The sequence below is a fragment of the Salvelinus namaycush genome, chromosome 35, assembly GCF_016432855.1.
Source record: "Salvelinus namaycush isolate Seneca chromosome 35, SaNama_1.0, whole genome shotgun sequence".
In the NCBI taxonomy this organism is placed as follows: Eukaryota; Metazoa; Chordata; class Actinopteri; order Salmoniformes; family Salmonidae; genus Salvelinus; species Salvelinus namaycush.
In genome coordinates this window covers 6,034,315-6,098,722 of record NC_052341.1, presented here as the reverse complement: position 1 = coordinate 6,098,722, position 64,408 = coordinate 6,034,315, and the positions used below count along the sequence as shown (strand labels likewise).

Sequence of the window (64,408 nt, the reverse complement as noted above, 5' to 3'; positions counted from 1 at the left end):
TAAAAACATATAAAACGAATTTAGATTAGAACTCTACAGCCTACAGATTTAACATACCTATAAAAACGTTATATAATGTCTCTCTCCAGATGTTCTTTGATCAGAGGGTCTACACACAGCTTGGTCGCTGGTGGTTATCCCAACAACTTCGCCTCACCTCGGCCTGGCTCGTCTCAGCCTAATGACTCTGGTCGCCTGAGGTCACTGATTGTAGGTCACTTCCGTGTAGAGAAAGTGCCTGATGCACTGTGATTGGGAAGACTAAGATATGCAAAGAACGTTGCGTAATCCCCTCTGTTAAAGTTAACAGGTTGTATAGTCTACGTAACCAACTTCACGTTGAACCCACCAACATTAAGACATTCAAACAACTCTTAGAAATCTCGATATAAATTCTTGAAAGTTCGTGAGGCCTGGTTCAACTCTATATGCTATTTAGCAGGCGCTTTTGACCAAAGAAATGCACAGTCACGCGTGCATATATTCATGTATAGGTGGCCCACGGAGATCGAACCCACTATCCTGGCGTTGAAAGCGTCATGCTCTACAAACGGAGCTAAAGGGAACCATAGAAAAACAAAGGTAATGTGGAGACAAACATCGACAGGACATGTACGACAAAGTATTTAGCTGCTAGGGCAATGGAAAGCAACGAGCCAGTTGCTGTTCATCGATTATGAGTCAGCTTTATCAACTGTTCATAGATATGTGGTCCAGGATCAGACACGCGCCCCAGGGTCCTATAAGACCTGTCCATCTATTCCAAATATGCACCTCTAACAGCGGGGAGCCAACCCCTGCCTCCTTTCAGCCTCTCCAAACATCTCTACCGCTATATATCAATATCTTCATATCGCACTGGGATCTTCGCTTGATCCATCACTTTACCAGGATAAGAAATGAGTCTTTGATGTGTCCCGCCATGGCTGTAGCGGTTCTATGGCAACCGACCAAAATCCCTCTTCAGGTTACGGTATTTTACTGCATGTCTATGGCAGATATACTGTAGACGTCATTTGGCGTCTTTTGATGTGCGTTTTAAGATGTCGAAGACATATTGTGTGAAGTGTTTGGGATTGAGAGGTATACACAGCATGTGATTTTCATAAAGGTTCGATTTTCCCCCCATTAGTTGTTATTAAAATGTTATATAGAACACAAAGGGATTTATAACAAGTATTTAGTGCCCCACTCCCTGAACAATATGGAGACGGATAGCCTATGGTGAATGCAATTAGTTAAAAAAAAACATTGTTCTGATACTCAAATAGATGGGATAAAGCCACAGTCTGTAAGATTTCCAGAAATTACAACTAAATTAAATATAATACAAAGAGTACTTTACATTAAATAAGTAGCCTACAGCAAAACATTAAGGACCAATAAGGCCCGCTATAGGCCTAGCCTACTTCATTGTTTATTTTCTTGTCATATGAGACTTGAATAACATTATAGAAACAAGTTGTTGCCTATGTGAAAATATATTTGAACTACATCAAACAATTGGAGTTCAATTGTGATAGCACATTATCAAAATTGAAGAACATTAAAGTTGTGTTTGTAGGATAGAAAAATCGTAGAAGATTTTTGTGCTAAAACAAATCGATCTGCGCTGGGTGTGCTAGTGAACTCGCTACCTTCAGACAGACGTGCATTTCTGGACTTTATCGTGTTTCTCATCACTGCACGGAAAATTTGCCAAGTGTTAAATTCGTTTCGACTTAGAAAATAACGTAGGTCAAACAACATTATTCCTCTGCTTTTAACACTTGTCGAATGTTTTCTCATGTCACCTTTTTTCCTACTAACTTAAACTATTTATGCCAGTGGCATAAGCCATCAAAGTGTGTGTAGCCTATCGTTGACTTTGAGTAATTACTTTCGGAAGGTTTTGACAAAATAATGACTAAATGTCAAATATTATGACTTTAGGAAAACTATAACTTTTCGACTCCATTCATCAAAAAATAAACAAAAGTAAGCCCTGGTCTTGTATCCAAGGTAAAAAAATCTATACAAACTGTAAACAACACCACCATAGTCCTATACCCTAATAATAACATACTAATAATTATGACAATAATAACAACAACAACAACAGCTCTAATAGCCCAATAATATTATATTATAAACGAAAAATATTAATTGACATGGGGGAAAAGTGCAACAGACAGTAGAACAACGAACACATCCCTACATGTAAAAGTAATTTCGTCTGTGAAGCAATTATAGCCTCTATGAAAAGGTATATTGTTGAAATGTATGTAGCTTTAAGAATTGAACAGAATTTAAGATATCAATAAGACCTATACATTTTTTGTGGTTATATGGCTCATTATTTCTTTCAAATTATTCATATCTGACTTCGATTATGATTCCAAATGAAAATATATTTTGGCAAATAAAAGTGATTTTGGAGCATGGTAGCAGAGAGGGAGCGGGGGCTAGGGAGTGAGGATAGGCTTTTTACGGACACACCACAAGCAGGATTTTAGACAAACTGTCTCAAACAGGTGAGGAAAGGGTCACGGCTTATAAGGCACGGTTGTCGCTCGCTCTTACGAATATTGACGAAGTGTGAGGACCTGAAGAGGGGAAGCGTGCTTTTGTGTGAAATCTGTTGGTTTAGGAGGAGAATAGCAGAGGCAGAGAGGTTGGCCTACCAGGACACAACGTTTTGGAACAAGGAATATTATTATACTATTATTCGGCTTTAAAATGCAACTATGCTTTTATTACTGTACTAATTAAATCACTTTAATGTCTATAACCTATAATGTGAAATTAAATGACATTACTCACATCAAGAGGCTAAATGAACAACTTTACTTCAGAGCCCCTTTAGGGGAATTTGATTCCAGAGCTGGTGGGGAGTCTACACTGCCATCTCGTGGAATACTCTATAATACTTTCTAGAAAAATCGACTGACCCAATGTGATAATGATGATGATAATGATGTTTAGGATGATAATTATTCTGCTAATTATGATGAGGATGATTGTGATGGTAATGATTCTGATGATGAGGAGGATGCTGATTGTGAAAAAAAATAGCCTTATAGAGAAACAGTGTTACAAAACGAACAAACGCACACGTACACACTAGCCTGGCTGACGCACGACCCACGTGACTACACAGCGTGCTGTGCCTCAGTCCGGTGTTATCGAGACTACACATACAGCGGTGGGAAAAGTACTCAATTGTCATACTTTAGTAAAAAGTAAACATACCTTAATAGAAAATTACTCAAGTAAAAGTAAAAGTCACCCAGTAAAATAATAATTGAGTTAAAGTCTAAAAGTATCTGGTTTTAAATATACTTCAGTAGAGTGGTGGAAAAAGTACTCAATTGTAATACTTGAGAAAAAGTAAAAAGCACAAGTAAATGCTATACATCAAATTCCTTATATTAAGCAAACTAGACAGCACCATTTACAGACAGGCAGGGTCGTACTCCAACACTCATACATCATTTACTAACACAGTATTCGTGTTAAGTGAGTCTGCCAGAACAGAGGCAGTAGGGATGACAAACATTATATTGATAGGTGCGTGAATTTGACCATGTTGTTGTCCTACCTGAGCATTCGAAATGTAACAGTACTTTTGGGTTTCAGAGGAAATGATTGGGAGTAAAAAGTACATCTATTTTTTTAGGAATGTAGTGGAGTAAAAGTAAAAGTAGTCAAACATATCAACAGTAAAGTCAAGTAGACTCCCCCCAAAAACGACACACACACACACAGTAGAGTAGACTATTTGGTGTGTTTCTATGATTGTGGTCTCTGCACGGAGCGACAGACAGTCACCCTGGGAAGTAGCTCTGATGATAGGGCATTTCCTGTCTTCTATTTTTAGATTGTAATGGCACGCAAAATGACATTACGTCATTGTACTGCATGGGATTTTGTAAGGCCCACACATGCCCGATCTCTCTCTCTCTCTCTCTCTCTCTCTCTCTCTCTCTCTCTCGCTCTCTCTCTCTCTCTCTCTCTCTCTCTCTCTCTCTCTCTCTCTCTCTCTCTCTCGGCCAACCCTCTCTTCTCTCTTTCCCCTCGGTGTGTGGCTGTCCAGCTGTTATGCTGATTCAAGCAGAGCCAGCGTAAAAACCGTGACCACGTGACCCAACCTCTGCCAATGTCCCTCTGTAGTTTATTCAGCATGATGGCTGCTGATGCTGCGGTAGCTTCCTCCTCACCTCATCCCTGCCGCCTGCTGTCGTTTCACCTCTTCACCCTTCTCATCCTCCTCTTCTTTCTCCCAGCCCAGGCGAAGGGATTGCTTGGCGTCCGCCCAGAGGACACTAAAGCCGGGGAGCTGTCAGTGCAGGACGGGCTGCTCCAGGCGACCGAGGGTACGCGCTTCATGCTGCGGGTTTACTACGCAGCATCCTCGGTTACACAGAGAGCCAACAACCACTCTGGGAGTGGAAGACCAGAAGCTGCCGCACCATGGATCGCCTTCATAGAAGAACCAGGTGGAGAGCGAAAGCGAGGAGAGGGGGAGACACTGGTCAGTTTATTGAGTGTATTGACCATTTACCATTAAAGCTATATATTAAATAGGTTTTATGAAATAACCTAAATATCGTGATAAAATATCAATTTGAATTTAGGTCCCTCCCAAACGGAACCCGTGCGTGGACGAGCACGCTCGGAGTTCTGACATCGAGCTCCTGGGTTCCTTCAGGTCTGCGTCCAGCCACAGCTCTGTTCTGGGTCCGTTTATTTAGTCTATAGTTACATGTTTTTATCGTTGTTCAATCTCAGATTACATTTAAAATAATAATCTTACATGTTATTGTGCGTTTTTCTTTTGTCTGATGATGACCTTTTTGGAATTTGATTCTGATTCTATAGTGGAGCTGCTCGCCAAAGACCTGCGCAAAGATGAGCGGATCAAATACTACTCCATGTGCGCGTTTGACGGGGTGAAGTGGGAGCATTTCAGCACCAGAGACTTCTGGCTAGCGGTGGTGGAGCGACCCCCGCATGCGGATGTGTGGCTCCAGTTGGGGGTGTCGGTGATTCTATTGGGACTCTCTGCGCTTTGCAGCGGGCTGAACATCAGTATGCTCGCCATGGATCCCGTCGAACTCCGCGTTCTACAAAACAGCGGCACCGCGAAGGAACAAAAATACGCACACAAGATCGAATCCGTGCGTAAACATGGCAACTACATCCTATGTACTGTGGTGCTGGGAAACGTGCTGACCAACACCTGTTTCGTGGTGTGGATGTGCCAGATTATAGGGATGACTCCCACCTCCCTTGCTACTTGCACTTTCGGTATATTCTTCATAGGAGAGATCCTGCCTCACTCTGTGGCGTCCAGACACAGCCTCGCCATCGCCTCCAAAACCATCTGGGCCACCCGGCTTCTAATGCTGGTATCCTTCCCCATCTCTTACCCCATCTCCAAGCTCCTAGATATCATGCTTCACCAGGAGATCAGTAACTTCTACACCAGAGAGAAACTGGTGGCCATGCTACGTGTCACAGACCCCTACCACGACCTGGTCAAAGAGGAACTCAACATCATCCAGGGCGCTCTGGAGTTACGCACCAAGACCGTAGAAGAAGTTCACACCCCTCTGGCGGACTGTTACATGCTCTCCTCGGATGCTGTTCTAGACTTCTGTACTATGTCTGACGTCATGCAGAGTGGGTTCACCCGGATCCCAGTCTATGAGAACGACAGGTCCAACATTGTTGATATCCTCTTCGTCAAAGACCTGGCGTTCGTGGACCCGGATGACTGCACCCCGCTGAAGACCATCACCCAGTTCTACAAACACCCCATGCACTGTGTGTTCAGAGACACCAAACTGGATGTGATGCTGGAGGAGTTCAAGAGAGGTAATAGGACGGGCCATCTGGCATTTCAGACCGGTTTAGGGGCGGACAGGCCATCTGGCATTTCAGACCGGGCTAGGGGCGGACGGGCCATCTGGCATTTCAGACCGGGTTAGGGGCGGACAGGCCATCTGGCATTTCAGACCGGGCTAGGGGCTGACGGGCCATCTGGCATTTCAGATCGAGTTAGTGGCGGACGGGCCATCTGGCATTTCAGACCGGGTAAGGGGCGGACGGGCCATCTGGCACTTCAGACCGGGTTAGGGGAGGACAGGCCATCTGGCATTTCAGACCGGGTTAGGGGCGGACGGGCCATCTGCCATTTCAGACCGGGCTAGGGGCGGACGGGCCATCTGGCATTTCAGACCGGGCTAGGGGCGGACGGGCCATCTGGCATTTCAGACCGGGCTAGGGGCGGACAGGCCATCTGGCATTTCAGACCGGGCTAGGGGCAGAGTGGCCATCTGGCATTTCAGACCGAGTTAGGGGCGGACGGGCCATCTGGCATTTCAGACCGGGCTAGGGGCGGACGGGCCATCTGACATTTCAGACCGGGCTAGGAGCGGACGGGCCATCTGACATTTCAGACCGGGCTAGGGGCGGACTGGCCATCTGGCATTTCAGGCTGGTCCATTTTTGGGCCAGTGGGCCTGTCGAAATGGGGTTTTTTTTGTGCAAAATTATCATTATCTGGATAATAATGGGGGTAAAAAAAAAAATGGGCCGGTGTGGGGGCCTCAAGGAAAACATTTTCTCCAAGGCAGATTTCTGGTCCCAGCCCGCCCCTGGGCTAGGTAGATCCCTCTCACACCCGAGCTCAGTATACACTGTTGTAGAGAGAAAAAATGATATGCAAAATCAGGTAGCATATATAGAGTTAAATCTGTAGGAAATGCACCACCATTTTGTACGAAAACAGGTGGAGGTGCATTCTCCAGAGTCATACATGTTACCAATCAGAGCACACAGACTAATGAGCTCACAGTTTATAAATCACAGGATTACTGCCATTCAGTCACCTCCACGCTGTAACACATGGTCTATGAGAAAAAACGATGATATTGTTCAGCAGGTGCTGGCTGGTTTGACAGAAGTGGTCTATAGCTAAGTGTAGTGTTCAAGTTAGCCTATACCCATTCCATTACACCACTTCCCTCTTCCTGAAAAGCAGAGAATCCAGGGTGTATATAAATCCAGTTATGCTCTGGACAGTCGGTCATATAAGATGACCCAGGCTCAGCAGGTCCAAGTGGAGGTGAGTGGTACAGTATAACAGGCTCAGCAGGTCCAAGTGGAGGTGAGTGGTACAGTATAACAGGCTCAGCAGGTCCAAGTGGAGGTGAGTGGTACAGTATAACAGGCTCAGCAGGTCCAAGTGGAGGTGAGTGGTACAGTATAACAGGCTCAGCAGGTCCAAGTGGAGGTGAGTGGTACAGTATAACAGGCTCAGCAGGTCCAAGTGGAGGTGAGTGGTACAGTATAACAGGCTCAGCAGGTCCAAGTGGAGGTGAGTGGTACAGTATAACAGGCTCAGCAGGTCCAAGTGGAGGTGAGTGGTACAGTATAACAGGCTCAGCAGGTCCAAGTGGAGGTGAGTGGTACAGTATAGGCTGCTGTATGTCACAGAACGTTTTTATCCATATCCATAATCCATTAAACAACTTCCTTGAAGCTATAAAAAATGATAATAATATAGGTAGAGTGCATGTTGTTTTACAGGGTCAGCCATAGAAGAACGTCGCCCCTGGAGCAAATTAGGGTTAAGTGCCTTGCTGAAGGGCATATTGACAGATTTTCACCTTGTCGGCTCGGGGATTCAAACCAGCGACCTTTCAGTTACTTGCCCTAATGCTCTAACTGCTAGGCTACCAGAAGAGACGTGACAAAGTGACTGTAAACGGTCCTTAGTGTCTCCATCCATGTAAGAATGTTGAAAGAAGCTGGAGGCTGGAATAATCTCTTCCAATTACCATGACAACCAGAGTATGAATCATTGTGTTCAGCCGTCAGCCAGGGGAATGTGCAGGTGTGTGTGTGTGTGTGTGTGTGTGTGTGTGTGTGTGTGTGTGTGTGTGTGTGTGTGTGTGTGTGTGTGTGTGTGTGTGTGTGTGTGTGTGTGTGTGTGTGTGTGTGTGTGTGTGTGTGTGTGTGAAGGGTGTGTGTTTATACTCAGTACATTCTTAGCAACTATATAAAAGTAATGTAGATTGTTGAGTGGGTGAAATGAACAGGAATGGTTTCTCTCCTGTGTGTTGCATGGTAAACATAAGTAGATGTCATGTGCTCTGACAGTTAGCAGGAATCACACTGGAGGCTATGGGACGGAGACAGCAGTGTCCACTAGGAAGAGAGCTTATTTAAAAGGACTAGGGCTTCATTCATATGCTATTCAGATTGACACGGTTGGCTTGTCCGTGAGGGCTCAGAGATGGTCATCTGAACGGTTTAATTATGGAAATGAGTTGGATAAGAGGGCCTCATTCAATCAACATTATTTTTGTGGACTCAAAGTAACATTCACCTTTTCAATTAAATGTATGTTTATCACATTCATCATCATCTGGTTGTCTGGGGCGACGGCAGTAGAAGTGGGACTTCCAGAGCTGCCTGTCCTCCATTGCAGATGCAGTCTACTCTTCCTCCAGTCCGGTGTCACATTTAAGCTGGTCCACACACATGATTACTGGGTTGCCCCTCCTGCTGGTACCATGCTGTGGTTGCCAGAGGATCAGTTCCCTGGCAGAGATGTTCTATTGTCTGTAAGAGCGTCTGAGGAGAGCAGGGATGCTGGCCCATGTTGACTCCAATGCTTCACAAAGTTGTGTCAAGTTGGCTGGATGTCCTTTGGGTGGTAGACCATTCTTGGTGCACACAGGAAACTGTTGAGTGTGAAAAACCCAGCACTGTTGCAGTTCTTTACTCAAACCGATGCGCCTGGCACCTACTACCATTCCCCGTTTCTTGTCTTGCCCATTCACCCTCTGAATGGCATACTGTACTTACACAATCCATGTCTCAATTGTCTCAAGGCTTAAAAATCCTTCTTTAACCTGTCTCCTCCCCTTCATCTACACTGATTGAAGTGGATTTAACAAGTGACATCAATAAGGGATCATAGCTTTCACCTGGATTCACCTGGTCAGTCTATGTCATGGAAAGAGCATTTGTTCCACATTTTTTTGTACACTCATTATATATTGCGTTCGAGTTTCAGTTTATTTGTATTTTTACAGGGACAGTGCACATTAATCAACGTTTTAGTAAAAGTGCCGGTTTTAGCCATATAGCTCATTTTCAACCACAGCCCCTGGGCAGGTTATTAAACACAATTCCAATTCCAATGCAGACAGACAATGAGCAGTGTGCACATGCAGAGCAACATTTGACAACCAACACGTTGCACGCTCTCCTCCTCTCCCCCTCTCCCCTTCTCCCCTTCTCCCCCTCTCCTCCTCTCCCCCTCTCCCCTTCTCCTCCTCTCCCCCTCTCCCCCTCTCCCCTTCTCCCCCTCTCCTCCTCTCTCCCTCTCCCCTTCTCCCCCTCTCCCCCTCTCCTCTTCTCCCCCTCTCCTCCTCTCCCCCTCTCCCCCTCTCCCCCTCTCCTCCTCTCCCCTTCTCCCCCTCTTCTCCCCCTCTCCCCCTCTCCCCTTCTCCCCCTCTCCCCCCTGTGATGGAGGCTGATTCAGGAAGGCAAGGGGGTTAGGAGGGAGGTGGGAGGTGAGGAGTCTTACATGAAATGTCACATGTCAGAACCTCAGCAGGTAGCCTAGCTGTTAAGCGTTTGGCCAGTAACCGAAAGGCTGCTGGTTTGAATCCCCAAGCCGACTAGGTGAAAAATCTTTTGATGTGCCCTTGAGCAAGGCACCTAAACCTAATTTCTCCTGGAAGTCACTCTGGATAAGAGCATCTGCTAAATGACTAAAATGAAACTGTAAAAATGATTACATTTTTCACAAGCCATGGAAAGCAACCACAGTGTCTCCGATGTTGTTGTAGCAGTGTAATTTATAAATTGTTATCTAAAATGCTGGCAAAGTCACTGCCTTTCATAGTGGACAGTTCTTTAAAAAATCAGACAGACAGACAGACAGACAGACAGACAGACAGACAGACAGACAGACAGACAGACAGACAGACAGACAGACAGACAGACAGACAGACAGACAGACAGACAGACAGAGCAACACGTAGCAGACAGACAAACAGACAGACAGAGAAACATAGGACAAGCAACACGTAGCAGACAGACAAACAGACAGACAGAGCAACATAGGACAAGCAACACGTAGCAGACAGACGAACAGACAGACAGAGCAACATAGGACAAGCAACACGTAGCAGACAGACAGACAGACAGACAGAGCAACATAGGACAAGCAACACGTAGCAGACAGACAAACAGACAGACAGAGCAACATAGGACAAGCAACACGTAGCAGACAGACAAACAGACAGACAGAGCAACATAGGACAAGCAACACGTAGCAGACAGACAAACAGACAGACAGACAGAGCAACATAGGACAAGCAACACGTAGCAGACAGACAAACAGACAGCACAAAAAGCACAAAAAGCAACAAAACAAAATCCATAAAAGCAACAAAGTGTTTCCACACCTCACAAGCTACAGACAACAGATAACATGGAAAGCTGTACACACACACACACACACACACACACACACACACACACACACACACACACACACACACACACACACACACACACACACACACACACACACACACACACACACACACAGAGAGAGAGAGAGTTACCACTGAGGGTATTTTCCATTGGGATCTGGCCAGTTGTCAGTAATACTAACACAGAAATATGACTTATCTATGTATGACTAGTTTCAGCTGGGGAGAGAATCAATCTCTGTCTTTAACGGCTACTTTCAGTAAGAGTCTCCTGGATGGTGTTGATTTTTAATCTGGATTTCCAGACTCATCACAAATTTATCCTACTATCCACAGCTCAGACATCTACGTAATCACGGAAAGTAAATGCTGATTTCTATAACCTCTCACTCCTCCCCCCTCCATCGCCGCTCCACCCCCCCCCCCCCCCCCCTAATTTTTCTCCTCCTAATCTCTCTCCCAGGTAAATCCCACCTGGCTATAGTCCACAGGGTGAACAGTGAGGGGGAGGGGGACCCCTTTTATGAGGTCCTGGGAATTGTTACTTTGGAGGACGTTATCGAAGAAATCATCAAGTCTGAGATTGTGGACGAGACAGACCTCTACAGTATGTATAACGACTCTCTTTCTCTCTTTATAGATACACTGCATGACCAAAAGTATGTGGACACCTGCTCGTCCAACATCTCATTCCAAAATCATGGGTATTAATATGGAGTTGGTCCCTCCTTTGCTGTTATAACAGCCTCTACTCTTCTGGGAAGGCTTTCCACTTTCCACTAGGCCTGGCTCGCAGTCGGCGTTCCAATTCATTCCAAAGGTGTTCGATGGGGTTGAGGTCAGGGCTCTATGCAGGCCAGTCAAGTTCTTCCACACCGATCTCGACAAACCACTTCTGTATGGACCTCGATTTGTACACAGGGGCATTGTCATGCTGAAACAGGAAAGGGCCTTCCCCAAACTGTTCCGCAAACTGTTACCACAAAGTTAGACGCACAGAATCGTCTAGAATGTCATTTTTGGACATTTTTGAATGTCATTTCCCTTCACTGGAACTAAGGGGCCTAGCCCGAACCATGAAAAACAGCCCTAGCCCATTATTCCTCCTCCACCAAACTTTACAGTTGGCACTATGGCAGGTAGCGTTCTCCTGGCATCCGCCAAAACCAGATTCGCCCGTCAGACTGCCAGATGGTGAAGCGTGATTCATCACTCCAGACAACGCGTTTCCACTGCTCCAGAGTCCAATGGCGGCGATCTTTACTTCACTCCACCCGACGCTTGGCATTGTGCATGGTGATCTTAGCCTTGTGTGCTGCTGCTCGGCCATGGAAACCCATTTCATGAAGCTCCTGACGAACAGTTATTGTGCTGACGTTGCTTCCAGAGGCAGTTTGGAACTAGGTAGTGAGTGTTGCAACCGAGGACAGACGATTTTTACGTGCTACGCGTTGCAGCACTCGGCGCTTCCATTCTGTGAGCTTGTGTGGCCTACCACTTCGCGGCTGAGCCATTGTTGCTCTTAGACGTTTCCACTTCCCAATAACAGCACTAACAGTTGACTAGGCAGCTCTAGCAGGGTAGAAAGTTGACGAACTGACTTGTTGGAAAGGTGGCATCCTATGACGGTGGCACGTTGAAAGTCACTGAGCTCTTCATTAAGGCCATTCTACTGCCAATGTTTGTTGTCTATGGAGATTTCATGGCTGTGTGTTAGATTTTATATACCTGTCAGCAACTGATGCGGCTGGAATAGCCTGATTCACTAATTTGAAGGAGTGTCCACATACTTTTGTATATATAGTGCATATCTCTCTCTCTCTCTCTCTCTCTCTCTCTCTCTCTCTCTCTCTCTCTCTCTCTCTCTCTCTCTCTCTCTCTCTCTCTCTCTCTCTCTCTCTCTCTCTCTCTCTCTCTCTCTCTCTCTCTCTCTCTCTCTCTCTCTCTCTCTCTCTCTCTCTCTCTGCATGCTGGGAGTGTTTGGTGCATGCTGGGAAGTGTGTGATCGAGGGAGTGCGTGTGTTGTGTAGAGTTGGATATTCAGAACTTTCTTTCGGTTTTTTCTTTCTTGGTGGCATTCTTTGGTTTCTTCTGTGCATGATTAAGATTATTATATATTTTTTTTGTGTGGTAGAATTAAGTATTTGGGTTTTTTCGTATCGAAATTACCTTGATTTTGGCGGGGATGGCTTCCAGAATTGGAATGCCGTCCCTGTCACTTCGGCACGGCTTTAGGTGTGTTACTGAAGCTACTGTCACGGTGGAGGAGTTTCTGGTCGCCGTAGGAGAGAAGGTAGGATACGATAATGTTGCTTATGCGTCACGGATGAACAAAGCGGTGGTGGTATTTCTTAAGGAAGAGCGCCTTGTTGATCGTATGGTTGAGCAGGGCGTACTTCTTAAGGGAATGTTTATTCAAGTTACCCCGCTTTTTTCTCCGTCAACAAGGGTAACGATTTCAAATGTACCACCGTTTATTCCAAATGAGCTATTGGAGCGCGAGTTATTGCGCTTTGGGAAGTTTGCAAGCTCAATTAAGGTTGTTCCGTTGGGTTGCAAACACCCGGCGTTGAAACAGGTTATGTCGTTTCGGCGACAGGTGTTTATGTTTTTGGACTCACCGGAGCAGACTTTAGAGATATCGTTTAAAGTCAAGTATGACAATAGAATGTATATGGCGTATGCTAGTACGGGTAGTCAACGGTGTTTTGAGTGTGGGGATGTTGGCCATAAGCGACATGCTTGCCCGAAAAGGGAGAAGGCAGAGGGAGGGGCGCAGGTGGTCACCGTAACGCCTGGGCCCACTGATGTAGGGAGAGGTGGGCTGACAGTGGTTGAGCAGCCACAAGCACCTGTTGCCGAGGAACAAGTTATCCGTGTTGAGGCCACGAGTTTGCAACTTGTATTAGAGGGAGATGTTATGCAGCAGAAAAATATTGTTGTAGAAGGTAAGGATGGATCTGAAGAGCCAGTTCCTCAGACTGGTGAGGAGGTGCCCAGTACGAGTACTGGGGCACAGGAGGGGGTTCATATGGAGTTAATCTCACAGGTAGTGGAGGAGATGCCCACTACGAGTAATGGAGTACAGGAGGGGGTTCATGTGGTGCTAATCTCCCAGGTAGTGGAGGAGATGCCCACTACGAGTAATGGAGTACAGGAGGGGGTTCATGTGGAGCTAATCTCCCAGGTAGTGGAGGAGATGCCCACTACGAGTAATGGAGTACAGGAGGGGGTTCATGTGGAGCTAGGCTCTCAGGTAGTGGAGGAGATGCCCACCACGAGTAATGGGGTTCAGGTGGGGCTAGTCTCCCAGGTAGTGGAGGAGATGCCTGGTACGAGTGATGAGGTGCAAGTGGGGAGTGTTGAAAGGGATGTGGTAGAAGGGAGTCAGTGGTCTGTGGCCTCAGCTGAGGAGGATCAGGAGAAGGATATGGATATCTCTTCTGATATGACAGCAGCTGGTGAGGACTCAATTTATGATCTAGAGGAGGTAAATGGTTTTCTGGATCAGACTTTTGGGAAATCTGTCAAATTGGCAGAATATTTTGATGTTGATAAGTTTGTGAGGTCAGCTGTGATGTTACAGAAGACGGTGGGGTTGGACGAGTTGAGTGAGAAGAAGCGGTTTCGCTTGAGGAAATTTGTTACTGCTGTTACAGCAGCAAAAGGTGGTGGGAAACGTGGTCAGGTTAATAAGAAAAGATTTAAATAATGATGATGATCATGCTCCATAGGGTGTCTTTTTTCTCTTTGGTTTCTCTGTGGTATCTTCTGCTTTTCCTTTCTCTTTTCTACATGGAGGTACTAAGGGTAGGCTCTCTCAATATTAATGGGGGAAGGGACAGAAATAAGAGGGCTTGGGTATTAGAAGAAATAAAACAGAAAAGGCTTAATGTAGTTTTCCTACAGGAGACACATAGTGATGAGGATAATGAGGTTGACTGGGGAATGTGGTGGGAGGGGCAGCATATACTCAGTCATGGTACTAATTTCAGTGCTGGGGTGGCCATCTTGTTTTCCTCAGGCTTAGGGGTGACTGTGGTATCTACAACAGAGATTGTCAAGGGTCGGGTTTTATTGGTCAAGGTGGATGTTATGGGGTTTTTGTTTGTTTTTTTGAATGTTTATGCTCCTAATGAGGGTACCGAGCGTCTTGTTGTGTTTGATAAAATAAAAGAAACCTTAAGACAGTGTGACCAAGAGGGGTGTATGGTTGTAGGGGGGGACTGGAACTGTACTGTGGATTTTACTGTTGATCGCAACGCTGAAGAACCTCACCTGCGGTCAGCCACTTTCCTGTCTGGCCTATTAACTGAGTTAGAGCTTTCTGATGTGTGGAGAGTAAGGAATGCAAAAGTTAGGCAGTACACATGGTTGAAAGTGAATGAAGGTCGTGTCAGTGCAGCAAGGTTAGATAGGTTGTACGTATCTGATCAATACTGTAGTAGGGTTGGAAGGTGTGCCATTACTCCTGTGGGTTTCTCTGATCATCATATTATTACTGCTGATATTCACTTGTCCTGTCCACGAAGGTCATCACCTTACTGGTATTTTAATGTTAAATTGTTACATGATGTCAAGTTTTGTGAAAGGTTTTTGTTGTTTTGGGAAAAATGGAGGGTTACAAAAGGGAATTTTGAGTCCTTGAGACAATGGTGGGATGTTGGGAAGGCCCAAATACGAGTATTTTGTCAACAGTATACTGCTTTGTCTCAAATTGAAGTTAAAGAGACTATAAAGGCCCTTGAACAGGACATCAAATCAATTGAATTGAAGCTGCTCACTCAGAATGACCCTGGACTAGTCATGAACTTACAGGACAAGAGACATGAACTGAGGTCGTTTCTGCATGAAAGAGTGAAAGGTGCCTTGATTAAGTCTCGTTTCGCTTCCCTCAAGGACATGGATGCTCCTAGTGCTTTTTTCTTTAACCTTGGACAGTCGAAATTACAACGTAAACAGATGGTCTGCCTTCGTCTCCCTGATGGGAAGGTGACCACGGATGACAGTGAAATGCGTCAACATGCCGTGGATTTCTACTCTGCCCTGTATAAGGCGGAGGATTGTGACTCTCTGTGTACTGACCAGTTGTTACACGGTCTTCCTCAATTGGGAACTGAACAGAGAGTCGCATTGGACTCTGACATTACACTGCAAGAGCTGTCCACAGCAGTTATGCAGCTCTCAACAGGCCGAGCCCCTGGCATTGATGGTTTACCATCTGAGTTCTATAAGCATTTTTGGGGGTCTATTGGGGAGGATTTTTATAAAGTGGTGTGTGAATCTTTTCATGAGGGTTCTCTTCCTGTATCCTGTCAACGTGCTGTGCTTTCACTGTTGCCAAAAAAGGGGGATTTGGCTCTCATAAAAAATTGGAGACCTGTTGCTTTGCTGTGTGCAGAATACAAAATAGTTTCTAAATGTCTCTCAAACAGGTTGAAAGAGTATCTGGGATTGTTGGTCCACAAGGACCAGTCATACTGTGTACCTGATCGCTCAGTTGTTGACAATTTGTTTCTGATAAGAGATGTTTTAGACATTTGTAAACTGTCTGATGTAAATGTGGGTTTACTTTCTTTGGATCAGGAGAAGGCTTTTGACCGAGTGGACCACCAGTATTTGTTTAAAACGATGAAAGCCTTTGGGTTTGGGGATGTTTTTTTGTCTTGGATGAATTTACTGTATGCTGGGGCCTCGTGTATGGTGAAGGTGGGGGGTGGTTTGAGTTGCCCCATCCCTGTCCAAAGGGGCATCAGGCAGGGATGCCCAATTTCAGGGCAGTTATATAGTCTGGCGATTGAACCAATGCTTTGTTTTTTAAGAGCGAAGCTTACTGGTTTCTCTGTGCCAGGTGTAATGAAGGGACCCACGATAGCACTGTCTGCGTATGCAGATGATGTGACAGTTTTTATTACAGGGGCTGAGGATGTTAAGGTTCTCTCAGACGCTTTAATGGTGTATGAGGGTGCCTCCTCAGCGAGAGTCAATTGGGGAAAGAGTGAAGCGCTGTGGGCAGGTCAGCTTCAGATAGGGTCCGCTCCACGGTTACCAGGGGGGCTTCAGTGGGGCAGAGATGGAATGAAGACATTGGGTGTTTTTCTAGGCTCTGATGTCTTTCAGAAAAAGAACTGGGAGGGTGTAGTGGAGAAAGTGTGTGCCAGACTGTCAAGATGGAAATGGGTGCTACCCCAGTTGTCTTATAGGGGAAGGGTACTGGTAATTAATAATCTTGCTGCCTCTACCCTGTGGCACAGACTAATGATTTTGCAGCCACCAAAGGGTCTGATACAAGAGCTTCAGAGGACCCTTGTCAACTTCTTCTGGTCTGGACAACACTGGATCAAAGCTGCAGCCCTGTACCTGCCACTGCACGAGGGGGGACAAGGCCTGGTGGATATTTCCTCTAGGATCATGGCTTTCCGGCTTCAAGCAGCCCAGAGACTGTTATACAGTGACGGTTCTAGCTGGGTCGACACAGCCTACGCATTGATGAGGAGAGCGGGCTGTTTGGGCTTAGACAAGCACCTTTTCCTTTTAAAGCTGGAGGGGGGTGAGTTGAATGGCCTGACTCCATTTTATGAGTCTGTTATGCAGGCTTGGAGGGTTCTTGACAAGTCCCGTGAGGCCGGCACGCTACCAGGGATGTGGATTTTTGAAGAGCCTCTTTTTTATAACACTGCCATCCAGTCCAGTGCTCTGGGTTCAGCCAGCCTGCGTTCATGCCTGTTAGGTGTGGGGTGCACCAAGCTGGGTCATCTGATGCAGAGCAGGAGCAGATCGTTGGAGGAGCTGGGAGAAAGAGCAGGGATCCGATCATCTCGCCTACTGAGGAAGGTCGTCGCTGAGGTCTGTGACTCCTTGCCAGTTCTTCATCGTCAGTATGTGACTGAAATTTCCAATTCTGATCGGTGGAAGGAGGGTCTGGATTATATGTTCCCTGCACTGATTGTTAGTGCTGCGGTGGGGGCATTTGAGGAGGATGTGGGGATGCTGCTTTCCTTCGATACCCCGGAGCTGGGGGAGTTCAAGGAGGTGGGAAAGAAGGCCATGTACAGAATATGTGTAAAGGTGTCCCATGCCTCTTCCCTGGAAGGGGTAAAATCGACGAGGTGGGCGGGTGTGCTTGGTCCAGGTGCTTCCCCAAAAGGCTGTTGGCGATCCTTATACAAACTGCCGATTGATAAGAGGACAGCTGACCTCCAATGGAGGATAATACATGGAGCTATAGCCACCAACATGCATCTGGTACACCTGGACCCTACTGTTGGGGTGGGGTGTCCATTCTGTGCAGAGTCTGAAACTCTGGCACACCTGTTTTTACTGTGTCCCAGGTTGGTCGGGATGATTGACCTGATTACTGACTGGTTCTCAACGTTGGGAGTGGTTTTCTCTTCCCAACTGTATATATTTGGGCCAAAGTACAGGTTCAGTCAAAAAGGTGTCGTTGTGTTGCTTAATTTTGTGTTAGGGGCAGCAAAATTAGCGATATGGAAGACCCGAAAGAACAGTATTCGGGGACAAGGGTCTGTGGATGTGGTGGGAATGCTGGAGGGAATGGTGGCAGCGAGACTAAGGGTTGAGTTTGCCTATTATAAACTTGTCAACAATATTGATCTGTTTTTGAGTATATGGGGTATTCAGAGGCTGTTGTGTTTAGTTACTGTGGAGGAGGAGTTGGAGTTGTGTTTTTAATTGATGTGTAACTGTGGTTTTGTATGAGTATTTATTGTGTGGTGGGCTTCCAGACCCAATAAAGATTATTTAAAACTCTCTCTCTCTCTCTCTCTCTCTCTCTCTCTCTCTCTCTCTCTCTCTCTCTCTCTCTCTCTCTCTCTCTCTCTCTCTCTCTCTCAGCTATTGATCGCCCCTTAACCCCCCCTGCTGCTCCCATAACGTGATCTGATGCATAATTATGCAGAAGTAATTAACTTATCCCATAAATAATTACCACTGGCTTAATCGGGGCTTAACGCTCTCTCTGCAGTGTGTGTGTGTGACAGAGCGAGACAAAGAGAGAGACAAACAAACGTTTTGGTGTAGCAGCTACGCTATTTCGTTGTTTTAACATTATGCTGTATTATCAAATGTTGCATCTGTCTACTATGTAAACTGCACCCACTTGTAGGGTAAATCATGTGCTGGGTGCATAACAGACTGGGAACATCATTCCATTTTCAAACCTATAACATGTTTAATTGCAAGGAGAATGTACTGTATAAAGCGGACTCCACGGCAAGAGAGAGAAAGAGAGAGAGGGAAAGAGAGAAGGGGGGGGTATGTGTGTGTGCTGTATAAATATAGCACAGTGCAGTTAATCTCAGTAACTGTGCTCCGCAGGCCTCAGTACAGCACTGGGTATTCAACACAATCTGATCGTCATAACATCATTATACCAATCCAATCAGAAACCTATCCCATTACCAGACAAATAAAGATTTCATTAATTAATTGATGGATGGATGGATTGATTGGTTGATTGATTCATTGATTGTTCCCTAGCTGATAAAAGGACTAAGAGACGTGTGTCTCACCATGAGAGGAAGCAGCACGACTTCTCTATCTTTAAAATGTCAGAGAATGAGATGAAGGTGAAGATGTCTCCTCAACTGCTGCTTGCTACACACCGTTTCCTGGCCACAGGTAGGACCTCTGTGTATGGGTGGATGGATGTGTGTGTTTGTGTGTGTGTGTGTGTGTGTGCATTTACACTCTTCTCTTTTTCTCTCTCTTTCTGTCTCTGTCTCTGTCTCTGTCTGTCTCTGTCTCTCTCTCTGTGTGTGTGTAGAAGTGGAGCCCTTCAAGCCATGTCATCTCTCAGAGAAGATTCTCCTTTGTCTGATCAAACACCCCAGTGTCGTTCAGGAACTTAAGTTTGACAGGAAGAACAAAGGAGCACCACAGCACTTCCTGTATATGAGGAACAAACCTGTCGACTACTTTGTCCTGATTTTACAGGTACACACTGATACTACACTGTCTTGGTTCTACAGATACACCTAGGGTTGCAAAACTACCCGGTATTTTACCAAAGTTTGTAAATCTATGAAAACGTTGCTGTTTAATAGTCTGTGTGTTATGTCATTGCAGGGTAAAGTGGAGGTGGAGATTGGTAAGGAGGCTCTTCGTTTTGAGAACGGAGCTTTCTCCTACTATGGCATGCCAGCCCTCATACCACCATTGTCCATAGGTAAATACCCTCCCAGCCCCAACAACACACAATGGGATTTTATCAGTTGATGTTAGTGATTATAATGTTGTTGATGGCGATGACGTTGATGAAGAGGATTTATTGAATAGGACATTCTTACCCCAGCTTCCCCTAAATGCTACAGTAGCACAATGTTTCTAAGTTATGTGTGCGTGAAATCCACCGTCGATTTCTCTTGAATCTGTGGGATAAGATGGCTGCAGTGGAAACTATGTAACTGCAGTAATTAAAGCTGTTTAAGAAAATGGTTCGGTAGAAAGACATGTCCTGACCTGGGTTATATAACACCCAGCTTCCACTGATAAGCAGACACAAACGGGCCAGCTCAGTGTGTGGTGTGTGTGAGTGTGTGAACATGTATGTGTTTGCGCTTGTCTAATAGAGAGCAAGAGACAGAAAGAGCGAGAAGAGAGTGAGGAAGAGAGTGAGGAAGAGAGTGAGGAAGAGAGTGAGGAAGAGGACAAAAAGGGACAGAATCTAATCAAACTCATCTCCAGTCAACAGGTTTGGTTCTGGTAGCAGTGGGTTGAACCAGTCAGACTCTGTCCTATCAGGAGGCAGTGTGGGTCAGCTGAGTATAGGAGGGGGAGGAGTCTACCTACCTGACTTCTCTGTCAGACAACTCACTGACCTACAGATTATAAAGGTAACACACACCCACACACACCTGCACCATCCACAGAACTACACTAAATATATTCATGTGACCATATCATTGAAACACACAGTTTTATAATGAAGGTCTACAGTAGCCTCAACAGCACTCTGTAGGGTAGCACCATGGTGTAGCAGGAGGACAGCTAGTTCCCGTCCTCCTCCGGGTACACTGACTTCTCACCACCTTCCATTGACTTACATAGTAATTATGACAACTTCCAGAGGATGTCCTCCAACCTATCAGAGCTCTTAGAGCATGAACTGACATGTTGTCCACCCAATCAAAGTATCAGAGAATGAATTTAGTTCCAAAAGCATAAACTACAGCTTGCTAGCACTGCAGTGTATAAAATGTGGTGAGTAGTTGACTCAAAGAGAGAGAACGACAATAGTTGAACAGTTTTGAATAAATTAATTTCTTCAAAAATGAAGGAGAAGCAAGAGAGAGTGCTAGCTATTTTTCATTTTTTTTAGCTTTCACTTACTTAGTTAGGGAATGCAGCTAGCTAGTTTAGCCTACTCAAACACCCAGCTCAAACAGAGGGATGCTATGTTAGCTAGCTGACTATGGCTATCCAACACTGGATATTGGATAGCCACCAGGGCCCACCGGTGTAACTGCTAAACTGCTAGCTGTACACTGTACTTCAGGGGTGTCAAACTCATTCCACGGAGGGCCTAGTGTCTGCAGGTTTTTGGTTTTTCCTTTCAATAAAGCCCTAGACAACCAGGTGTGGGGAGTTCCTAACTAATTAGTGATGTTAATTCATCAATCAAGTACAAGGGAGGAGCGAAAACCCGCAGACACTCGGCCCCCCGTGGAATGAGTTTGACACCTGTGCTGTACTTCATGATTGTAGCGGGTTTACTAACAAGTTAGTTCTAGTAGCTATGTTGACTACTCTGACATTAGCTAATATGGTGACAAAGATGTAGGCTGTGTAGCGGTTATGGTATAAAGGTTTGGCTTGGAAAGGTGTTTTCGCCTGGTCACAGACAACTGTGGTGTTGTGCAATGGAGTCCACAAGCGACGGGAAAAGGTGAGAGGAGAAGCGCGCGTAAATGCAAGAAGGAATTATACAATGAGCAAAGTGATCATGCTGTTTGTATGTGGCTGCTATGAAAGTGATCTGTGTTTGCGGGTGATCAGGGGTGTATTCATTCCGCCGATTCTGTTGAAAAACATTTCTAAACGGAAGCAAATGGAACGAAATGGGGATGAACATACCTGAATTTGTCCAATATATTGAATGTGTCACTCTGTCACATTGATTACTCAAATCTTCCTCTCGACCTGTGTGTACCTACATTGTAAACTTTCATGGGTAGGCTAGGTTGTAGCAACCTCATGATAGGTATAGGGAAAATTAGAGTATCATGTAGTAGAAATAAGGCCTCCCTCATCTTTAACGTCACCAACCACCACTGACGTGCATGCACAACACTTAAAATAGACCTAAACTTCTAACTACCCAGAACCATACTGCTTCTCATTTTCATTTCCCTTTAAAACATCTTAATTCCTGATTTTGACTGAACACAGACACATCCTCTCTCCCTCTCCCTCTATCCTTTTCTCTCTCCCTCCTTCCCTCGTTTTCCTTTTAATCTCTCTTAGTTTAACTTTAATCATTGGGGATAAATGACCTCCATTTTCAGTATGAATAATTTAGACTTAAAGTGATGGATGTACATCCTGAGTACACACACACTCCCTCACCCCTCCCCCAGGTCTTAAATATAGTTTGCGAAAGAAAGATCACTAGCGCGCACACACACACAAACGTAGCATTTACAGCTTGGTGGTGTGTGTGTCTATATATAGATATTTGCTTATATTAGTTTATATTGTGTGTTGATAATGTTGTGTTGATACTGTATTTGTGGTGTGTGTTGATGATCAAATCAAATTGTATTAGTCACATGCACCGAATACAACCGGTGTGGACCTTACAGTGAAATGCTTACTTACGATGTATTGATACTGTATTTGTGAAGTGTGTTGATGATGTGTTAAACTATATTTGTGAAGTGTGTTGATGATGATGATGTGTTAATACTGTATTTGTGGAGTGTGTTTATGTGTTGATACTGTAATTGTGGAGTGTGTTGATGATGTGTTAATACTGTATTTGTGGTGTGTGTTGATGTGTTAATACTGTATTTGTGGTGTGTGTTGATGATGTGTTAAACTGTATTTGTGGTGTGTGTTGATGGTGTGTTAAACTGTATTTGTGGTGTGTGTTGATGATGATGTGTTGATACTGTAATTGTGGAGTGTGTTGATGTGTTGATGATGATGATGATGTGTTAAACTGTATTTGTGGAGTGTGTTGATGTGTTGATGATGATGATGATGTGTTAAACTGTATTTGTGGAGTGTGTTGATGATGTGTTAAACTGTATTTGTGGAGTGTGTTGATGATGTGTTAAACTGTATTTGTGGAGTGTGTTGATGATGTGTTAAACTGTATTTGTGGAGTGTGTTGATGATGTATTGATACTGTATTTGTGGAGTGTGTTGATGATGTGTTAAACTGTATTTGTGGAGTGTGTTGATGATGTGTTAAACTGTATTTGTGGAGTGTGTTGATGATGTATTGATACTGTATTTGTGGAGTGTGTTGATGATGTATTGATACTGTATTTGTGGAGTGTGTTGATGATGTATTGATACTGTATTTGTGGAGTGTGTTGATGATGTATTGATACTGTATTTGTGGAGTGTGTTGATGATGTGTTAAACTGTATTTGTGGAGTGTGTTGATGATGTATTAAACTGTATTTGTGGAGTGTGTTGATGATGTGTTAAACTGTATTTGTGGAGTGTGTTGATGATGTGTTAAACTGTATTTGTGGAGTGTGTTGATGATGTATTGATACTGTATTTGTGGAGTGTGTTGATGATGTGTTAAACTGTATTTGTGGAGTGTGTTGATGATGTATTGATACTGTATTTGTGGAGTGTGTTGATGATGTGTTAAACTGTATTTGTGGAGTGTGTTGATGATGTGTTAAACTGTATTTGTGGAGTGTGTTGATGATGTGTTAAACTGTATTTGTGGAGTGTGTTGATGATGTGTTAAACTGTATTTGTGGAGTGTGTTGATGATGTGTTAAACTGTATTTGTGGAGTGTGTTGATGATGTATTGATACTGTATTTGTGGAGTGTGTTGATGATGTGTTGATACTGTATTTGTGGAGTGTGTTGATGATGTATTGATACTGTATTTGTGGAGTGTGTTGATGATGTATTGATACTGTATTTGTGGAGTGTGTTGATGATGTGTTAAACTGTATTTGTGGAGTGTGTTGATGATGTATTGATACTGTATTTGTGGAGTGTGTTGATGATGTATTGATACTGTATTTGTGGAGTGTGTTGATGATGTGTTAAACTGTATTTGTGAAGTGTGTTGATGATGTATTGATACTGTATTTGTGGAGTGTGATGATGATGTGTTAAACTGTATTTGTGGCGTGTGTTGATGATGATGATGATGATGTGTTAGTATTGTATTTGTGGCGTGTGTTCCTGTCTCCTAGATCTCGAGGAACCATTACCAGAATGCACTAACAGCCAGTCTTATGGACAGTGTACCCCAGACCCCCGATCCTGAGGGGAGACCCACCATCCCTGAGACCCGCTCCCACAGCATCGCCCTGCCCCTGACACACACATACACTCACCTGCAACCCGTCCTGGAACGACACACGCACACAGAGGACAATACTGGACCACTCACCTCACAGCTCAATGAGAGGAATCGCATTGTCCGTAAGTGGAGTGGTGCGTGTGAGTTACATAACCACTGTGGCAGAGAGAGAGAGAGAGAGAGAGAGAGGCTGTGGTCTCTCTCTTTGAATCGGTGGTCTGTCCTCTCTGAGTTAAACCATGGAGGGAATTGATCATGATGCAGATGTGTCCAGCATGATAACCATCTCTAGCTGCTTCCCTAATGCTCAATACCTCACTGTTTGCAGCTAATGGGTCATGGATCTGCTTCTTTCAGATAGATCTACACTTCTATGCACAGAAGGGGTTGGAACAAGTGGACAAGGGAGGGAGATTTTGAGACTGAAAACGGGTTACCACTTCACTGAGATGCAGCCTCTGTCCTGATTCTCACAATAGTACTATGTCTCCCACTCCAGGCAGTAAGTCAGATGGACAGAGGAGCCCCAGTGACTCAGTGTTTCTATGGATGGATGACATTCCCTACATCCGAGAGGACCGACCGGAAGACTGTCAGGAAGACCAACCAGAGGAGCCACCAGAGAAGAAACCGGAAGACCTCCCGGAAGATCGAACAAAACACTGTCCGGAGGACCGTCCAGAAGACCGTCTGACAGATTGCCTGGAAGGCCATCAGGGAAAATGGCTAGTAGAATGTCCAGAAGACCAGCTGGAAGACCAAGAAGGGAATGGTGAGGAGACCTGTGTTATATTACGACCCAGCTTACACTGATAAGCTGTGTGTGTGAGTTGTAAGCTTTTATAGCTGTTATTTACAGTTGAAGTCGGAAGTTTACATACACTTTAGCCAAATACATTTAAACTCAGTTTTTCACAATTCCTGATATTTAATCCTAGTAAAAATTCCCTGTTTTAGGTCAGTTAGGATCACCACTATAATAATAATAGTAGACAGAATGATTTATTTCAGCTTTTATTTCTTTCATCACATTCCCAGTGGGATAGAAGTTTACATACACTCAATTCGTATTTGGTAGAATTGCCTTCAAACCTTTCGGGCAGCCTTCCACAAGCTTCCCACAATAAGTTGGGTGAATTTTGGCCCACTCCTCCTGACAGAGCTGGTGTAACTGAGTCAGGTTTGTAGGCCTCCTTGCTCGCACACGCTTTTTCAGTTCTGCCCACAAATTTTCTATGGGATTGAGGTCAGGGCTTTGTGATGGACACTCCAATACCTTCACTTTGTTGTCCTTAAGCCATTTTGCCACAACTTTGGAAGTATGCTTGGGGTCCATTTGGAAGACCCATTTGCGACCAAGCTTTAACTTCCTGACTGATGTCATGAGATGTTGCAATATATCCACATACTTTTCCTGCCTCATGATGCCATCTATTTTGTGAAGTGCACCAGTCCCTCCTGCAGCAAAGCACCCCCACAACATGATACTGCCACCCCCGTGCTTCAAGGTTGGGATGGTGTTCTTCGACTTGCAAGCCTCCCCCTTTTTCTTCCAAACATAACGATGGTCATTATGGCCAAACAGTTCTATTTTTGTTTCATCAGACCAGAGGACATTTCTCTAAAAAGTACGATCATTGTCCCCATGTGCAGTTGCAAACCGTAGTCTGTTTTTTTTATGGCAGTTTTGGAGCAGTGGCTTCTTCCTTGCTGAACAGCCTTTTAGGTTATGTCGATATAGGACTCGTTTTACTGTGGATATAGATACTTTTGTACCTGTTTCCTCCAGCATCGTCACAAGGTCCTTTGCTGTTGTTCTGGGATTGATTTGCACTTTTCGCACCAAAGCGCGTTCATCTCTAGGAGACAGAAGGCGTCTCTTTCCTGAGCGGTATGACGGCTGCGTGGTCCCATGGTGTTTATACTTGTGTACTGTTTGTTCAGATGAACGTGGTACCTTCAGGCGTTTGGAAATTGCTCCCAAGGATGAACCAGACAATTTTTTTTCTGAGGTCTTGGCTGATTTCTTTTGATTTTCACATGATGTCAAGCAAAGAGGCACTGAGTTTGAAGGTAGGTCTTGAAATACATCCACAGGTACACCTCCAATTGACTCAAATGATGTCAATTAGCCTATCAGAAGCTTCTAAAGCCATGACACAATTTTATGGAATTTTTCAAGCTGTTTAAAGGCACAGTCAACTTAGTGTAAACGTCTGACCCACTGGAATTGTGATACAGTGAAATAATCTGTCTGTAAACAATTGTTGTAAAAATTACTTGTGTCGTGCACAAAGTAGATGTCCTATCTGACTTGCCAAAACTATAGTTTGTTAACAAGAAATTTGTGGAGTGGTTGAAAAATGAGTTTTAATGACTCCAACCTAATTGTATGTAAACTTCCGACTTCAACTGTACATGAGTGCTAACACTATCTAGTAGGGTTGGTCGTATCCAGATATTCATATCGTCATACCGTCCTCCTCTCATACCAGGATATATGGTATTACTGGCTTAGTACACAAGGGGGTGCCAACATTTTTAATGGAGGCTGTTAGCTAAAAATGATAAAGGACACAAATGAAAAACAAATTGCAAAAACAGGCAATCCAGCTCATAAAGCTATACATATATCAGTCAGGAGCTACAAAATGTCATTTTTGGTGAGTTTGGACATTTACAATGGAATGTGAACGAGACACATTGTGCTAATAAACAAGGTTTTGACGCATGCTTGTCTGAAGGAAGAACAGTACTGGCTCTGAAGCAGCATGAGTAGGCTACAAGTTGTCTGTGTCGAGTCGCTAGGGCAACGGGCCTGCCTGCCCTGGTTTAAGAGGAGAGGAGAGGAGAAGACAGGCTGAGAGTGGAGTGGAGAAAAAATGCAAGGAAGTCAAGATGGTGACAGCTGTACAAATAACTCATCCATAGGGGTTTACTTCTCAAACACGGCAGAAAGCTAACACAATATGATGCCCCATCACCTTATTAGATCAGCCGCTTACTTAGATTAACTAGCAAATTAAATTTAAAGGTCGTGTTAATGCAGAATTCTGCGTTTTTCACGCTGGAAAAAAATGATAAAATGCTTAAGAAATATCTTGCTGCGTTTTGTAAACGCAGATCTAAAATGCTTCTCATTGTAATTTCTGCTCAGCATCAGACTAATTCTGTGCTTCAGTCGCACTTCTCCACTCAGATGAGAATTCATGAACAGGCATTCTATCAGCAGACAGAGCTCTGTGATGTGGAGATACTCCATCATTCTATCAGCAGACAGAGCTCTGTGATGTGGAGCTACTCCATCATTCTATCAGCAGACAGAGCTCTGTGATGTCGAGCTACTCCATCATTCTATCAGCAGACAGAGCTCTGTGATGTCGAGCTACTCCATCATTCTATCAGCAGACAGAGCTCTGACTGATGTGGAGCTACTCCATCATTCTATCAGCAGACAGAGCTCTGACTGATGTGGAGCTACTCCATCATTCTATCAGCAGACATCTCTCTGACTGATGTGGAGCTACTTTTCTCCATCATTCTATCAGCAGACAGAGCTCTGACTGATGTGGAGCTACTCCATCATTCTATCAGCAGACAGAGCTCTGTGATGTGGAGCTACTCCATCATTATATCAGCAGACAGAGCTCTGACTGATGTGAAGCTACTGTTCTCCATCATTCTATCAGCAGACAGAGCTCTGACTGATGTGGAGCTACTTTTCTCCATCATTCTATCAGCAGACAGAGCTCTGACTGATGTGGAGCTACTCCATCATTCTATCAGCAGACAGAGCTCTGACTGATGTGGAGCTACTTTTCTCCATCATTCTATCAGCAGACAGAGCTCTGACTGATGTGGAGCTACTCCATCATTCTATCAGCAGACAGAGCTCTGACTGATGTGGAGCTACTCCATCATTCTATCAGCAGACAGAGCTCTGACTGATGTGGAGCTACTTTTCACCATCATTCTATCAGCAGACAGAGCTCTGACTGACGTGGAGCTACTCCATCATTCTATCAGCAGACAGAGCTCTGTGATGTGGAGCTACTGTTCTCCATCATTCTATCAGCAGACAGAGCTCTGATTGATGTGGAGCTACTCCATCATTCTATCAGCAGACAGAGCTCTGTGATGTGGAGCTACTCCATCATTCTATCAGCAGACAGAGCTCTGATTGATGTGGAGCTACTCCATCATTCTATCAGCAGACAGAGCTCTGACTGATGTGGAGCTACTTTTCTCCATCATTCTATCAGCAGACAGAGCTCTGACTGATGTGGAGCTACTGTTCTCCATCATTCTATCAGCAGACAGAGCTCTGACTGATGTGGAGCTACTTTCTCCATCATTCTATCAGCAGACAGAGCTCTGATGTGGAGCTACTGTTCTCCATCATTCTATCAGCAGACAGAGCTCTGACTGATGTGGAGCTACTTTTCTCTATCATTCTATCAGCAGACAGAGCTCTGATTGATGTGGAGCTACTCCATCATTCTATCAGCAGACAGAGCTCTGACTGATGTGGAGCTACTTTTCTCCATCATTCTATCAGCAGACAGAGCTCTGTGATGTGGAGCTACTGTTCTCCATCATTCTATCAGCAGACAGAGCTCTGACTGATGTGGAGCTACTGTTCTCCATCATTCTATCAGCAGACAGAGCTCTGACTGATGTGGAGCTACTTTTCTCCATCATTCTATCAGCAGACAGAGCTCTGTGATGTGGAGCTACTGTTCTCCATCATTCTATCAGCAGACAGAGCTCTGACTGATGTGGAGCTACTGTTCTCCATCATTCTATCAGCAGACAGAGCTCTGTGATGTGGAGCTACTGTTCTCCATCATTCTATCAGCAGACAGAGCTCTGACTGATGTGGAGCTACTTTTCTCCATCATTCTATCAGCAGACAGAGCTCTGACTGATGTGGAGCTACTGTTCTCCATCATTCTATCAGCAGACAGAGCTCTGACTGATGTGGAGCTACTCCATCATTCTATCAGCAGACAGAGCTCTGTGATGTGGAGCTACTTTTCACCATTCTATCAGCAGACAGAGCTCTGACTGATGTGGAGCTACTCCATCATTCTATCAGCAGACAGAGCTCTGTGATGTGGAGCTACTGTTCTCCATCATTCTATCAGCAGACAGAGCTCTGACTGATGTGGAGCTACTTTTCTCCATCATTCTATCAGCAGACAGAGCTCTGTGATGTGGATCTACTGTTCTCCATCATTCTATCAGCAGACAGAGCTCTGATTGATGTGGAGCTACTCCATCATTCTATCAGCAGACAGAGCTCTGTGATGTGGAGCTACTCCATCATTCTATCAGCAGACAGAGCTCTGATTGATGTGGAGCTACTCCATCATTCTATCAGCAGACAGAGCTCTGACTGATGTGGAGCTACTTTTCTCCATCATTCTATCAGCAGACAGAGCTCTGACTGATGTGGAGCTACTGTTCTCCATCATTCTATCAGCAGACAGAGCTCTGACTGATGTGGAGCTACTTTCTCCATCATTCTATCAGCAGACAGAGCTCTGATGTGGAGCTACTGTTCTCCATCATTCTATCAGCAGACAGAGCTCTGACTGATGTGGAGCTACTTTTCTCTATCATTCTATCAGCAGACAGAGCTCTGATTGATGTGGAGCTACTCCATCATTCTATCAGCAGACAGAGCTCTGACTGATGTGGAGCTACTTTTCTCCATCATTCTATCAGCAGACAGAGCTCTGTGATGTGGAGCTACTGTTCTCCATCATTCTATCAGCAGACAGAGCTCTGACTGATGTGGAGCTACTTTTCTCCATCATTCTATCAGCAGACAGAGCTCTGTGATGTGGAGCTACTGTTCTCCATCATTCTATCAGCAGACAGAGCTCTGACTGATGTGGAGCTACTGTTCTCCATCATTCTATCAGCAGACAGAGCTCTGACTGATGTGGAGCTACTTTTCTCCATCATTCTATCAGCAGACAGAGCTCTGTGATGTGGAGCTACTGTTCTCCATCATTCTATCAGCAGACAGAGCTCTGACTGATGTGGAGCTACTGTTCTCCATCATTCTATCAGCAGACAGAGCTCTGTGATGTGGAGCTACTGTTCTCCATCATTCTATCAGCAGACAGAGCTCTGACTGATGTGGAGCTACTTTTCTCCATCATTCTATCAGCAGACAGAGCTCTGACTGATGTGGAGCTACTGTTCTCCATCATTCTATCAGCAGACAGAGCTCTGACTGATGTGGAGCTACTCCATCATTCTATCAGCAGACAGAGCTCTGTGATGTGGAGCTACTTTTCACCATCATTCTATCAGCAGACAGAGCTCTGACTGATGTGGAGCTACTCCATCATTCTATCAGCAGATAGAGCTCTGTGATGTGGAGCTACTGTTCTCCATCATTCTATCAGCAGACAGAGCTCTGTGATGTGGAGCTACTTTTCACCATCATTCTATCAGCAGACAGAGCTCTGACTGATGTGGAGCTACTCCATCATTCTATCAGCAGACAGAGCTCTGTGATGTGGAGCTACTGTTCTCCATCATTCTATCAGCAGACAGAGCTCTGACTGATGTGGAGCTACTGTTCTCCATCATTCTATCAGCAGACAGAGCTCTGACTGATGTGGAGCTACTGTTCTCCATCATTCTATCAGCAGACAGAGCTCTGACTGATGTGGAGCTACTTTCTCCATCATTCTATCAGCAGACAGAGCTCTGATGTGGAGCTACTGTTCTCCATCATTCTATCAGCAGACAGAGCTCTGACTGATGTGGAGCTACTTTTCTCTATCATTCTATCAGCAGACAGAGCTCTGATTGATGTGGAGCTACTCCATCATTCTATCAGCAGACAGAGCTCTGACTGATGTGGAGCTACTTTTCTCCATCATTCTATCAGCAGACAGAGCTCTGTGATGTGGAGCTACTGTTCTCCATCATTCTATCAGCAGACAGAGCTCTGACTGATGTGGAGCTACTTTTCTCCATCATTCTATCAGCAGACAGAGCTCTGTGATGTGGAGCTACTGTTCTCCATCATTCTATCAGCAGACAGAGCTCTGACTGATGTGGAGCTACTGTTCTCCATCATTCTATCAGCAGACAGAGCTCTGACTGATGTGGAGCTACTTTTCTCCATCATTCTATCAGCAGACAGAGCTCTGTGATGTGGAGCTACTGTTCTCCATCATTCTATCAGCAGACAGAGCTCTGACTGATGTGGAGCTACTGTTCTCCATCATTCTTTTAGCAGACAGAGCTCTGTGATGTGGAGCTACTGTTCTCCATCATTCTATCAGCAGACAGAGCTCTGACTGATGTGGAGCTACTTTTCTCCATCATTCTATCAGCAGACAGAGCTCTGACTGATGTGGAGCTACTGTTCTCCATCATTCTATCAGCAGACAGAGCTCTGACTGATGTGGAGCTACTCCATCATTCTATCAGCAGACAGAGCTCTGTGATGTGGAGCTACTGTTCTCCATCATTCTATCAGCAGACAGAGCTCTGACTGATGTGGAGCTACTGTTCTCCATCATTCTATCAGCAGACAGAGCTCTGACTGATGTGGAGCTACTGTTCTCCATCATTCTATCAGCAGACAGAGCTCTGTGATGTGGAGCTACTGTTCTCCATCATTCTATCAGCAGACAGAGCTCTGACTGATGTGGAGCTACTGTTCTCCTGTACTTTTCAGTGTGGCCAGCCTAGTTCTCTGGTAAAATACCAGATTAACTTCAAGAAAAACATCAGGAAATGTAGCTGGCTACATTCTTTCTATGATAAACATTAGACATAGGATGGCCATGCATCGTTTCTGCAAAAAAATACCTTGGTTTTTCATTAAGCTGATTTACCTGTGTGGCAGCCAGCCAAATAGCATTGCATTTCTTTTGTCATCTGATGAAAATGAAGCTGTTTTCTGCCAAATGTGTTGCACTAATATATTTTCTGTGAAGGAGAACTAGTTGCACATCCCTGATCACTCTATTGAAGCAAAAAAAACACTTGACTTTCAATATAAAACGCGACCCCTCTCAATACACAGCTGGACTCACCTGGTCCCGCTTCCGCCCATTGTGCTACTTACAAACAAACACCAAACACGTGACTGTCTCAACTGTTCTGGGGATCTACGGTACGGTAAGCTGGTGAAATGAAGAAAGTGATCTGCTTCATCTCCTAGGGTATTGCACAAGTTGACTCCAGGTGTTTACTTAGTCCTCACAAGTCTAGTGAAGTTTGAAAAATCCTTACATGGAAATATTGCCTAGAGCAGTGCCAAGGCCATGGTTTGCATAATTAATGGTATTTATTTATAGTCTTGTAGGTTGTAGCAGATTTTGTAATGGGCTGTATTCATACACTTCTCATTTCTCTACTCTCTCTATGCTCCATCTCTCCACTCTCCACCTCTCTCTCCTCTACTCTCCACCTCTCTCTCTCTCCACTCTCCACCTCTCTCTCCTCTCCTCTCCACCTCTCTCTCTCTCCTCCTCTCCTCTACTCTCCACCTCTCTCTCTCCTCTACTCTCCACCTCTCTCTCTCCTCTACTCTCCACCTCTCTCTCTCTCCTCTACTCTCCACCTCTCTCTCTCTCCTCTCCTCTCCACCTCTCTCCTCTCCTCTCCACCTCTCTCTCTCTCCTCTACTCTCTCTATGCTCCATCTCTCCACTCTCCACCTCTCTCTCCTTTTTCTTTACTCATCTCATATGTATGGTGCGAGAGAGGTGTAGAGTAGAGGAGAGATGGGAGAGAGGTGTAGAGTAGAGGAGAGAGAGAGTAAAGAAATCTTTTTGGTCTTCCTGTGACATCGAGTGCTGTAGGTGTCCTGGAGGGCAGGTAGTTTTCCCCCGGTGATACGTTGGGTAGACAGCACCACCCTCTGGAGAGGCTTGCGCTTGCGGGGGTTGCCGTACCAGGCGGTGATATAGCCCGACAGGATGCTCTCAATTGTGCATCTGTAAAAGTTTGAGGGTTTTAGGTGCCAGACTATAGTGACAGCAGGCGTATCATAGCAACAGAACTTTGTGTTTTATCTTTCGCTGCGTCACACACTTTCCTCCAGAGAGTCTGGCATGTATTGTTTAAAAACGAACAAGCTCATGGGTCTCTGAATGAGAGATTTGTTTTTAAGATTTGTGTAATTATTAAATCAAAGATTATATTTTATATTGTAAATATAAGAATATCAAAATATTATGTGTCATGTGCAGAGATTGACACTGTCCTACCCTTCCAGATAACAAGAGGAGTTCCTTGATGGGAGAAGAAGGTGGAGGAAAGCATGGAGCAGTCATCGTCGACCACCTAGCACAAAGCCAGAGAGAAGAGACAACAGGGAAGATCTAGCACAGATAATGAACTGTCTCGCTCTCTCTCTCTCTTTTCCCTTCCTCCCAGTCTTCTACCTACTGGGTACTGGGGTAGAAGTTTAGTTGTGACCACACTGTAGTATTTAGACATCCAGAAGCTCAAGCCCTTTTTCTGAACTGTCCACTCCCCAGACCCAACCCCCATATCCCAGTATACCCTCTGTCCACTCCCCAGACCCAACCCCCCTAACCCTGGATAACCTCTGTCCACTCCCCAGACCCAACCCTCTAACCCTGTATACCCTCTGTCCACTCCCCAGACCCAACCCCCTAACCCTGGATACCCTCTGTCCACTACCCAGACCCAACCCCCTATCCCTGTATATCCTCTGTCCACTCCCCAGACCCAACCCCCCTATCCCAGTATACCCTCTGTCCACTCCCCAGACCCAACCCCCCTATCCCAGTATACCCTCTGTCCACTCCCCAGACCCAACCCCCCTATCCCTGGATAACCTCTGTCCACTCCCCAGACCCAACCCTCCTATCCCAGTATACCCTCTGTCCACTCCCCAGACCCAACCCCCCTATCCCAGTATACCCTCTGTCCACTCCCCAGACCCAACCCCCCTAACCCTGGATAACCTCTGTCCACTCCCCAGACCCAACCCCCCTATCCCAGTATACCCTCTGTCCACTCCCCAGACCCAACCCCCCTAACCCTGGATAACCTCTGTCCACTCCCCAGACCCAACCCCCCTATCCCAGTATACCCTCTGTCCACTCCCCAGACCCAACCCCCCTAACCCTGGATAACCTCTGTCCACTCCCCAGACCCAACCCCCCTATCCCTGTATACCCTCTGTCCACTCCCCAGACCCAACCCCCCTATCCCAGTATACCCTCTGTCCACTCCCCAGACCCAACCCCCTATCCCTGTATGCCCTCTGTCCACTCCCCAGACCCAACCCCCCCTAACCCTGGATAACCTCTGTCCACTCCCCAGACCCAACCCCCTATCCCTGTATGCCCTCTGTCCACTCCCCAGACCCAACCCCCCTAACCCTGGATAACCTCTGTCCACTCCCCAGACCCAACCCCCTAACCCTGTATGCCCTCTGTCCACTCCCCAGACCCAACCCCCTATCCCTGTATGCCCTCTGTCCACTCCCCAGACCCAACCCCCCTAACCCTGGATAACCTCTGTCCACTACCCAGACCCAACCCCCTATCCCTGTATATCCTCTGTCCACTCCCCAGACCCAACCCCTATCCCAGTATACCCTCTGTCCACTCCCCAGACCCAACCCCCCCTAACCCTGGATAACCTCTGTCCACTCCCCAGACCCAACCCCCTATCCCTGTATACCCTCTGTCCACTACCCAGACCCAACCCCCTATCCCTGTATATCCTCTGTCCACTCCCCAGACCCAACCCCCTATCCCTGTATGCCCTCTGTCCACTCCCCAGACCCAACCCCCCTATCCCTGTATACCCTCTGTCCACTCCCCAGACCCAACCCCCTATCCCTGTATATCCTCTGTCCACTCCCCAGACCCAACCCCCCTATCCCAGTATATCCTCTGTCCACTCCCCAGACCCAACCCCCTATCCCTGTATACCCTCTGTCCACTCCCCAGACCCAACCCCCCTAACCCTGGATAACCTCTGTCCACTCCCCAGACCCAACCCCCTAACCCTGTATACCCTCTGTCCACTACCCAGACCCAACCCCTATCCCTGTATATCCTCTGTCCACTCCCCAGACCCAACCCCCCTAACCCTGGATAACCTCTGTCCACTCCCCAGACCCAACCCCCCTAACCCTGGATAACCTCTGTCCACTCCCCAGACCCAACCCCCTAACCCTGTATACCCTCTGTCCACTACCCAGACCCAACCCCTATCCCTGTATATCCTCTGTCCACTCCCCAGACCCAACCCCCTATCCCTGTATGCCCTCTGTCCACTCCCCAGACCCAACCCCCTAACCCTGTATGCCCTCTGTCCACTCCCCAGACCCAACCCCCCTAACCCTGGATAACCTCTGTCCACTACCCAGACCCAACCCCCTATCCCTGTATACCCTCTGTCCACTACCCAGACTCAACCCCCCTATCCCAGTATACCCTCTGTCCACTACCCAGACCCAACCCCCTATCCCTGGATGCGCTCTCCTTTGAGTTTTCTGGGTAACAGACTACTGAAACATTATGACTTGAATGAATTGATGTACTTTACTGTATATTTCTGTTGAGTTACCTTTCATCCACCCATCTCTACAGGGGAATAAGAAGAAACTAAATGAAGAGGGAAATAGCAAGTCTAGACCTGAGCCATCTTATAAATATCTTTATTTGTCAACCAAGAAGACAAAAATGTCTGTCTTCTGCCATCAGACAGTTCCTTAAGTGCTTTCAGCACAGGGACCTGTCCTTATCATAGAATACCTCTATCAGTCAACCAACGATGGCTGGTAGGAGTCCTGCCATGTGAATGCCATCCTCACTGCCAGTGTTCTGACCACACAAAGGGAAGAAACACACACCAGCCATAAGAACAAGCACAATGTCTACAACCACAGGGACTTTATACTGATTCAAAGGAGCACTCTGTCATTTCTTTGTCACATGTGGCCACTGGAAGAAATGCACATACAGTCAAGTCTCAGGCAATGCATGCACGCACACACACACGCGCACACACACGCGCACACACACGCGCACGCACACACACCCAGTCCTACCGGATCTATACTTTTTACCAGATGTTAAACTGCAGATTGCAGCTTTAATACAGATGTATAATAAGTGTAGCTGAGCTCCAACAAACCTGCCTCCTTAAACAAGGGATATGCAATATTTACAATCCAGAAAACGTACGGCACTACATTTGACCTACATTTGCAAAGGTATTTTACTATGATTAGATATATTGATGATGATTGATATTCATTAATGAGCAGATTTGATTTACAATATGGTGGTTATTTGGTTTTATGTGTAATGAATAGGCTGTTTTAACCAGCATGCTTCTGGATGATAGAGAAACTCACTTTTTCCATATCATCTTAACACACACAATATGTTCCTGCATGGTTTAAACCAGAGCCATTTCCACAACAAGTGTCATCTGTACAGTATGTCATCTCCATATCACCATTACTTAGTTCCAGGGAATGCATTTTAAAATGGCTTACCATAGTCACAACTGTTACCTACTACTGCAATGTCACATCCTATGGAACTGTGTCATTACAGTAGTAAAAGCCTGTCTGTCTGTGTAGAGCCCCATGTCAAAGTGAAGTGTTACTCCCACAAGCATGAATTACTGCAGATGCCAACACAACAGGTTCATGGGAAATTTCACCATTTTACAGAGGACGATGCGTGTTTCCAATGACATCATCAATCAATTAGTAGACAATTAGTAGACATTTAGTAGACAATGCCAACTCATAATTGGTTAAAATAACACAATGCACACTGATGATGTCATTGGAAACACTTATCTTCCTCTATCTTTTTTACTACATAACACAGAAATGTGCCATATTTTATATACTGTATGTTGATGTTGGGGGATTCTGGAGATGATGAAGGTGAAGCTTTTTGAAATTTCCCTTGAACTATTCTCTGTCATGTGACCTATCCAGGGACGCACAAGGGCATAGGAACACAGGGGTCTGAGGGTTTAGCTTCTGGGCTGAGAGGATGCAGATACAGGGGGCTGGGGGCTAGGGAGCTGGGGGCTAGGGGGCTGGAGCTGGGGGCTAGGGGGCTGGGGGCTAGGGGGCTGGAGCTGGGGGCTGGGGGCTAGGGGGCTGGGGGCTGGAGCTGGAGCTGGGGGCTAGGGGGCTGGAGCTGGGGGCTAGGGGGCTGGAGCTGGGGGCTAGGGGGCTGGGTTTGTACAGGAGCACATGGACTGGGTGTATGGAGTGCACTGCTTACTGCTTTCCCTGTAGAATATTAGCCCATATTCCCTTAGTTCTGCTAGAACTATCTGCATGCACGAAGCAGAGAGCTTGGCGTACAGTGATGTTTCCCCTAGACACTAATCAAAGGTCAGTTCTAGCGTTTTATCCCCAAATAGTAAGGTTAGGATTGTGTATTAGGAAGCTGATGCTAGATCTGTGCCTACAGTGCCTTGCAAAAGTATTCATCCCCCTTGGCGTTTTTCCTATTTTGTTGCATTACAACCTGTAATTTAAATGGATTTTATTTGGATTTCATGTAATGGACAAACACAAAATAGTCCAAATTGGTGAAGTGAAATTAAAATAATATCTTGCTATAAAAAAAAAAAAAATTAAACGGAAAAGTGGTGTGTGCATATGTATTCACCCCCTTTGCTATGAAGCCCCTAAATAAGATCTGGTGCAAACAATTACCTTCAGAAGTCACATAATTAGTTAAATAAAGTCCACCTGTGGGCAATCTAAGTGTCACATGATCTGTCACATGATCTCAGTATATATACACAACTGTTCTGAAAGGCCCCAGAGTCTGCAACACCACTAAGCAAGCGGCACCATGAAGACCAAGGAGCTCTCCAAACAGGTCAGGGACAAAGTTGTGGAGAAGTACAGAACAGGGTTGGGTTATAAAAAAAGATCAGAAACTTTGAACATCCCATTAAATCCATTATTTAAAAAATTGAAAGAATATGGCACCACAACAAACCTGCCAAGAGAGGGCCACCCACCAAAACTCAAGGACCAGGCAAAGAGGGCATTAATCAGAGGCAACAAAGAGACCAAAGATAACCCTGAAGGAGCTGCAAAGCTCCACAGCGGAGATTGGAGTATCTGTCCATAGGACCACTTTAAGCCGTACACTCCACAGAGCTGGGCTTTATGGAAGAGTGGCCAGAAAAAAGCCATTGCTGAAAGAAAAAATAAGCAAACATGTTTGGTGTTCTCCAAAAGGCATGTGGGAGACTCCCAAAACATATGGAAGAAGGTAGTCTGGTCAGATAAGACTAAAATGTAGCTTTTTGGCAATCAAGGAAAACGCTACGTCTGGCGCAAATACAACACCTCTCATCACCCCGAGAAAACCATCCCCACAGTGAAGCATGGTGGTGGCAGCATCATGCTTTGGGGATGTTTTTCCATCAGCAGGGACTGGGAAACTGGTCAAAATTAAAGGAATGATGGATGGCGCTAAATACAGGGAAATTCTTGAGGGAAACCTGTTTTAGTCTTCTAGAGATTTGAGACTGGGACGGAGGTTCACCTTCCAGCAGGACAATGACCCTAAACATACTGCTAAAGCAACACTCGAGTGGTTTAAGGGGAAACATTTAAATGTCTTGGAAGGGCCTAGTCAAAGCCCAGACCTCAATCCAATTGAAAATCTGTGGTATGACTTAAAGATTGCAGTACACCAGCAGAACCCATCCAACTTGAAGGAGCTGGAGCAGTTTTGCCTTGAAGAATGGGCAAAAATCCCAGTGGCTAGATGTGCCAAGCTTACAGAGACATACCCCAAGAGACTTGCAGCTGTAATTGCTGCCAAAGGTGGCTCTACAAAGTATTGACTTTGGGGGGGTGAATAGTTATGCACGCTCAAGTTTTCTGTTTTCTTGTCTTATTTCTTGTTTGTTTCACAATATTTTGCATCTTCAAGGTGGTAGGCATGTTGTGTAAATCAAATTATATAAACCCCCCAAAAATAAATTCATTCCAGGTTGTAAGGCAACAAAATAGGAAAAATGCCAAGGAGGGTGAATACTATCACAAGCCACTGTATTTAAGGACAACTCCTACCTTGTGCTAGGGACTCAGCTTGATGCAGAGAGGAGCAGGACGCAGACCTGGGCTTATGAAAAGCCAGGCTGAATTGGATGTGTAGTTTGGTGGAGTCTATACAAATCTGATAAGCATGAGAGAAAAAGACCTGTCTAATATAAGCTGACAGCTGCAGAGTACAGTCAGGATATCAGGACAATGTAACATTTTCCAGGACAGACAGACACCCCTGTAAAGTCAAACAGGCTCAGATGAGAGGAATGGATGTTGTTTGATAGGAATGTATGCCAATGTACACAGGGGTTTGGAGTTAGAGATGTATAGAGAGAGGAAGAGGTATTACAGTGCCCTTACATTAATATATAGGTCGTCCGACAATGGGCTCTGTCCTATTCATCTGTAGCGATAATAATTCCCTAAAACCTGCCTGGGACCATCACTATTCACTACTGGTTAGCTGCTATTCCACTGAGCTTAGAATGAGCTGCTCTGTATTGTGCAATACTGACAGATGACTGATTTACAGACAGCATATACAGAGGGAGAGTGGGAGGGAAGTAGAAAGGGAGTGAAAGAGGGAGGAAAGGAGACAAAAATTAAGAGAGATCCTGCGTCACAGCGCTGCACTGCAGGGAAGGTGGGAGGAGATGTGACGCACTCTGACTTCAAGCCACTGCTTTCCTTGACGCACACAAACACGGGGGTGATCTATGGGGAGACTCAGTGGCATTGATTTACTTTGCCTGTAAGGACTCACTGAACCGCTTTGCCCCTCCCACACACATCCTTATGACCTGACAAATAGCTGAGAAACCAAGCAACTCAGTCTCATGCTCTCAGAGAAGATATTTATTGGTGAGGGAGACAGAGATTCAGCAGATAGAGATGTATATATATATATATCAGAGAGGAAGAGGCGAAGCGAGAGGGATAACTGGGTCAAAAATCTGTCTTCTCCAGCAGGTGGTGCTATTTTGTTTCTTTCACTCACCAAGCAAAGAGTTTTTGTATGGAGGTCAATGAGTGTGTTGAATTTGGTTAACAAAAAAATGTATGGCTTATTTTCTACCTGAGGTTTACTTGATCTAATCGAAGTTTCGTAATGCTTAGGTTGTTACGAGAGTACTGATATAAGTAGGATACGTGAAATCCCGTCAACTTTGAGAAAAAACACTTTATATCAGAGTCGTCTCGAGATGGCTATGCATATTCATGACATGAGGCTAGCAGCATAGCATCTCTCGCCATTGAATACAGGCGGTTGACGTCAACAACCCACATCAAATATTCAAAAAAGTATTAAAGTAACAAGATGTATCCACCAATCCAAAGAGAGGAATAGACGGACTGCCGTCGTTCCACTCTGTGGACAAATCCCATTGTTAGGGTGGAGACATACAGTCAAAGGTTTGGACACACCTACTCATTCAAAGGTTATTCTTGATTTTTAACATTTTCTACATTGTAGAATAATATTGAAGACCACAAAACTATGAAATAACAAATCTTTATTTTATTTATTTAACTAGGCATGTCAGTTAAGAACAAATTCTTATTTACAATGACGGCCTACCCCAGCCAAACCCTAAGCCAGACGACGCTGGGCCAATTGTGCGCCCCCCTATGAGACTTCCAATCACGTCCGGTTGTGATGCAGCCATTGAATAGGTGTATCCAAACTTTTGACTGTAACTGTAGTTCTCATCATTATATCCAAATCTCTGTTATATAGATTAAGGGACAGAATGTGGGAATTTAGGGATGGTTCAACGGTTTACAAGATCTTCAGAATATCAGGGTTCAGGATATCAGACCTCCCAATGAATGTTTTAAAAACTCAATAAAAATATTATTCTGGACTCCTGTATTGACAGTGTTCTTTGTTTCCTGCACTCCCCAATGTCAAGAGAAACATTCAAAAAAGAGAACTTGCACAAACAAAATATCATTATTTCTATCCTGGCTCTCAGATGAACTTTCCTACAACATTAGAATTACAACATAGTGTGAGAAACAGGAGGGCAGTGACCTATACTGACTGGGTCAAAACACTACACACACGGATAACCACATACAAACCCTGTTTTGATTCCAGGTTGTTTCTATGTTGTTACAGCATTTTTATCAGTATTCCATGACTATGACACATGGTGGTGTGTAGACATTTATTCAAGGCTTCGAGTCAAAGCCCCTTGAGATACATAGCTATTCACTTACAGACACTAGTTGTGAGCGCATTTCATTTGTGCAATTTTGAACATTACATGTATATCATTGAGATGGTAGCTACTGATAATAGTGCAATAATAATGCTACACACAGAGACAGCATCAGAACAGACTGATTGGACATCCACATTGAGCAGACCCTTAATTAGAATGTCAAAAACAAGAAGAGATTATTGCTCTCTGATTGAGAACGCTTTGAGAACAGTCCTATTTGTCCCTATTGAACGCACCCCAGGAATTTGAGAACAGTCCTATTTGTCCCTATTGAACGCACCCCAGCACTTTGAGCACAGTCCTATTTGTCCCTATTGAACGCACCCCAGGACTTTGAAAACAGTCCTATTTGTCCCTATTGAACGCACCCCAGGACTTTGAGAACAGTCCTATTTGTCCCTATTGAACGCACCCCAGCACTTTGAGCACAGTCCTATTTGTCCCTATTGAACGCACCCCAGGAATTTGAGAACAGTCCTATTTGTCACTATTGAACGCGCCCCAGGACTTTGAGAACAGTCCTATTTGTCCCTATTGAACGCACCCCAGCACTTTGAGCAGTCCTATTTGTCCCTATTGAACGCACCCCAGGACTTTGAAAACAGTCCTATTTGTCCCTATTGAACGCACCCCAGGACTTTGAGAACAGTCCTATTTGTCCCTATTGAACGCACCCCAGCACTTTGAGCACAGTCCTATTTGTCCCTATTGAACGCACCCCAGGACTTTGAGAACAGTCCTATTTGTCCCTATTGAACGCACCCCAGCACTTTGAGCACAGTCCTATTTGTCCCTATTGAACGCACCCCAGGACTTTGAAAACAGTCCTATTTGTCCCTATTGAACGCACCCCAGGACTTTGAGAACAGTCCTATTTGTCCCTATTGAACGCACCCCAGCACTTTGAGAACAGTCCTATTTGTCCCTATTGAACGCGCCCCAGGACTTTGAAAACAGCTTCCCCAACAGAGCGCTCCATACAGCTTAGGTCTGAGGTAATACAGGATTTTTACTTCAAGTCCCCTTGCGCTAAAATAAACATGATTTAACGTCCTACATATATTTAGTGCGTGACTGATTTGGTCAATTGATTGTTTCACTCTAGTACTTTTTCCAAGTCAAATACTGTTTACTTGGGTCACAGTTAATATTTAGCGACATTCGCTCTCAAGTGGACCCAAACAACTCCTCCTATAAAACGTATTCAGGTGGTAAGTCAAACAGAATAGGGAATGTGCATTTTACAATAGCAATGGAATCATCCTAACCGGGTCGTTCTTGAATTGTGGTGGTATTTGCATCTCTTGCAACCATGAAAATCACTTTAAAATTACAAATAGTTACACATCAATATAACCCAAAACATTTTGAACTGTTTATCAATGATAAAACATATTTATTGTCCTTTATACTGCAAAACTTTGTTTATGCATTGTTTTTAAAGTACTTAGGGTAAGCAAATTGGATTGTCCCAGTAGTGATGTGTAGAGTTGTATAGACATTGGCTTGTCCCAGTAGTGATGTGTAGAGTTGTACAGACATATTTTGGGGATTTAGATGTATTATTGTTAATGCTAGAAAGTGAAAAAAAGGTGTATGTTTCATATACATCAATAAAAACAAAAGGAGGCTATTAAAATAACTATTTATTTTAAAATAGCATGTCTGTCCCTCAGGTGTCTGTCTTCGGTGTTCCTGCCTTGACAATCACTCAATGCAAATATAAACAAGAACCTTGAACATTCCCTCCAGTGGTGAACTTATCGGGTAGGGGTCTATATGGAAGAGAATTGTTAATTAATCACACCCAGTATGTCATAAATTTGAGGATTCCATTGATACTTTGGTATGTCGAAATACAAAGTGTCCCTCGGTGTTATTACATTGAAATGTAGGGAAATGACATTGTGAGCCAAATTATGAATCATGTCAAAAATGATTTTCAAAGAGCTAATGACTTTAGATTTGAGTATATGTTGCATCAATTTAAGGAAATCCTCAATAACCTAAAATTTCTCATTAGTGTTACTGTCATTAGTGTTACCGTCATTGGTGTTACTACTCCTACCGATGGCACAATGTTATCATAATGTCATTCAGCGGTCATCTTAGTTGATTTAGAATGGGAAGATGTATTTTGGTATATTTAAATAAAAAAATCTAGAATAACTAAGTAGAATTTTTTGCCAAAATGCCAGGCCCCAATGCCACCGCAATTCAAGAACAACCCCAGCAATACTAATCACATTGTAATGTTAATAAAATGATTAAGCAATGGAAGATCATCATCACCAGCACTGCTGGAGCTAGTCTAATACACCCAGATACACTTGGCCTGTGTCTCAATAGTTTAAACACTACAGCTTATTTTCCATATCTCCTTTCCTTGTGTCCTTCCCTCCATGATCACTGATCTGGCTGAACATGACAGGTGGAAGAAACATCAGTTACAATGAAGGAGATGAGGAAAGGAAGCCATTGCAAAGTGTCGAGAGACACCCAGTCAGAGCCTTATTGTGGAACCACACAGCATCTACAATGTCCTGACACAGACTGCTTATTCATGACACCACTGAACACAAACACCCAAAAGAAAATGACACACATCTCTCCACTGCAAACAGTAGTGATGAAGACACACAGTGATGACAAACACACACAGAGCCACAGACAAATTATTTACACTTCTCTTTAACTGTTACACTGCCTTGTGCATTAGTTTAAGGGTTAAAATAGAATATATCTGTAGACAGGCAGTGACATCAGCTCAGCGTACTGTGGTGCGCTGGGAGTTAGGAAGGGGGTTTCTGTGTGTTTGGTCTAACACCGGGGTGGGCAAACTTTTTGGCTCGAGGGCCACATTGGGATTTTGAAATTCAACGGAGGGACGCATTTTTTGGGGGACCAATTGTTTATTAAAATCAATTTGCGGGGGCCTCCCGAGTGATGTAGCAGTCTAATGCACTGCGTCGCAGTGCTTGAGGCGCCACTACAGACCCGGGTTCAATCCCAGGCTGTGTCACAGCTGGCAGTGACTGGGAGACCCATGAGGCAGTGCACAATTGGCCCAGCATCGTCCGGGTTAGGAGAGGGTTTGGCAGGCCGAGATTTCTTTGTCCCATTGCGCACTAGCGACTCGTTTGGCAGGCCAGGCGCATGCGCGCTGACACTGTCGCCAGGTGTTCAGTGTTTCTTCCGACACATTAGTGCGGCTGGCTTCTGGGTTAAGCGGGCATTGTGTCAAGAAGCAGTGCAGCTTGGCTGGGTCGGGTCGTGTTTCGGAGGACGCACGGCCCTCGAACTGCCTCTCCCGAGTCCGTACGGAAGTTTCAGCGATGGGACAAGACTATAACTACCAATTGGATGCCATGAAATTGGGGAGGGAAAAAAAGGTATTAAAAAAAATCTATTTTTTGTAAATGTCTCGCGGGCCGGATGTGGCCCGTACTTTGCTCCCCCGTGGTCTAATACATTATACACACACACTGCTGGTGGTGGACGAGTGGGCAGTGCTAAGGGTATTGTAATCTTCTACTGGACATTGACAACAGTCTCGTGGATAGACTTGGCCACATAGTCGATGTTCTTAGTGGTCAGACCACACATGTTGATACGACCGCTGGCCATTAGGTAGATACTCCTCTCCTTGATCATGTACTCCACTTGTTTAGCTGGAGAGAGACAAAATATTAAAAAGGTATGAACAAATCAAATGGTATTTATCAAATGCTTTATAAACAACAGGTGTAGACTAGCAGGGCCCTTCCCAACAATACAGAGAGAAAAAAGAGAAATAATAGAACAATAATAGCACAAGGAATAAATACACAATGAGTCAATTATAACTTGGCTATATACACGGGGTACCAGTACAGAGTCAATGATAACTTGGCTATATACACAGGGTACCAGTACAGAGTCAATGATAACTTGGCTATATACACAGGGTACCAGTACAGAGTCAATGATAACTTGGCTATATACACGGGGTACCAGTACAGAGTCAATGATAACTTGGCTATATACACAGGGTACCAGTACAGAGTCAATGATAACTTGGCTATATACACGGGGTACCAGTACAGAGTCAATGATAACTTGGCTATATACACAGGGTACCAGTACAGAGTCAATGATAACTTGGCTATATACACAGGGTACCAGTACAGAGTCAATGATAACTTGGCTATATACACAGGGTACCAGTACAGAGTCAATGATAACTTGGCTATATACACAGGGCACCAGTACAGAGTCTATGTGCAGGGGTACGAGGTAATTAAGGTAGATATGTACAGTACCAGACAAAAGACTGGACACACCTACTCATTCCAGGGTTTTTCTTTATTTTTACTATTTTCTACATTGTAGAATAATAGTGAAGACATCAAAACTATGAAATAACACATATGGAATCATGTAGTAACCAAAGAAGTGTTTAATCAAAATATATTTAACATTTGAGATTCTTCAAAGTAGCCACCCTTTGCCTTGATGACAGCTTTGCACACTCTTGGCATTCTCAACCAGCTTCATGAGGTACACACCTGGAATACATTTCAATTAACAGGTGTGCCATGTTAAAAGTTAATTTCTTTCCTTCTTAATGCGTTTTAGCCAATCAGTTGTGTTGTGACAAGTAGGGGTGGTATACAGAAGATGGTCTTTTACCAAATAGGGCTAAGTCCATATTATGGACTTTCTTCAAGTGTAGTTGCAAAAACAATCAAGCGCTATGATGAAACTGGCTCTCATGAGGACCGTCACAAAAAAGGAAGACCCAGAGTTACCTCTGCTGCAGAGGATACGTTTATTAGAGTTACCAGCCTCAGAAATTGGAGTCCAAATAAATGCTTCACAGAGTTCAAATAACAGACATCAACATCAACTGTTCAGAGGAGACTGGGTGAATCAGGCCTTCATGGTTGAATTTCTGCAAAGAAACCACTACTAAAAGGACACCAATAATAAGAAGAGACTTGTTTGGGCCAAGAAACACGAGCAATGGACATTAGACCGGTGGAAATCTGTCTTTTGGTCTGATGAGTCCAAATTTGAGATTTTTGGTTCTAACCGCCGTGTCTTTGTGAGATCAGAATAGGTGAACGGATCATCTCCGCATGTGTGGTTCCGACCGTGAAGCATGGAGGAGGTGGTGTGATGGTGCTTTGCTGGTGACACTGTCTGTGATGCATTTAGAATTCAAGGCACACTTAACCAGCATGGCTACAACAGCATTCTGCAGCGATATGCCATCCCATCTGGTTTGCGCTTAGTGAGACTATAATTTGTTTTTCAACAGAACAATGAACCAAAACACCTCCAGGCTGTGTAAGGGCTATTTGACAAAGAAGGAGAATGATGGAGTGCTGCATCAGATGACCTGGCCTCCACAATCACCCAACCTCAACCCAATTGAGATGGTTTGGGATGAGTTGGACCGCAGAGTGAAGGAAAAGCAGTCAACAAGTGCTCAACATATGTGGGAACTCCTTCAAGACTGCTGGAAAATTATTCCAGATGAAGCTGGTTGAGAGAATGCCAAGAGTGTACAAAGCTGTCATCAAGGCAAAGGGTGGCTATTTGGAAGAATCTAAAATGTATTTTGATTTGTTTAACACATTTTTTGTTTACTATATGAATCCATATGTATGAACAAACTTTTGACTGGTACTGTACATATAGGTAGGGAAAAAGTCACCAGGCAACAGGACAGATATTAAACAGTAACAGCAGCGTATGTGATGAGACAGAAAGGTGTGTACGTGTGCGCGTGTACTCACGGTTGAGGCCAGTGAAGCTGAACATGCCGATCTGCTGTGTGATGTGGCCCCATGTTCCTGGTGTTCCCAGAGCCTGCAGTTTAGCCTGGAGTGAAGCCCTCATCGACAACACACGGTCTGCCATGGTCTTCACATTATCCTTCCTGCAGCAGGGAGAGGGGGGGAGGGATAGAGGTGGAGAGAAGGAAGATGGAGGGAGAGAAAGAGGAAGGGATGAGAGAACGAGCGAGCGAGAGAGAGGGGGATGAAGAGAGGATATACACTGCTCAAAAAAATAAAGGGAACACTTAAACAACACAATGTAACTCCAAGTCAATCACACTTCTGTGAAATCAAACTGTCCACTTAGGAAGCAACACTGATTGACAATAAATTTCACATGCTGTTGTGCAAATGGAATAGACAAAAGGTGGAAATTATAGGCAATTAGCAAGACACCCCCAATAAAGGAGTGATTCTGCAGGTGGTGACCACAGACCACTTCTCAGTTCCTATGCTTCCTGGCTGATGTTTTGGTCACTTTTGAATGCTGGCGGTGCTCTCACTCGAGTGGTAGCATGAGACGGAGTCTACAACCCACACAAGTGGCTCAGGTAGTGCAGCTCATCCAGGATGGCACATCAATGCGAGCTGTGGCAAGAAGGTTTGCTGTGTCTGTCAGCGTAGTGTCCAGAGCATGGAGGCGCTACCAGGAGACAGGCCAGTACATCAGGAGACGTGGAGGAGGCCGTAGGAGGGCAACAACCCAGCAGCAGGACCGTTACCTCCGCCTTTGTGCAAGGAGGGGCACTGCCAGAGCCCTGCAAAATGACCTCCAGCAGGCCACAAATGTGCATGTGTCAGCATATGGTCTCACAAGGGCTCTGAGGATCTCATCTCGGTACCTAATGGCAGTCAGGCTACCTCTGGCGAGCACATGGAGGGCTGTGCGGCCCCACAAAGAAATGCCACCCCACACCATGACTGACCCACCGCCAAACCGGTCATGCTGGAGGATGTTGCAGGCAGCAGAACGTTCTCCACGGCGTCTCCAGACTCTGTCACGTCTGTCACATGTGCTCAGTGTGAACCTGTTTAATCTGTGAAGAGCACAGGGCGCCAGTGGCGAATTTGCCAATCTTGGTGTTCTCTGGCAAATGCCAAACGTCCTGCACGGTGTTGGGCTGTAAGCACAACCCCCACCTGTGGACGTCGGGCCCTCATACCACCCTCATGGAGTCTGTTTCTGACCGTTTGAGCAGACACATGCACATTTGTGGCCTGCTGGAGGTCATTTTGCAGGGCTCTGGCAGTGCCCCTCCTTGCACAAAGGCGGAGGTAGCGGTCCTGCTGTTGGGTTGTTGCCCTCCTACGGCCTCCTCCACGTCTCCTAATGTACTGGCCTGTCTCCTGGTAGCGCCTCCATGCTCTGGACACTACGCTGACAGACACAGCAAACCTTCTTGCCACAGTTCGCATTGATGTGCCATCCTGGATGAGCTGCACTACCTGAGCCACTTGTGTGGGTTGTAGACTCCGTCTCATGCTACCACTAGAGTGAGAGCACCGCCAGCATTCAAAAGTGACCAAAACATCAGCCAGGAAGCATAGGAACTGAGAAGTGGTCTGTGGTCACCACCTGCAGAATCACTCCTTTATTGGGGGTGTCTTGCTAATTGCCTATAATTTCCACCTTTTGTCTATTCCATTTGCACAACAGCATGTGAAATGTATTGTCAATCAGTGTTGCTTCCTAAGTGGACAGTTTGATTTCACAGAAGTGTGATTGACTTGGAGTTACATTGTGTTGTTTAAGTGTTCCCTTTATTTTTTTGAGCAGTGTATTTCAATTACAGGAGGTTCCTGAGGGGAGGATGCCTCGTAGTAGTGTCTGGAATGGCATCAAACAGGTGGAAACCATGTGTTTGACGTGTTCAATACCAATCCATTGATTTTCTTCCAGCCATTACTCTGAGCCCGTCCTCCCCAACTAAGGTTCCCCCGGCCGCCTGTGATTTCAACGTTTTGAACACTCATGTAGAACTGTTGGGAGTGCATACACTACTTTGGACCTGTGTGTGTCCCCACCATTCAGCGAAGAGTTCAGCTGTGTTGAGTGTGATGGCGACTAGCCTGGCACCCTGGGAGGGAGGGTTGGACCAGGTTACCCTGACAATCTTCTCCATCTGAGACAGAACCCTCCTTACGTTGTCAGCATCACGAGCTACGATGGTCAGGTTCCCCACACGTTCATCTGACAGGAGACAGAATCTTCATTTCGGGTCTCTGCAGTTTACAGATTGCATTATGTAGAATGAAATGTGAAACATGAGAGGTGAGAGTAGGAATACCTACTGTAGTATGGTTTCATTTATGTTTCCCTGCATCTTACTGGGTGTGTGTGTGTGTGTGTGGAGGGGGAGGGGGGGGGGTCTGTCTGTCTCACTGTAAAGGCCAAAGTTCTTGGAGAAGGACTGGGCACAGAACATCTCAAAGCCCTGGGTGACAAAGTAGCGCACGGCCCAGGCATCCTTATCCAGACAGCCTGATGCAAAGCCCTGGTACGCAGAGTCAAAGAACACAAACAGCTTCCTCCTCTGGAGAGGGAGAGAGAAAAGAAAAAGGACAAAGATAAAACATCTTCAGAAATAAGAAAAGATGTCATGCCAAAAAAAAACAACGTATTTTCATATAATAACGTGTACACACACACAAACACACAGTCTTACCTTCATGACCTCAGCCACCTGCATCCACTCTACGTGTGTAGGGTCTGTGCCGGTGGGGTTGTGGGCACAAGCGTGCAAAACGAAGATGGAATGCTTTGGTGCAGTCTGGGACCGGGGTCAAAGGTCAGTGTTAAACTACAGGACAGCCAAATGACAGAGTCCTGGGCGCTGATACAGGAAGTTGGTATCGTTAAAGCTAAACATATCATCTTTTCAACAGTGTGTAAAAAGCTAATTTACTTTCAAGGTAGACATGACCATTTCTGATATTAAATATTCACTATTGTGAGGTCAACTCAGAGTTCGGGAGCCAGTCTGGTCTCCATGTCAACACCACCTGATCAGAGGTCAGCGGCTCACCTCCAGGTCACCTAGGAAACCGGCCAGATCCAGTCCCCGCTTCTCTGCGTCCCAGTACTTATAGGGACGGACGTCCTCGAACCCAGCGTTGGCAAACACAGAGTTGTGGTTTTCTAGAAACAAACAGTAGAGCAGGTTTTACAACACTCTGCCTTTTCCCTAATAGAGAATTATTTTCCAAATCATGTCTTTTGAGGCCTCCTTTGTAACATTAGCTGAAATTATTTGATGGCTCTATTACAGAGCCATGAACCAACATAAAAAGTAACATGCTGTATTTGTAAATCACCTACTAATTAAATATTAAGAGGACAACTCAGCAGTATAAGTTCCAGATAACATATCAAGGCCTCCCGAGTGGTGCAGCGGTCTAAGGCACTGCATCGCAGTGCTAGAGGCGTCCCTACACACCCGGGTTTATTCCCAGGCTGTGTTGCAGCCGGCCACGGCCGGGAGACCCATGAGGCAGCGCACAATTGGCCAAGCGTCGTCTGGGTTAGAGGAGGGTTTGGCCGGCCCGGAATGTTCTTGTCCCATCGTGCTCTAGCGACTCCTTGTGGCGGGCTGGGCGCATGCACGCTGACGTCGGTCATCAGCTGTACGGTGTTTCCTCCAACACATTGGTGTGGCTGGCTTCCGGGTTAAGCAAGCAGTGTGTCAAGAAGCAGTGCGGCTTGGCGGGGTTGTTTTTCGGAGGACGCGTGGCTCTCGACAAAAAGATAAATAATAATAGAATAAAACAAAGAATAAATACACAATGAGTAACAATAACTTGGCTAGTCACTGACCTCCTCCCTGTAGGCTGTCTCATCAGCAAACTTAATGATGGTGTTGTGTAGTCACGCAGTTGTGGGTGAACAAGGAGTATAGGAGGGGACTAAGCACACACCCCTAAGGGGCTCCCGTGTTAAGGGTCAGAGTGGCAGATTTGTTGTTGCCAGGGTGTCTGGATGATGGTGTTGATGTGAGCCATGACCAGCCTTTCAAAGCATTTCATGGATACAGATGTGAGTGCTACGGGACGATAGTCATTTAGACAGGTTACTTTGGCGTTCTTGGGCACAGGAACTATGGTGGCCTGCTTGAAACATGTAGGTATTTCAGGCTGGGTCAGAGAGAGGTTGAAAATGTCACTGAAGACATTTGCCAGTTGGTCAGCGCATGTTCTGAATACGCATCCTGGCCCTGCGGTCTTGTGAATGTTAACCTATTTTAAGGTCTTACTCACATCAGCTACGGAGAGAAAGATCACACCATCGTTCGGGAACAGCTGGTGCTCTCATGCATGGTTCAGTGTTGGAATTTAGCTCTTCTGGTAGGCTCTAGTCACTGGGAAGCTGGTGGCTGGGTTTCCCTTTGTAATCTGTGATAGTTTGCGCGCCCTGCCACGTCATATCTGTCTGATTATACAATTCCGGATCAACCGTACGAGCAGAGATGTAGACAGCTGTTTAAGTTTTGACGTTCCGGTGTGTGCGTGTGTGCGTGCCTACCCCAGGTTGGCGCTGAGACGTAGACAGGTGTTTTCATGTTGTCATTCCCATTGTACCAGCGTCTGAGAAACTCAGCCCCCATTTTCAGAGCACCTGTACCCCCCAGACATTGCACCGCTCCCACCTGACAGAGAGAGAGAGACAGACAGACATACAGAATGAGAGTGAGAGAGAGAGAGAGAGAGAGAGAGAGGAGGATAGGGAGAGAAGAGCGGGAAAGAGTGAGAGAGAGCGATAGGGAGAGGTGAGAGAGAGGGGGATAGGGAGAGAGAGCGACAGAGACCGAGGGGGTGGAGAGACACTAGATAAGTGACTTAATAACTGCTTAACAGCAATGTAGCTCACCAGTACTAATTTAAATGCAAATTCAGCTCAATATACAGTATGTATGATCGAGCACACACACAACACAACCCACCAACACAAACTCATAAACCACCCTACCCTGTTCTCCTGGATGGCAGGGCTGTCTTCTCCCAGGGCGATCTTGGATGCAGACGACCTAAACTCAGGCAGACCCAGGATGGGCAGGTACTCATGGTTCAGACTGTTGTCTGCTACGATGATCTTCTCCACCTTCTTAACCACGGGCAGCACCCAGGGCTGGCCCTCATCTGTCCTGTAGGCTGGAGGGGAGAGACAGGCTAGCTATAGCGGCTGAGGAGGGATACAGTGTTTCCAATATATGGGCCTAATATAGCCTACTAGCCAAGTGTTTTTAGTAGAGTTGTGTTTACTTTATGTTGTACATTTTGCAGTAGCCCAACTCTGGCCCCAGGGCTTTCTCTGCAGCTGGCATTACTGCCATGTTGAGCAACCCACCCAGGAGGAGAATTACTGCCCTGTTGAGCAACCCACCCAGGAGGAGAATTACTGCCCTGGTGAGAAACCCACTCAGGAGGGGCATTACTGCCCTGGTGAGAAACCCACTCAGGAGGGGCATTACTGCCCTGGTGAGAAACCCACTCAGGAGGAGAATTACTGCCCTGGTGAGAAACCCACCCAGGAGGAAAATTACTGCCCTGTTGAGCAACCCACCCAGGAGGGGCATTACTGCCCTGGTGAGAAACCCACTCAGGAGGGGCATTACTGCCCTGGTGAGAAACCCACCCAGGAGGAGAATTACTGCCCTGGTGAGAAACCCACTCAGGAGGGGCATTACTGCCCTGGTGAGAAACCCACTCAGGAGGAGAATTACTGCCCTGGTGAGAAACCCACCCAGGAGGGGCATTACTGCCCTGGTGAGAAACCCACCCAGGAGGGGCATTACTGCCCTGGTGAAAAACCCACCCAGGAGGGGCATTACTGCCCTGGTGAAAAACCCACCCAGGAGGAGCATTACTGCCCTGGTGAGAAACCCACCCAGGAGGAGCATTACTGCCCTGGTGAGAAACCCACTCAGGAGGAGCATTACTGCCCTGGTGAGAAACCCACTCAGGAGGAGCATTACTGCCCTGGTGAGAAACCCACTCAGGAGGAGCATTACTGCCCTGGTGAGAAACCCACTCAGGAGGGGCATTACTGCCCTGGTGAGAAACTACTGCCCTAGTGAGAAACCCACTCAGGAGGGGCATTACTGCCCTGGTGAGAAACCCACTCAGGAGGAGCATTACTGCCCTGGTGAGAAACCCACTCAGGAGGAGCATTACTGCCCTGGTGAGAAACCCACTCAGGAGGAGAATTACTGCCCTGGTGAGAAACCCACTCAGGAGGAGAATTACTGCCCTGGTGAGAAACCCACTCAGGAGGAGCATTACTGCCCTGGTGAGAAACCCACTCAGGATGGGCATTACTGCCCTGGTGAGAAACTACTGCCCTAGTGAGAAACCCACTCAGGAGGGGCATTACTGCCCTGGTGTGAAACTACTGCCCTGGTGAGAAACCCACTCAGGAGGAGCATTACTTGCCAATTGAGAAACCCACTCAGGAGGAGCATTACTGCCCTGGTGTGAAACTATTGCCCTGTTGAGAAACCCACTCAGGAGGGGCATTACTGCCCTGGTGAGAAACCCACCCAGGAGGGGCATTACTGCCCTGGTGAGAAACCCACCCAGGAGGGGCATTACTGCCCTGGTGAGAAACCCACCCAGGAGGGGCATTACTGCCCTGGTGAGAAACCCACTCAGGAGGAGCATTACTGCCCTGGTGAGAAACCCACTCAGGAGGAGCATTACTGCCCTGGTGAGAAACCCACTCAGGAGGGGCATTACTGCCCTGGTGAGAAACTACTGCCCTAGTGAGAAACCCACTCAGGAGGGGCATTACTGCCCTGGTGTGAAACTACTGCCCTAGTGAGAAACCCACTCAGGAGGGGCATTACTGCCCTGGTGAGAAACTACTGCCCTAGTGAGAAACCCACTCAGGAGGAGCATTACTGCCCTGGTGTGAAACTACTGCCCTAGTGAGAAACCCACTCAGGAGGAGCATTACTTGCCAATTGAGAAACCCACTCAGGAGGAGCATTACTGCCCTGGTGAGACACCCACTCAGGAGGAGAAAACTGCCCTGTTGAGAAACCCACTCAGGAGTGGCATTACTGCCCTGGTGAGAAACCCACTCAGGAGGAGCATTACTGCCCTGGTGAGAAACCCACTCAGGAGGGGCATTACTGCCCTGGTGAGAAACCCACCCAGGAGGGGCATTACTGCCCTGGTGAGAAACCCACCCAGGAGGGGCATTACTGCCCTGGTGAGAAACCCACTCAGGAGGAGAATTACTGCCCTAGTGAGAAACCCACTCAGGAGGAGCATTACTTGCCAATTGAGAAACCCACTCAGGAGGAGCATTACTGCCCTGGTGAGACACCCACTCAGGAGGAGAAAACTGCCCTGTTGAGAAACCCACTCAGGAGTGGCATTACTGCCCTGGTGAGAAACCCACCCAGGAGGGGCATTACTGCCCTGGTGAGAAACCCACCCAGGAGGGGCATTACTGCCCTGGTGAGAAACCCACCCAGGAGGGGCATTACTGCCCTGGTGAGAAACCCACTCAGGAGGAGAATTACTGCCCTGGTGAGAAACCCACTCAGGAGGGGCATTACTGCCCTGGTGAGAAACCCACCCAGGAGGGGCATTACTGCCCTGGTGAGAAACCCACCCAGGAGGGGCATTACTGCCCTGGTGAGAAACCCACTCAGGAGGAGAATTACTGCCCTGGTGAGAAACCCACTCAGGAGGGGCATTACTGCCCTGGTGAGAAACCCACCCAGGAGGGGCATTACTGCCCTGGTGAGAAACCCACCCAGGAGGGGCATTACTGCCCTGGTGAGAAACCCACCCAGGAGGGGCATTACTGCCCTGGTGAGAAACCCACCCAGGAGGGGCATTACTGCCCTGGTGAGAAACCCACCCAGGAGGGGCATTACTGCCCTGGTGAGAAACCCACCCAGGAGGGGCATTACTGCCCTGGTGAGAAACCCACCCAGGAGGGGCATTACTGCCCTGGTGAGAAACCCACTCAGGAGGGGCATTACTGCCCTGGTGAGAAACCCACCCAGGAGGAGCATTACTGCCCTGGTGAGAAACCCACTCAGGAGGAGCATTACTGCCCTGGTGAGAAACCCACTCAGGAGGAGCATTACTGCCCTGGTGAGAAACCCACTCAGGAGGGGATGGTGCCAATGAACAGCAGCCCCTGACAACCTGAAGGGAGTTTGAACACAGATGTCACAAATACACTCTACTACACTAGAAGTATTACTGCTCTGCAAGATCCAAGTAGACTGATTGGTAATTAGGCCTACCTTAGGTCTCTCCCTACCTTAGGTCTCTCCCTACCTTAGGTCTCTCCCTACCTTAGGTCTCTCCCTACCTTAGGTCTCTCCCTACCTTAGGTCTCTCCCTACCTTAGGTCTCTCCCTACCTTAGGTCTCTCCCTACCTTAGGTCTCTGGCGGGCAACTTCATGTGTATTTTTGACTGTTAATTGTATGATATTGTTTAACTTATGTGTGTTATACGTGCTGCACTCGCTCCCTGACAGGTCGTCATTGTAAATAACAATTTGTTTCCTAATTGACTTACCTGTATAAATAAAGGTGAAATAAAATTCCAACTTTGCAAAGGTTTGTTTCAGTGGTTTTATCGGATCAGGATACAACCCGATACAAATGTCAGACTACAGCCATGCACTTTCCCCTGCGGTCCTAAACTCCACCCAGCCACCATTGATAAGACAGCAACACTAGTAACTTACTCTGCGTGAACAGTGTTATTGAGCTAATGAGGACAGGGCACTCCTGTATTTATCTGCTCACTTACTGACTGCAATAGTCTGTAGACATACTTCCATTCACATCCACTTTCTAACAGAGCACGAGGCCTAACTGTATCATTTGTGACTGAAGTTGAAGAGACAACAGATATTTTCCTAAGTGGACATGGGTCCATCTCCTCTATTGGGGCGGCAGGTAGCCTAGTGGTTAGAGCGTTGGACTAGTAACCGAAAGGTTGTAAGATCAAATCCCCGAGCTGACAAGGTGCAATCTGTCGTTCTGCCCCTGAACAAAGTACCCACTGTTCCTAGGCCGTCATTGAAAATAAGAATTTGTTCTTAACTGACTTGCCTAGTAAAATAAAAAAATATCTGAGCATGCTAACACATGGTGTAGCTAGGTTATCTAGGCTATTTTCAGCCACAGTGTTAGCCTACTACAGGAAGGGATTACTTAAGCAATAATGCCTGAGAACCCAGGAACTCCACATGTAGTGCAATGCTAATCCTGTAGTCCTGAGAGGCCAAGCAAGCAGTCAGTCACAGGCAACACCAGGACTTCAGCCTTTTGGCCTCTGTGCTGCAGTGTTATATATTAACAGCACTCCACAAGATCCAGTAAGAAGAGCAGTGGCTCCGTTCCACCCAGAACTGTATTCTAGCTAGTGTTCTCATAGGATCAGCGTAGAGAGCGTGAATGGGAGTGAATTGCTCTATGACCACGGTCCATTGATCTAGCTACAACTGATATGACCATGACTCATTTATCTCCATCAACAACTACCGGCCTGTTCCAGTCTGTTCCTAAGGCACTGACAGAGCTACTTCCTTGGATGACTGCCAACTACAGGTTATAGACCTTGCTATGCTATCTGTGCCGACCACCCCCGTCTCAGTTCCCAGTATCTATGCTGCAATAGTCTATGTGCCAGGGGGCTAGGGTCAGTCTGGTGTCCTGTGTGACCTTAGGTATGCTCCCGCTAATTCGCCTCTCTTTCTTTCTCCCTCCCCCCTCCCGGAGGACCTGAGCCATAGAACCATGTCTCAAGACTACCTGGCCTGACGACTCCTGGCTGTCCCCGTCCCCAGTCCACCTGGCCGTGCTGCTGATCCAGTTTCTGAAGTTCTGCCTGCAGCTATGGAACCCTGACCTGTTCACCGGACGTGCTACCTTGTCCTGGACCTGCTATCTCGACCTCTGAATGTTCAGCTATGAAAAGTCGACTGACATTAACTACTGAGGTGCTGACCTGTTGCACCCTCTATAACTACTGACTATTATTTGACACTGCTGGTCATCAATGAACGTTCAAACATCTTGAAGAACGACCTGGCCTTAATGGCCATGTACTCTTATAATCTACAACTGGCACAGCCAGATGAGGACCGGCCACCTCTAAGAGCCTGGTTCCTCTCTAGGTTTCTTCCTAGGATCCTAGCTGTCTCGGGAGTTTTTCCTAGCAACTGTGCTTCTACATCTGCATCGGTTGCCCTTTGGTGTTTCAAGTACTTTGTGACTACTGCTGATGTAAAAAGGGCTTTATAAAATAAATGTGATTGAAATTTGACAGTAGATTCTGCACAATCAATCAGCAGAGCAAGCAAGGACACCATGCATGTCATGTCCAGCCTGAGTTCATCCTTACCTTCTCCCTACTTTGAAGAAGTATGCTAGCCTAATCACTGATCTGGATAACATGATTGATTGGATAGGTGAAAAGGTTTCACCACATAGAACAGATCCAGTCATGTCACAGGAAGGGATGAGGGATGATGCATTCTGTCACATTTTTTCAAACAGGGCCCAGCACCACAGCAAACATTTTATTTATTTTTTATTTAACCAGGCATGTCAGTTAAAAACAAATTCTTATTTACAATGACGGCCTACACCGGCCAAACCCTAACGACACTGGGCCAATTGCGCGCCGCCCTATGGGAACTCCCAATCACAGCCGGTTGTTATACAGCCTGGTTTCGAACCTGTCTGTAGTGACGCCTCTAGCACTGAGATGCAGTGCCTTAGACCGCTAGACAACTCGGGAGGTCTTTCGGGTAAGGCAGCTGTCAATGATCACGTTAGGCTGCGTTTCATTTTATTATGGCGGTTTGATCGCGGGGGAGGCACTAGTAATGTCTGCAGTTTTCGGTTTGGCTATTTGTTTGAAGTGTATTAGTCTATAAATAAAACTCTTTTCCAAAATTCGTAATCTCTCCCATGTCTTATTCGACTAGTAGTTGTTCTGAAATGTGTATTACTTGCCTACATTTTACTCCCTACTCTGTTTTAATATAACACACATACATTCATTATTAATTTCGGTTGCCTATTCTGACGTGAAGTTCGTTCTACAGAAAGTATTTAACTCTAGTGACAAAATTTAAGAAATTAGAAAGAGGGACTGGTCATATTATCATATTTCTTACCTCCAACTCCGAGGTTCACCTTCATGGGGTTCGGGTCATCTTTGAAATCATTCGACAGTTTGAAGACCGCCACTGGGATGGCTTGAGGAACCTCACCGAATAATGACATGATGATGAATATTACCGAGGCGGAATGTTAGCTAAAACGGCAAAACAACCGGGGACAAACCGCTGTTCAGTCTAATGGACGAGGTAGGAAAATAATTTCACCTTCAACTTGGATGGATTTGGTCAGTGGAAAATGGGTGTGAGAGATTTGACCAATAGAAATCGAAAGCAACCAGCTGACTAAAAAATCAGACAATCCTAGCGACGATTGAAAAGGGGGAAATAATGTGACGTGGTTGACAGTTTGTGCCAATGACTAAACATTATTGGAGATTGACACGTTCATATGCAAATCTCGGTCACTGAATATGAATATGAATAAACGGGTTTAACGATGTTTTGGTTTTTCCTTCAAAAAGGAGGGGATTCGATTAATACCCCGGGCATGACCCAGTGACAGTGTTAGCGTTCGATTTGGAACCGTGAGCAATGTACCCAGTTTTGGCCCATTAAAAACAAAGTAATTAATAGGATTCTGTGTTTTCATATGTAAAAGTGAATTATTTTCTGACAAAAATGCCTTGATACTGGCATCGTCCGGTCACATGACGGGCCATAGACCAGTTCAACCCGGGGCAGTTTAATCGATTCCCTTCAATGTACAAACCTCTAGGAAATAACTACAATGTTATTGCATGGTTATGTAAAAACATTTATTTCTAAGAGGTTTCTACATTTTTGCAGGGAAATACAATGCCTCATAACATCCACTGTAGATAAAGGTGTTCTGGTGTTCTCTTCACAAACAGGCACCCGAATGAACCTGTTAATTCGCAATTGAATCAAAACGATTTGTGTCGTATTCCTCTGCTCAGGCGTTGCATGCATCAATCAGTGGTTGCGTGCCACGTAATCGACGATGCCGTGATATGCCGTGATACGTAAAATGCCTGTCTAGGCGTTGTAAGATCTGAGCAGGGGAACACGACCTCTGCTACGCTATGTCAAAATGTAACGTCACACACCCCAACCTTTTGAAATCACTTCTCTATCTATCCACAAGGTAGCACTCTAAGCTTGTTATTCGTGATCCACCATGATTTCTGCCATGGGCCACAGATCAGCCTCTCTTTATACTATATGTTGTCCAAGGGACATCATACCTTGGTCAAGGAACACAACATTGACCATAGATCAGTGTTTAAGGGCAACTTCTTCAACAGAGAAACATAATACGTTTTTTTGTTTCTTCCTCATTCGACCAAGTACCACCTTCACTGAACTATAAGCTTTAAGTGCAGGTAGACTACTGTAGTACACTAAAAAATGATGACACATTATGGCTCCATTGACAGGTTTATAATCCCTGTGTCAACTCTGTTTGAATGCAAACATGCCAATGCAGATTTGAATCCAACCAAGACAGTGTTGATTCCAGAGCAGTATTTGTTCATGTGTGTGGACACGTGTGTGTGTGTGTGTGTGTGTGTGTGTGTGTGTGTGTGTGTGTGTGTGTGTGTGTGTGTGTGTGTGTGTGTGTGTGTGTGTGTGTGTGTGTGTGTGTGTGTGTGTGTGTGTGTGTGTGTGTGTACTCTCTCCCTCAGCTGTCTGTCTGAGGTGAAGTGGTTGATAAATGAAGGCCACTTTACTCTGCTCTGTCATCCCTCTGGTCTCCTGGACTAGAATGGAACATTTCTCAGTTCTCAGTAGAAGAGCCACCATGTGTCATGTTTCAACGCTTCAATACTCTCTCTGTGTCTGCTGTTAGTGGGTTAGTTAAAAGAACATTTTATTGACAGTACTTTTATTACTGGTATCTGGAAGGCTTGTCTGATGGCATACTAACCAACTCACTGTACTGTATAAGGTCATTTACTGTAGCTTACTTAGCATACTGGATTGCATTTGGTTGGGGCCACTAGTGAAAGGCAACATCTGACCCAAAAAGGCTTCTAGGTTTGGGGATTTCTATGGTTTTCACCTCACTTCCCGGGCCAGGTGCAGGGTAACCCCAGTGGGCCTTCCTGCCAGAAGAGGGTCTGGCTTTTTGAAGGCCAGGGTGAACCCCCCCTCCTCAGACAGTAGAGGTTTTCATTCTTTCCGACCAGGTGAGACCAGGTATCAGTGTGTATGTTACCTGTCACTGTCAGGACAGCAATTATAGGATTTGAGCTCCCTGAGCAGAGCAGGCTTCAGGCCTGGGGCCAAGAGGAGCCTGGAAACGACCGAGAAGACAAGGGGGGCCACGGTCTGGGCAATCAGTCCCTCCCCTGTCAGTCACTGGGTGTGTGTGTGTCTGGGTGTGGGCATGGGTGGGTGTGAGTGAGTGAGTGAGTGAGTGAGTGAGTGAGTGAGTGAGTGAGTGAGTGAGTGAGTGAGTGAGTGAGTGAGTGAGTGAGTGAGTGAGTGAGTGAGTGAGTGAGTGAGTGAGTGAGTGAGTGAGTGAGTGAGTGAGTGAGTGAGTGAGTGAGTGGGTGGGTGGGGGGGTGGGTGGGTGGGTGAGTGAGTGATTATGATTGACAGCAGTAGCTTCTGGGGAGACACAGCCATGAGGTGTGTGTGTCACAGAGAGAGATACCAAAGTGCTGTTTTCATTTCTACTCAGTCCAATAACATTTAGAGAAAGAATTATGAAGAAAATATTGTTTGTTTCATAGAGTGATTTTATTTGGGTTTCAGGTTATCAGGGACTGTGTCGGATGTCAGACAATGACACCAAACACTCACACACAAACGTGTGCCCAAACACACACAGCCACAAGCACATTCCACGGGAGGTATAGAACACCACCAGGAGAATACACACACTGCTGAATTCTAGCGGGACCTTCTGGCGTGGCTCACATGTTGCGTTGCCCTGTGTGTCTGTGGGTCTGTGGGTCAGTGATCTGTGTTGAGTGGCTGTCTTTCAGCTTCCCGCACTGTTTGTTTTCCTGAGACAGTGTCATCAATTCTGCAACAAGGGATCAGACACACCAACAACAGAGACACAGGGACCTCCCCTGTATGCAGCGACCCTGAATAATGGTGCGTGTATGCAGTAGCCAGACATGCCTCAGTGTGTGTGGGTGTGTGTGTTCAGTGACGGATGTTGCATCCATGCAGTAGCTAGACGTGTCTTCCCTTCCAAGGCCCATTGATCAAAGGTATGCAAACCTAGTTGTCTACACATTCCGTCACACCTGAGAAATCCCAGACATCACCTCACACATTTACAACACTCCATTTAACATGATTTGCAATGCAAATATAGACCAGGGGATGCTTGTATATTAGAATATATGGAAGTGACTCTGACAAACTTACCACATTGTTGCAATACCTTCAAACCACATTAGATGACAATGGTTTACATAGGATGTTTCCATGTATGTTGTAATACTTTTGAAAGGTTGGGATGGCTTTGAGAGGGATGTTCAATGTAGCATACAGTAATGTTGGCCTGCAAGCCTCTCTTTCTCTCCCTCACTACTTCTATAACTGTCTCTCTTTTTCTCCCTCTCCAACAAATACCCTTCGTAAAAATGTTTTTTACCTGAACTATTGCCTAGGCTTTAGGTCACCAAGTGAACATAGTCTTGTGGAACGCAGGAAACCTGGATTTGAACCCAGTCGGTCACACTAGCCCTGACCTCCACAAGTGGGAAAGTAGTAGGCGTGGATTCCTACTAAATTTACTTCTACAGTAATTGATTGATGTAGTGTTTAGTTTAGCTGACTCTGACTGACCAGACCTGAGCTCAGTATAGCTATGCACCACTGTAACAATAGGAGGAAGTGGTAGGATCATGTCTGCGTTGCTACGTCCATCCTTTGACTGTACGTCTCTATGAATTATATTATATTTGACCTATAACCATGGTCTTTAATTCATCCTTTCGCTCCAAACAGCTCATAATTCAACCTGATCGATTTTAAACAATGAACAATGATGTTAATGCCTCATCGTTGCTGTATTGAAATTTACAGAGAGAGAGAGCACTGCGTGCTTCTCTTCCAGTTCAGTATTTATTTACAGAGTTAAATACTTAAGAATGAGACGTCATGACTTAAAGTAAATAAGCTGTCATAGTAATGGAGCAACACAAGCATTTTCTCAGCAAGATGTTTACCTTGTGTGTGTGTGTGTGTGTGTGTGTGTGTGTGTGTGTGTGTGTGTGTGTGTGTGTGTGCGTGCGTGCGTGCGTGCGTGCGTGCGTGCGTGCGTGCGTGCGTGCGTGCGTGCGTGCGTGCGTGTGTGTGATTCATAACAACCGTGTTTGAGTGCAACCATTGCTATAAACTGTCCTACATGCCTGTGTCCAGATGAACTCAACTCAACCTTTCCAACATGACTGTCCAGACCAGACAGATGTTTTATTGATACAGAAACACAGCAGCAGCAGGCCATAGACTGGGAACCTCTGTCCACACATCCTATGCACACATTTTTACATTTACATTTGAGTCATTTAGCAGACCCTCTTATCCAGAGCGACTTACAGTTAGTGTATTCATCTTACAGTTTTTTTTAATTGCTTTGGTACTATTTTCACAAGTATGTGGTGAATTTTAAAAACTCTTAGCACAAAAATCCAAACTGGCAACACTTGTAATGCAGCCAGTCTTATCTTCAAAACCTTTCATTGTGCTTTAATTTTGTTTCTAGACATCTTTCACCACACAATCATTGATCAAAAATATATGTGTACTATGAAATAAAAGGAGTACATTGATTTAATCACCAAAACACAACATAATTATATATTCTCAATGTAGAATATACAGTGCCTTCGGAAAGTATTCAGACCCCTTGACTTTTTCCACGTTTTGTCAAGTTACAGCCTTATTCTAAAATTGATTAAATAGTTTTTCCCACTCATCAATCTACACACTATATCCCATAATGACACAGCAAAAACAGGTTTTTAGAAATTGTTGCAAATTTATTACAAATAAAAAACTGAAATATCACATTTACTTAAGTATTCAAACCCTTTACTCAGTACTTTGTTGAAGCACCTTTGGCAGCGATTACAGCCTCAAGTCTTCTTGCTTGGCACACCTGTACTTGGAGAGTTTCTCCCATTCTTCTCTGCAGATCCTCTCAAGCTCTGTCAGGTTGGATGGGGAGTGTTGCTGCACAGCTATTTTCAGGTCTCTCCAGAGATGTTCGATCGGGTTCAAGTCCGGGCTCTGGCTGGGCCATTCAAGGACATTCAGAGACTTGTCCTGAAGCCACGCCTGCATTGTTTTGGCTATGTGCTTATGGTCATTGTTCTGTTGGAAGGTAAACCTTCGCCCCAGTCTGAGGTCCTGAGCACTCTGGAGCAGGTTTTCATCAAGGATCTCTCTGTACTTTTCTCCGTTCATCTTTCCTTCAATCCTGACTAGTCTCTCAGTCCCTACCACTGAAAAAAAACACAGCATGATGCTGCCACCACCATGCTTCACCGTAGGGATGGTGCCAGATTTCCTCTAGACGTGATGCTTGGCAGAGAAGTTTTCGCTTTGTCATTTTGGGGTATTGTGTGTAGTTTGATGAGGACTTTTTTCAAATGTAATCTTAGATTTTAGAATAAGGATGTAACATAACTAAATGTGGAAAATGACAAGAGGTCTGAATACTTCTCGAAAGCACTGTACATGTTTAAGCGGTCCTGTATGTAGCTCAGTTCATAAGAGCATTGCATTAGCAACACCAGAGCTGTTTTAAATATGTTATTGGACCATAAACAGATTTGACTCATTAATCTATACAGTCCAAATAATGATGATCCACGCTTCTTTGAAAATATATATAATAATTTATCAAGCCTACAAGCAATACCAGACTCTATTATTATGGTGGGAGATTATAATATGGTTTTATATACCTCAATGGATGGTAAAGGAAATCAAACTACAAATTATCACCCTTATGCAAATAACGAAGGTCATGAAAATGGTGGATATATAATGAAGCTAGTGGATATTTGGGTGCTTAAATATCCTGACCTAGTGAGATATACATGGTGGAGGCTAAATCAAGCTAGTCGTCTTGAATACTTTCTTATGTAATTCTCACT

The 64,408-nt window shown here is 45.5% G+C and overlaps 2 protein-coding genes across 2 annotated transcripts; one reads left to right on the top strand and one right to left on the bottom strand.

Annotated features, from left to right (window-relative positions):
• The first annotated feature begins 4,165 nt into the window (after positions 1 to 4,165).
• On the top strand, positions 4,166 to 33,797 carry LOC120029757 (metal transporter CNNM4-like). Its single transcript, XM_038975026.1, has 11 exons — positions 4,166 to 4,513; positions 4,617 to 4,719; positions 4,861 to 5,859; positions 10,966 to 11,109; positions 19,002 to 19,142; positions 19,288 to 19,457; positions 19,590 to 19,689; positions 20,208 to 20,356; positions 23,916 to 24,147; positions 24,525 to 24,797; positions 33,284 to 33,797. The coding sequence occupies exons 1-11, from the start codon at positions 4,166 to 4,168 to the stop codon at positions 33,391 to 33,393; spliced, it is 2,769 nt and encodes a 922-aa protein (XP_038830954.1). The 3' UTR covers positions 33,394 to 33,797.
• Positions 33,798 to 44,674: 10,877 nt separating this feature from the next.
• LOC120029511 (aspartate aminotransferase, cytoplasmic-like) lies at positions 44,675 to 58,574 on the bottom strand. Its single transcript, XM_038974766.1, has 9 exons — positions 58,314 to 58,574; positions 52,120 to 52,301; positions 51,676 to 51,799; positions 50,183 to 50,295; positions 49,823 to 49,927; positions 49,540 to 49,690; positions 49,182 to 49,347; positions 47,115 to 47,257; positions 44,675 to 45,002 (listed from the first exon to the last, which is right to left on the bottom strand). The coding sequence occupies exons 1-9, from the start codon at positions 58,420 to 58,422 to the stop codon at positions 44,863 to 44,865; spliced, it is 1,233 nt and encodes a 410-aa protein (XP_038830694.1). The 5' UTR covers positions 58,423 to 58,574; the 3' UTR covers positions 44,675 to 44,862.
• Between the last annotated feature and the right edge of the window lie 5,834 nt (positions 58,575 to 64,408).

Excerpts from the sequence above, each read along its gene's own strand:
- LOC120029511 (XM_038974766.1), bottom strand. The coding sequence starts at position 58,422 with ATGTCATTATTCGGTGAGGTTCCTCAAGCCATCCCAGTGGCGGTCTTC. Across the intron at positions 49,928-50,182 it reads GTTTCCTAGGTGACCTGGAG|ACTGCACCAAAGCATTCCAT; the intron begins GTGAGCCGCTGA and ends CCCCGGTCCCAG. Across the intron at positions 49,348-49,539 it reads CAAGAACTTTGGCCTTTACA|ATGAACGTGTGGGGAACCTG; the intron begins GTGAGACAGACA and ends GTCTCCTGTCAG.
- LOC120029757 (XM_038975026.1), top strand. The coding sequence starts at position 4,166 with ATGGCTGCTGATGCTGCGGTAGCTTCCTCCTCACCTCATCCCTGCCGC. Across the intron at positions 11,110-19,001 it reads GGACGAGACAGACCTCTACA|CTGATAAAAGGACTAAGAGA; the intron begins GTATGTATAACG and ends ATTGTTCCCTAG. Across the intron at positions 24,148-24,524 it reads TGAGAGGAATCGCATTGTCC|GCAGTAAGTCAGATGGACAG; the intron begins GTAAGTGGAGTG and ends CTCCCACTCCAG.